At 37.4% G+C, this 72,089-nt stretch overlaps 1 protein-coding gene and 2 long non-coding RNA genes across 3 annotated transcripts; all 3 read right to left on the reverse strand.

The window, feature by feature from the left end:
• Window positions 1-29,739: 29,739 nt before the first annotated feature.
• LOC133803252 (dynamin-related protein 3A-like) lies at window positions 29,740-31,328 on the reverse strand. The gene is made up of 5 exons (XM_062241224.1): window positions 31,194-31,328; window positions 30,776-30,824; window positions 30,451-30,560; window positions 30,093-30,185; window positions 29,740-29,941 (listed from the first exon to the last, which is right to left on the reverse strand). The coding sequence occupies exons 1-5, from the start codon at window positions 31,323-31,325 to the stop codon at window positions 29,921-29,923; spliced, it is 405 nt and encodes a 134-aa protein (XP_062097208.1). The 5' UTR covers window positions 31,326-31,328; the 3' UTR covers window positions 29,740-29,920.
• A 1,207-nt stretch (window positions 31,329-32,535) lies between these two features.
• On the reverse strand, window positions 32,536-33,191 carry LOC133803259 (uncharacterized). Its single transcript, XR_009877853.1, has 2 exons — window positions 33,007-33,191; window positions 32,536-32,686 (listed from the first exon to the last, which is right to left on the reverse strand). It is a non-coding gene; the product is annotated as an uncharacterized LOC133803259 (long non-coding RNA).
• An 11,977-nt stretch (window positions 33,192-45,168) lies between these two features.
• On the reverse strand, window positions 45,169-48,058 carry LOC133826506 (uncharacterized). Its single transcript, XR_009889229.1, has 3 exons — window positions 47,802-48,058; window positions 45,848-45,888; window positions 45,169-45,253 (listed from the first exon to the last, which is right to left on the reverse strand). It is a non-coding gene; the product is annotated as an uncharacterized LOC133826506 (long non-coding RNA).
• Between the last annotated feature and the right edge of the window lie 24,031 nt (window positions 48,059-72,089).

Consider the following 72,089-nt stretch of genomic DNA (forward strand, 5'->3'; position numbering starts at 1 on the left):
GCGGCGGCCACTACTCTCTATCCCACAAGCCGCGACCACTGACCATTTTCAGCACAAAATTTTGTGTTGTTTTTCCAAACGATTCCAAACCCTCCCAAATGATTTTGTAACCCCCAAAACATATTATTGGGGTTAAAATCATATCTCTACCAACCGTTTCTCAAATAGCTTTATGAAATTCATCTCAATATTGTGTAATACCAAATTTACACAATAAAGGGTAATATTTGAAAGTTAAAAAATTGTAACACCAAATATATTACATTATTTGGATATATCTCATATATCTAAATATTGTAACTCTTATTATATGTTACAATATGTGACACTCTTTGTCACATTTATTTAATCTAAAACATTATATTATAATATAATATAATATTACATTATATTATAAAATAATATAACATTCCCACACTAGATTAAATAGTTATCTATTGTAACACTTATTTAATTAATCATTATATTTTAAAATATAACATATCCCCCACTTGATTAAATAAGAACTCTCTCTTATAGGAGTCATTGCATTAGTGCATAAATCAAGGTGTTTTTCAACTTGAACTTTACTATAGTGTAATTATAAAAAAATTTGTCAAAAATTTGGTTGCACTGGGCATTGACCATCTTTTCATGATAACAAATCGATGATAACACACACACCTTTGCGATATTCGCTTGAGACCTCTATGTCTCACTTTGCACCGTTAATGGCCATGTGCACTTTCCATTTGAATCTCGTGGGTGCCCTTTGACTCATCAAAGGTCTTGAATAATGATTTGTCATAGGTGACATGGACGGTGGCACATGTATCATACCACCACCCTTTCACCTTGCCTTGGACCGCATTCACCTCACTAAGGGTAGAAACTATGTGTCCTTGTTGGTCTTTTCTATGCCTACACTCTCTAGCATAGTGACCCTTTTTCCCACACACAAAGCAAGGACCTTTTTCGCCCTTAAACTTGTTTGGGTTGGTTTTTTGACCCAAGGATTTCTCGTTACCCTTTTTCCCTTTGTTTTTGGGATGTTTTGGTTGTGACACCGCATTTGCTTTGGCAGTCTCTCCATTAGACCCCTCCACAAGTTTATCTCTACATATCGATTCCTCTTTGATTCAAATATGATTTTGGATTTCCTCCAAAGAATAATCCTCATTTTTATGAATGATTCTTTTCCTATAGCTCTTCCAAGTTGGTGGTAATTTAGCCACTATAGCACCAACTTGTTAACAATTATTTGCAATTCATGAATTTGAGGAAGAATAGGTTTATCACCAAAAAAATTTGAAATCAAAGTATTGAGATATCAAAAAGTTTTTGGTACATTCCTCTTCTGCCTTGAACTTTGTTTCAAGTGCATCCCATATCTCCTTGGCCTATTTGGTCTCGGTGTAGAGGTCATAGAGCCTATCGGAGAGGGCGTTGAGGATATGACCCCTACAAAGGAGATTGTCCTCCTCCCTCTTCCTTCTTTTCTCCTCCTCCTCCTCAGGAGTGTCCTTGTCGGATGACGTTGGGAAAGGTTCTAGAATGTCGGCGATTTTGAGAGTGGTCAAAAGGAATCTCACCTTGTCTTGCCACCTAGTGAAATTGGACCCATCAAACCTATCCAACCTCACTAGGTCATGATTCATTATCTTGATGGTCTCACCTTCCATTGAAACAAATAAGGGTTAATAAACTTTTGAATGTTAGGAAAATAGTATTTGCCTCAATGGAAATGGTAAGAAAATACAACTCTATGCAATAATTTACAAATAAATATTGATTGATTAAGTAAAGTTACAACTCTATAACTGATTAATACAAATAAACAAAGAAAAGGAAGAAGATGAAGAAGAAGAAGAAGAAGAAGAAGAAGAGAATGGTCAAAGATACAACTCTAAACAAAAGATTACAAGTAAAGGAAAGATGTTTGAAACAAAAGAAAAGAAGATTAAAACTCTAAACAAAAGTTACAAGAAAATAGAAATGAAAATAAGAAGAAAAACAATAGAATAAAATGTAAGAACAACACAAAAGAAAACTCTCACCTACACAACATAAGTGAAGAGTGTTGGGGATCACCAACTTGAACAAGGTTTAAAACCATTGTCCAAAAGCTTATTTTCCCCTAACTCAAGCACTAAGGGATCTCTCTTAGATATTGGAAATTCTTTCTCGAATTATCAAACCTCAAGGTGTTTCTAGCCAAGTGCTCTAATGGATAGAAATGTTGTGTCTTTCAAGTGAGTTATAGACTCCTATTTATAGAGTTTAGAGACACCATTTGAATTTCAAATTCCACCAACCCCCATGGCTGTTACCAATGTTTAATTGGATTAATATGGAATTAAAAATGAGATTCAGGAGTTATTTGGGTTTTTTGAGCCGTTCAACAAAGATTGAAAAAACAGAAAAAATGATCAGTTTTGGTTTATGGCCGTGACCAGAGACATTAGTGGCCGCGGCCATTGACCATTTTCAACACAAAATTTTGTGTTGTTTTTCCAAACGGTTCCAACCCCCCCCCCCAAATGATTTTGTAACCCCTAAAACATATTATTGGGGTTAAAATCATATCTCTAACAACCATTTCTCAAATGGCTTTATGAAATTCATCTCAATATTGTGTAACACCAAATTTACACAATAAAGAGTAATATTTGGAAGTTACAAATTTGTAACACCAAATATGTTACATTATTTGGATATATCTCATATATCTAAATATTGTAACTCTCTATTATATGTTACAATATGTAACACTCTTTGTCACATTTATTTAATCTAAAACATTATATTATAATATAATATTACATTATATTATAAAATAATATAACAGCGACCGGTCCTACAAACCAACACGAGTCTTTCCAGTGTGCTTTATCCTCACTTGCACGCTTCCTGGGAAAACTTCCCAGGAGGTCACCCATCATGAACCTACTTCAGGTCAAGCACGCTTAACTTTGGAGTTCTCAAGTGATGGTCTATCGAAAAGAAGATGCATCTTGTTGGCATAGGTAGTAGCCATCAATCCATTTAAGACATCTTCAACTGTGTAGTCCCATACCTACATAGCCTTAGAATCATCATACTTGACCTTCCCCAGGAGGTGTGGAATTGCACAGCTTTAACCCGGTCTCTCCCTCACGGATCACGGGACTCTGACTATCACAATCACCTTCCCTTAGGAGTCCGACGTTTCCGTTGGCCACACTTTCGGCTGGGTCAAGGATCTAATACTATTTATAATGCCCCACGTCACTATGTATACTTCTTGGAATGAAGACTGGGCCTATAAACCAACACAAGTCTTTCCAGCGTGCTTTGTCCTCATTCGCACGCTTCATGGGAAAATTTCCCAGGGGGTCACCCATCATGAATCTACTCAAGGTCAAGCACGCTTAACTTTGGAGTTCTCAAGTGATGGGCTACCAAAAAGAAGATGCATCTTGTTGGCATAGGTAGTACCCATCAATCCATTTAAGCCCACTTCAACTGTGTAGTCCCATACCTACACAATCGTAGAATCATCGTACTTGACCTTCCCTAGGCGGTGTGGGATTGTACAACTTTTACCCAGTCTTTCCCTCGCAGATAATGGGATTCTGACTGTCGCATGCCTCTTGAAAGTAGATAATCATCTTGATGAAGTGATCACGAACATGCATTCCAGGCGCCATCCCTGCATTAGTATACTTCTTCGTTGCCTCGAAATGATCTTGTCCAGATTTGTGTCCGAACATTTCCTGAAGCTGCTCCATGATTTCATAGGCAGTTTCGACATCCTCCAGCTTCGTCCTTAGTGTGTCTGACATGCTAGCTAGCATGTACGCCTTGGCTTTGTTGTTGGTAGCGAGCCAACGCTCGTACTTCTCCCTTGATTCTTTTGAAGATAAATCACCAAGGACGTCAGGGAAAACTTCATTCATAACAAACTTGGAGTTGTCGCCGTTCAACACAATGTTGATGTTTGACTTCCATTTGGGAAAATTCTCTCCAATGAGAAGTTCCTTAGAGAGAAGGGAGATAATTGGATTCGATATAGAGCTACAATTATCAATAAGTAGAAATCAATGCATTGTTTAACAAACATTTAATCACATAAACATTCTGAAATAGCTCAAACATATAAAATATGCATAGATATGTAAAATACTAAAAAACACATATCTTGTTATACCCAGATTTCGAGCCATGTTAAATGTGACCTCGAAAGCTGGATTCGCAGCGAATGAACTCGTAAAGTCTGAAGTATGTTTCAAGACTAGACATCGAGCCTGCAAAGCTGAGAGGACTTCGAATATGGTGGCCTCGAAATCCACACGATCTCGAAGGGTAACACCCGAGATGCATCTATCCTCAGGGATGACCTCGGATCAGGGGTTCCGAGCCTGACGCGAGTACGATCTCGAAAGCCATGTGACCTCGGGAGATGTCATTATCTCAAAAGTTGATGTAAGGCCTGGGAGAATAAGACCTTGGAGATATATGATAATATCCTTGAGCATCTTCAAGTGTTGTCCATAAGAGACGGGGTCTACATTTATTAATGTAAATCCCCTAAAATCATGGGATATTACTTGATTAGTTATATGCCCCCTGGTCTTCAGGGGACGTTTCCTTTTATATCGGATTACAGGCATTTAAAGCCATTTGATTTATTTGCAAATAAAGAGTAACTACCCAAAATATGTGGGATAGTATTCTGCATTCTTCTCTATAAATAGAGAAGTCATGCACCATTGTAAAGGACCGAATTTCTGAACCTTGAGAGAAAATTCTGAAGAATTCATCTTTGAAGAATTTTCTGAGATCATCTTGAGTTTAATAAAAAAGATTCGTGGACTAGGCAGATTTAACTGCTGAACCACGTAAAAATTGTGTTTTGTATTATCATATTTTTATTGGCCATTACTAGTTATTGTTTACGTGCTCTTCTTTCACTGTTGACGAAAAAAGGCGTCAATAGTTTGGTGCTTTCATTGAGAGCCTTAAGCATTCATCCCTGAGTAAGTCATGGCCACTAATAATCAGAATACACCTGAAGAGAATTATCCAAGACGTCCTGGGAAACAGCCGATGGAGAACCCAGATGTCGAGGAAAGAAGTGGATCTTCCGATTCCCGGGGACCACCTGCTCCACCAAGGGATGAGGATATGTATTACAATCCTGAGCGGTATGTTCCCATTGTGGAACTTGAAAACCGGCAGTTGAAACAACAGTTGGTAGAGGCCAACAAATGGAATGAGGAGTTGGCAAGGATAGCCGCAGAGGCAGAGGTGGCTCAGCCCCCGCCTCCGCGTGAAAACCAAGTCCCTCCTCCGAGGGACGTACACGTTCCTCCCCGTAGACCCCGTGGGCATCCACGAAAAGATTCTGGCACAAGGAGGTCGGCTCAACCTCCGGCGCCAACAGAGCCATCTGCTCCACCTAGGCCCCAGAGGAGTACTCGGGCTCGGGCCCCGGCTAACCCGCCTGTGAAAGTACCTGCAGGAACTGAGAACAACCGAACCCCTGCAGAGGCTCGGACTCAGATACCTGGGAGCGCACCAAATGTGACCGACCCATCTCAGGAAAATTCTGGACCATCTAGGCCGCGACATGGATGGCAGCCACCGTCGCCTATACGGTTTCCTCCATCACCTATAAGATATCCTTCGCCTCCCCGCAGGAATGCTCAACCCGTTCGAGATCAGGGCGAAAAGCATGCGGGAGGAGGATAAGGAAACGAGGAGGCTTTTCAGGAGCAGAGAGGCGCCCCATCTGAAAAAAGTCAAACATCTCGGTCTCGCACGGCGGAGACGAGGCGACATGGAAAGAATCCATCACGAAATAACCAGGCGACGATTTTTACCAGTGATGAATCTAGAGATACCAGGACGGTTAGCAAGCATGACCGAGGTCGTAAGAATGCTGGAAACCACAGAAATCGTCCCGACCTGCGAGAGCACCTAAACCAAAGTCGAGGTAATGATGACCCAATAAATCCGAACCTGAGGGATCGCTTGAATAGGCGTAGAGATCCCTTGCGGAGATGCGGGCCTGGGATTATGATCGATGACAACCGATTCCAGACAGTGCCTCTTGCGGACCCAGTCCAAGAAAGAATCGACTAGCTTGAAAAGGCTTTTAGGCTTTTGAAAAATGAGCAAAGGAATGATCGATATGAAGACTCTGACGAGGAGCTCGAACCGTTTCCTCCCCATATTTCCAATACTCCATTTCCTCAAGGGTTTCGGATCCCTCACGTCCCGACGTTTGAAGGAAAGACCGACCCGTGTAGTCATCTGAGCACATTCAACACTATAATGAGAGCCAGTAACGTGGGTTACGAGCTCAGATGCATGTTATTTCCAGCATCATTGACAGGACCTGCCAAAAGTTGGTTCGAAAAATATAAGAGACACTCAATAACTTCTTGGGAGTAGTTGTCTAAAGACTTTAAGAAGCATTTCAGAGCAATGATGGGGGTCAGACCAGAGGCATCAACCTTAACTAACGTTCGACAACAGCCGGGCGAAACACTAAAAAGTTACTTAACAAGGTTTGATCTGGAAGTCGCCCGAGCTCGGGACGTGGATGACAGTGGGCACCTAATGGCTATCCGAGCCGGCGTAATGCCGGGAAGTGCCCTTTGGGACGACATGCAAAGAAAACCAGTAAGGTCCATAACCGAGTTTAACAGACGAGCGCAGAGGTTTGTCAATGTAGAGGAAGCGAGGTCGACACTTAATGCGACTTCCCAGCCCGAAACTACAACAATAAACCTCAACTCTGCCTCAACCTCGGCGGCCCCAGCAGCTCCAAAGCCTGTCACGGAAAACCCCTCCAAAAGGAAAAAGAACGAAGGGAGTAACCCCGAAGCCGAGGGAGGAAAGAAAAAGAAGGGGGAGAGATATTTCTCCGTGTATAGAGTATACACCGAGCTCAATGAGTCTCGGGAGAACATATACGTGGCTAATGAAAACCAGGTCCCCTTCAGGCGTCCGGACCCGATGAGAAATAAAAAATCCAAGAGGGACTCCAGTAAGTATTGTCGATTTCACAGAGACACCGGGCATACAACCGATGAATGTCGACAACTGAAGGATGAGATCGAAGGATTGATCTCGAGAGGTTACTTCTGGCAATATGTCAAAAACCAGAGTACTAGTCAGGCGGCCACGAGCCAGAGAATAGCCGCGCCTCCGACGGCACAAAATAATAATTCCCGAGCTCGGGAAGAAAACAGGCCCCCGCCGATAGATGGAGAGGATGTAATAACCATCTCGGGAGGGCCTCATCCCGCAGGAGTAGGCAGGAATGCCCAAAAGAGATACGTTAACGAGCTGAAAACTGGGGATGGGTCTCCTTATGAACCCGAACCTAGGGCTCCAAAAAGTCAGAGGATTGAAACACAACCAATAACCTTCACTGAGGAAGACGCGTCCCATGTCCAGTTTCCTCAGCATGACCCACTGGTCATCACCCTCCAGCTGGCCAATAAAAGGGTCCACCGAGTTCTCATAGACAATGGGAGCTCAGTCAACATTCTCTATAAAGCTACCCTCGAAAAGATGGGACTCTCCCTTCGCGACCTGAAAGCATGTGCAACTACTTTGTACGGATTTTTAGGAGAAGGGACCGCCTGCATGGGATCCATCGAGCTCCCTGTGTCCTTGGGAGACTACCTAGTCTCGTCAACCAAGATGATGGAGTTCGTGGTAGTAGACTTACCATCAGCCTACAATGTGCTGCTCGGGAGACCCGCCCTAGTCGGACTGGGGGCAGTTTCATCAGTAAGGAATCTGGCCCTTAAGTTCCCGACCCCTAGCGGAGTCGGAACATTGAAGGGAGACCAATTAGCAGGGAGGGAATGCTACAACATCTCCTTGAGAGGAAAGAAACAGACGAGTGCACAAGCACTCGCCATCATTCAAAACAAAGACGGAACAGTCTTAGAGATTGACGAGGATTGATCCAAGGATTGAGGAGAAAGTTGACCTCGAACCTTTAGAGGAGCTCGAAGAAATTCAGCTCGAGGAAACCGATCCCTCGAAAAAGGTGAAGGTCGAAAAACACCTCCAAGATGAGACAAAATAGCAATTAATTTGCTTTTTGAAGAAAAACCAGGATGTCTTCGCGTGGTCGCACTCGGACATGGTGGGAATAAGTCCGAATATAGCAAGCCACGCACTGAATATAGACAAGAGCTTCCCCCCGAAGCAACAAAAGCGAAGACAACTGGACGAAGATAGAAAGAAAGCTCTAAAGAAGGAGGTTGACAGGTTAAAGGCAAACCGATTCATTAGGGATGCCTTTTACCCTGACTGGGTAGCCAATCCGGTGTTGGTCCCAAAGCCCAATGGGACGTGGCGAACCTGTATTGACTACTCAAATCTCAACAAAGCTTGCCCGAAAGACTGTTTTTCGTTGCCAAGGATTGACCAGCTCATGGATGCCACGGCGGGGCATGGCCTGATGTCCTTCATGGATGCTTATTCTGGACATAACCAGATTCCCATGCATGCCCCCAACCAAGAACATACGAGCTTCATCACGGATAAGGGGCTATACTGCTATAATGTCATGCCATTCGGGCTCAAGAATGCGGGGGCCACATACCAGCGGCTCGTGAACATGATGTTTTCAGAACAAATAGGGAACAACATGGAGGTTTATGTTGATGACATACTTGTCAAGTCTCAACTCAACAAGAACCATGTTGATGACCTCGAAGAGTGCTTCGGCGTGCTCCGAAAGTTTAACATGAAGCTAAATCCTCAGAAGTGCACTTTTGGGGTATCTTCAGGAAAATTTCTGGGCTTTATTGTGAACTCTCGTGGAATCGAGGCTAACCCTGACAAGATCAAGGCCCTGATTGACATGCCCTCACCTCGAAGGCACAAAGATGTCCAAAGTTTGACTGGCAGGATGGCAGCCCTAAGCAGGTTCATCTCGAAATCTACGGACCGTGGTCTTCCATTTTTCAACATATTGAGAGGAGGTAAGAAATTCGAATGGACGGAGGAGTGCGAGCTGGCCTTTCAGGAGCTCAGAAAGCACCTTGCAGAACCACCCATCCTGTCAAAACCTGAAACGGGAGAAATACTGTACCTATACCTTTTAACCACCGAACACACAATAAGCGCAGTGCTCGTTCGAGAAGAAGAGAAGGTGCAAAGACCCGTTTATTACATTAGTAAAAAATTACTGGGGGCAGAGTCAAGATATGCATTGATGGAGAAACTCGCGCTCAGTTTAATTCATTCGTCTCGAAGACTCCTCCCCTACTTTCAGGCGCATCCCATCCATGTGCTAACTGATCAGCCACTTAGGCAAGTCTTGTCTAAACCAGAAGCTTCAGGTCGACTTCTTAAATGGGCAGTTGAACTCGGACAGTTCGAGATCACCTACCACCCGAGAACGACCATTAAGGCACAGGCGTTGGCAGACTTTATAGTGGAATGTACTGGCATAGCCGACGACGAGGTAATAACCCCAGCCCACGAGCTGTGGAAACTTTACGTTGACGGCTCATCAAATGAAAATGGAGCGGGGGTAGGGGTCATTTTGGTTACCCCCGCAGGGAGCAAATTTCATTCTTCCTTAAGATTTGGCTTCAAAGCGTCGAATAATGAGGCCGAATATGAGGCTTTGCTCGCGGGACTTCGTATTGCAAGGGAGCTCAAAGCTAGAGCCATACATTGCTACAGTGACTCCCAGCTCATGGTTAATAAAATCCTGAGAGAATACCAGGCTCGCGGCACGAGAATGGCAGCTTATTTGGAGAAGGCAAAATCTGCATTAGAGTATTTCGAGTTTTATACAATCGAACAGGTTCCCCGTGAGTGGAACTCAAATGCAGATGCCTTAGCTCGGCTCGCCACATCCGCTGAAAATGAAGAACTGAACGTCGTGCCCATAGAACACCTTTCGGCACCTAACATTAATGAGGCAGAGGAGGAAGATGTGTGTATGATCAACACAGAGCCTACCTGGATGACCCCAATAGTTGAATACCTCGAAGACGCAGTCCTTCCAAGAGACCGGAACCAGGCTCGAAAGTTGATGTATCAACTTCCTCGCTACACCATTTTGGACGGGAAGCTATACAGGAGGGGATACTCCATGCCGTTACTTAGGTGCGTAACCCCTCCCGAAGCTAAGAAGATCCTTGAAGAAATTCATGAAGGGTTCTACGGAGATCACACCGGGGGGCATAGCCTGTCCAAGAAGATCATACGCCAAGGATATTTCTGGCCAACCATTAAAATGGATTCTTTCGAGTACGTGAAGAAATGCGACAAATGCCAGAGATTCGCCACGATACCCCGAGCTCCACCATCCGAGCTGACCATGTTGACTTCCCTATGGCCTTTCGCGGTATGGGGCATCGACCTCATAGGCTCTCTCCCGACTGGCAAAGGTGGAGTAAAATATGTTGTAGTCGCCATGGATTACTTCACGAAATGGACGGAGGCTGAACCATTGGCAACTATAACTTCAAAAAAGATCCTTGATTTCGTAGTAAAAAGCATTGTGTGCCGATATGGGGTGCCGAGGAAGATCGTATCCGACAACGGAACCCAGTTCGATTGCGACTTGTTCACCAACTTTTGTGAAAAGAATGGCATAATAAAGAGTTTTTCATCAGTAGCTCACCCTCAAGCGAATGGCCAGGTCGAAGCTGTGAACAAAACTCTCAAAAGTTCTCTGAAGAAAAAGTTGGAGGAGGCGAAGGGACGGTGGCCCAAAGAATTGCCCCAAGTCCTATGGGGATATATGACCACAGCTCGAACGTCAACAGGACATACCCCGTTCTCTCTAGCATACGGTTGCGAGGCAATGTTGCCCATTAAGGTCGAAATCCCAACGATCCGAACTTAGATTTACGATCAAAGTTCAAACCACACTCAGCTCGAGGAAACCTTAGACTTGATTGAAGAAAAGAGGGAAGAGGCTCAACTGAGAAACGCTGCTTACCAGCAATGAACTACCAGGTATTTCAAAAAGAGGGTTCGAGATTGAAAGTTCGGAATGGGAGATCTGGTGTTGAGACGCGTATTTTTGGCAACACGAGATCCAGCAGCTGGAGTGCTCGGGCCGAATTGGGAAGGACCGTACCAGATAGAATCAGTCATCCGTCCCGGTGTGTACAAACTTGCAAGATTGGACGGGAGCCTGGTACCGCGAGCATGGAATGGCGAACACCTTAGACCTTACTATCAGTAGTGTAGGAAAAGTGTTGCCTGTAACCATGACTTTCTATTTGTATTAGTTTGTTTGCTTTTGAATTCCATCAAATAAAGATCTATTTCATTCAGTATATTATCCCTTTTTATTTTTGCAATCTCTCTTAATTTAATAACATATGGTCACACTCATAGGATATTAAGGGGGCATCATCGGTATATATACCATTGATTTAAAAAAATAAAAATAAAGTATTTGGATGTAAGCAGATACGCGAGCTTAGATAGTTTGGACATAACCGAATTATCAAAAAACATAAGTATTTGGATTTAACCAGATACGCGAGCTTAGATAGTTTGGACGCAACCGAACTATCAAAAGATAATAACGTTTGGATTTAACCAGATGTGAAAACTAAATAGGTTTGGAGCAAACCAGCCAAAAAACTAATCGACGATAAGTAGGAACCTAAACCTACTCCGAGATAAGTCGAGATCGAGGCTGGATTATCTTAAAGAAAAATAGTTTCAAACTCATAACCTCGGAGTAAAAACCGAGGACGAGAAAAAAGTAACTAAGCAAAAGATATAACTAAACCATTCACATTACATACCATATAAGTACTTTCAAGTTCGTGGTTAAAGTAATATCCGACCTTGATAAATAACGAGATTGGAAGCGGATAATTCAAGCAAACGATGCATGAATGCATCGAGTCTCGAGCCTAAATCCACACTATGTTTGTATGAATAAATAAACATAAATGATTCATCAATATAAAACGTGCAAAATATTTCGAGCTGAGAAATGTAAAGCATATATAGGTCAATAATAAAAGAAATTGTATCAGCCCTGTGGGCATAAATTAAAGTACTTACAAGAAATAAGGGGACGCAGCCCCAAGATAAGATTTCCCCGAGATCAGATTCAAGTAGGAGAAGTCTCCTTGGCCTTCTTAGCATCAGCAGCACCAGACTCCTCAGGACGAATAGCATGACTATCCTTCTGGGTTTCCCTCCGAAACGGCCTCCCGAGCAGCCTCTTCCGCCTCAAGCCGAGCATTCCACTTGTCAAGAAGCTTCACCTCGAGAGGACCTAAGAAGCTGGTGTCCAGGTCTTCGTTGTTGGCCCACATTCTGTACATGACCGAATCAACCGCCTGGTCCTTCTTCTCCTTATACTCAGCAAGGAGACGAGCCTTTTCACCCTCAATGATATCAAAGGTGGCGGCCTTTTCCTCTTCGAGCTTCTTGTTGGCCTCCTGGAGCCGAGCGTTCTCCTTCTTAAGATCTGCGAGCTCGGTATTCTCCTTTTCAAGCTCCTCGAGCCTAGCTTTCAGCTTCCCAAGATTGGTGGCCATGCCCTCAAGTTCCTTAGCTCCTGCATCAAGCTTTGCATTTGTTGCCTTCAGGTCATCGCTTGCTTCGAGGTGGAGATCCTTCGCCTCCTGAGCATAAGACTTGCTCGAATGGATCTCGTTGTTCAACTTATAGTTGAGCTGGGCAGTAAAGGCAAGAGACTGACAAAGGAAGAAATCATCATTAGCACCAGGTCAGTGTGATTATAACCAAGAAGTAGGACTGTAGAAGGAAACTTACCACAGCAGCGAGCTCGATACTCTTCTCATAGAGGACAGTGCAGTCTTGGGTATCGTTCAAGCATTGCCATTAGGGAGCTTCAAGACTGCCAAAGCTCTGGCCGATTCGGGACATAACATCCGAGACCAGCGTAGACCCATGGGACCCAGCGGCATTGTCGACCACATATGCATCCATGTGGGTAGAAACTGACAGCTTCTGAGCTCGAAAAGCAGGAGGCTTTCTAGAAGATGGACCAAGTGTCGATCGCACCACTACAGGAAGTTGGGGCTCGGTCATGTTGGAAGTATCGACCTGCGAAGTCGATGCCACAGTTGCAGCACCGACCTGCGAAGACGGCGCCGTGATGGAGCTGGTAACAAGAGGAGCTGGGGGAGGAGGTGTCTTCTCGGTCCTTTTGGGAACTTTGGTGGGCCGATCCACCTTTCGCGACCCTGCCCTGGGAAGCTTGCTCCTTTTGGCGCCACCACTCTCGATGATATTGTCGAGGTCGGAGTCCATGGCACCTGCACAATTCCAATTGGAGTTAGACATAATGATAATAAGCTTGGAAAGTAAAAAAGAAAGAAAAAAAAACCAAGTAAAGAAAAGACCTAACTAGAACTCTCCCCCGAACTAGAACTCGGGGACCATGAAATTCCCCCATCTTCAGAAGAGGCGGGGGGAGTACCTTCCCTATAGGTGGATGTCAACCTCGAAAGGTCCTTATAATCATTGGTCCCATATTGGACAGCAATCCCGTTCCACACCTCGTCTGAAGTATACATGGTGTCATACTTCCCGAGCCAACTATCAAACCTATGAACACAATCGTCTACCCAACTCCATATGTAGAAGTGGTATCTATCATGCGGGCATGAAACTAACCTATCGGGCTTATGCTTTAGTAAGGTGGGGGACCACATTCTCGAGGTAAGGATGGCTTTACCTTCATCCGAGTCTGAACTCGAGGCTTCGTCATTAGCCCCATTCCCCGATGGCGGACTCCATCTGCAAACTGGAAGTGGGGGCCTCACCTCTCTCCTCGGAGGGGGGATGCCTGTGGGCAAAGGCACCTGCTCCGAATGTTCATACTTTTTATTGGACCAGTCAAAGGTGGACTGGCCCTCTCCCAAAAGTCCGCAATTTCGGAGCTTATCTTCATGCAAAAGGTACAAGAGAGACCTCCTGCCATGAGGGAGTTCGAGCAGGGTCTCTCTATGCCCCCTTCATTGCCTCGTCAGGAGTAGGGCACTGAAAATTGGCTGGAAAGCAAGAGACATTTTAACTAAGTACGGGTCTTACAGCTAAAATCCCGAGCACAGAGATAAGGAAAATTGGAATACTTAAGAATCCGCCTGAATGAGTAATATCGAGACGGGGACAGGCCATCTGTCCAGAAGAAGGCTTTTTTGAAATCAGGTGGATGATTGGGGAGATCTTCAAAAACCTTCTTCTCTTTGGGATAGCTCGAAGATAGTAAAATCCATCTCCTCCCCGAGCTCGGGAGGGGTTGCTTTTCAGACAAAAGAGATATAAAATCTCTTGAGGAGAAGGCCCTTCCCATTTCAGCTCGTGGTATAGCGACCTTACGGCTGACAGGACCCTGTAAGAATTGGTGTTGAGCTGGAACGGAGCCAGCCCAACAAAGTCCGTGAAGTCCTTGAAAAAAGACGACAAAGGCAACAGCGCCCCCGCCTTCATGTGTTCCTGGCTTACGTATCTCAAGCTGTTGTCACGATCCCTGGGGGCGTAAGAGCTTCGTTCGTGAGTGGCCGGAGCTCGACACTTCAAAGAACCTGACAACCTGAGGCCATGGAGGGCCAGAATGTCAGTTATCTGACTTGTCGAGGTAACCGAGCTCCAATAGTGCTCGGCCTCGAAGATTTCTTTCCTCGGCTGCGAGGAAGAAGGCTCCCCCATCAATGAAAATTGAAGTTCTCTTGGACTGTACGCGACGGTGACCTTTAATGCGGGGTCGAGGGGAATCGGCCTAGGCCCTGAGTTGGACTCTGGATAAAGGGCCTCCCGAAGAGTTCTCCTCTTCTTCTCTATGACCTTGTCTATTTGGCGGCGATAATGAGCTCGAATATCCTCCTCCTCGCGTGCAAGCTCGTACTCACGGATTCGACGTTGATTCCGAGCAAACAACGATTCCGGGCTTGGGGTTTTTGGCGAGTAAGGGATTGCCAACAACGACCCCCACCGTCTTTCCAGATTCTGTGACATCTAGCGAGAAAGAAAAAATGGTGAGGGCCATGCATGCAAGAATTACGAGCTTGACAGGACAAGCTCGGAGTTTAGGAACAAAACAAGCTCGATACTAAGACCCTTATTAAAGAGTCAGAATGTGCGTTCCATGAGAAAGGGAGGAGAGTAGACAATTTTTTTTTTAGAATCCCAAAAATCAGGGGAAAAAGAGTGGTGGATAACCAGAAAAGGTAACCTTGGGTATCGTGCATTTGTCAAAACCAAGGTTTTATACCCGATATCTTAGTGTACAAGAAACATCTTTTAAAATTTTAAAAACCCAGAAAACAGAAATCTTGCTCAAACATCAAAACTAGGTATGAACTAGTGATGTAAACCCAGTATGGAAACTTAAAACATAAGAGCCTATCGGAAAAAAATTCCCTAATGTATTGTACTAAGAAAAAAACTAGAACATTCACAGAAATATCAAGAACAATATGAACAAAGACTAGGATAAGGGAAAATAAAGATTAGACACTTACACAATAATGGCGATTGCAGAGAAATTGCTGACTGAAGGAGAGGCTGCAAATATGAGCTCACGGACTCGAACAAACCGGAGGTCCTTTGTTTTTTCGGCTGAGAGAACATGCATGAGAAAGAGGTTCTCTGGGATGGCCTCTGGTTTCGTCCTTTCCTTTTTTTTTTTTGTTTCTGATGCGTGTAAAATAAGAGGAAGAAGAAGATCTTGAATATAAAGGGAGAAAAGTGATAAAAAGGATTAATCTGGGCCATTGGCCAGAATCCTCATGAAATTCAACGGTCAGGGGTCAAGGACATGATGGTACCGAAAAGGTGGCAGACGAATGATCGTGGGCAGGTTTCCAAGGTACTCAAGTACCATAAATGAGCAATACCCAAATGACGCGTGTCCATTTTCAAGTATATGACGGTACGGTTCCCGAAGAAAGTAGTTCAAAATTTTCCTTCTCTTAGGATTCGAACAAATACTTTTGAGGGGGCAAGATGTTATACCTAGATTTCGAGCCATGTTAAATGTGACCTCGAAAGCTGGATTCGCAGCGAATGAACTTGTAAAGTCTGAAGTATGTTTCAAGACTAGACATCGAGCCTGCAAAGCTGAGACGACTTCGAATATGGTGGCCTCGAAATCCACACGATCTCGAAGGGTAACACCCGAGATGCATCTATCCTCAGGGATGACCTCAGATCAGGGGTTCCGAGCCTGACGCGAGTACGATCTTGAAAGCCATGTGACCTCAGGAGATGTCATTAGCTCGAAAGTTGATGTAAGGCCTGGGAGAATAAGGCCTTGGAGATATATGATAATATCCTTGAACATCTTCAAGTGTTGTCCATAAGAGACGGGGTCTACATTTATTAATGTAAATCCCCTAAAATCATGGGATATTACTTGATTAGTTATACGCCCCCTGGTCTTCAGGGGACGTTTCCTTTTATATCGGATTACAGGCATTTAAAGCCATTTGATTTATTTACAAATAAAGAGTAACTACCCAAAATATGTGGGATAGTATTCTGCATTCTTCTCTATAAATAGAGAAGTCATGCACCATTGTAAAGGACCGAATTTCTGAACCTTGAGAGAAAATTCTGAAGAATTCATTTTTGAAGAATTTTCTGAGTTCATCTTGAGTTTAATAAAAAAGACTCGTGGACTAGGCAGGTTTAACTGCTGAACCACGTAAAAATCGTGTTTTGTATTATTATATTTTTATTGGCCATTACTAGTTATTATTTACGTGCTCTTCTTTCACTGTTGACGAAAAACGGCGTCAACATATCTACTATTTCTAAGGTATTTTAACTAGCCATGAATACATGTGTCCAGATAGGCGAGAATCACACATTCACTTAGTTAATAGAGAAAAAATTTCAATTAAAAATAGTCTAAAATTATTATTAATAACCTTCTTATTCGATCAAAGTCACGAAATCCGATTATTTCAAACTTTATGAGCTAGACCCACGGTTTCGATTATTATAGACTTAGTTCTCATAGTCACCGTAGGGATGAGTCTATAAGGATTTGATCTATAACTATCTATCCTAAGAAATTTAACCTTGTTAAAAGTCCAGCGAACACCATCCGTAGGGAGACGTAATCAAAGCACCATAAGGCCCCACTAAACTCTAACCTTGTTAAATTAATGGAGGAGATCAAATTTCAAAAATTAAAGCTCATTATTTTATTTTAGTATTTTCCTTGTGAAATTTATAAAACTAGGTTTTTTATATTATTTAAAATAATTAATAAACCTTAGTATAAATTTCTTTTAATTAAAAAATACTCATTTAAATCTACTTTAAATATTTATAATTACTGTGTTACTAATCAATTACTTTAGGTTCAACTAGAGTTAACCTAATACAATCATGTCCAACTTAGGTAAATGGACCTTAACAATTCGGGCTTGCATGCAGGGCTAGGTCCAGTATGTCATTCCCACTACAAGGCCCCCTAACTTCCATACATAACGCAAAAGAGAGGAATTTAAAACTTCATTTTTTTATCGCTGTTCAATTGATTAGGTCCAGTCTAGTAATTCTAAGTAAATGGGCCTTAACAAGTAGAACACCTACAAGACAGGAATTTAAACTTTACATGTTCAATTGGACCTAAATAAAACCTATTAAGATTATGACTCGTTTTATTTGTCTTTTTCCTATTATCTAAATTTGCAAAAAATGACAATTATAATGATACATGAAATGTTAATTAATTGGATGGTTTTAGCATACAATCTATATGGTATGTTACTAATTTATGCATGTACACATATATTAGCAAAATAAACGAATAGCTAAAAGAATTAATCAATCGATTTAATGAAATTAATCAATTAATTAATCACAATTAATTTTAATTCAATCAGTTTTCAAAAAATTATTCAAATAAAAATTAATTCAATTGTTCCCATTTGAAAAAAAAAATACTTTTCTTTTTAGAAAAAAAATCACGAAAAAAATATTTACTTGCACAAAAATATACAATTAATTAAGGAATTAAAGATACAAATCCAAAATAAATAATTTTTTAATGGCCTCACATATATAAATATATATTTGTTTCCCAAAAAAAATTCCAAAAAAAAAAAATACAGCAGCTACTTTTTTTATTAATCTTAATATATATATATGTTTCCTAAAAAAACTTTTGGCAGCCACCATTTCTTATTTTTTAAGGTTATATATATATTTACAAAAAAATAAAACATATATACATATTTCATAGGCTAAAAAAATTATTTTTGTGTAATTTTCAAATTTTGATTTCTTGTACAATGTTTATGAGTTTTATATAACAAAAGAAAACACACATAAACACTCATTAACATAAAAAAACCATGAACAATATTCTTTTAGCATCACACATACATAAAACTTAAACATGAAAACAAGTATACTATTATCCAATTAATCTATCTAACATATCAAAAAACCACATACATGTATATAAACATATAAACTAGCAACTTTTGGCTCTGAAGCCAGTTGTACGATCTCATTTATATAAGTCTATATGCATGTTCCATATTGCACAAAATAACATACAATAGAAAAACATAAATACATGAATAGAAGTCCTTTTCATACAGAGATTCGTAAATCCAACAATGAAATCATTAGAGTACTTACGAGATGCGTAGCGGAACCATGACTACACCCTTTGGATTCCCTAATCTTTTGTCCTTGTTGAATACAATGTATTTCAAGAAATCCAAACTGCATTGAAACAAGATCATGATCTTCCAAGTCTTTCTCTAAAACAACCTAGTATTTGTGTGGGCAAGTCTCAACACATGAGAAGAGATTTCCTAGAGAGAAAACTAAGAGAGAGTGGGTGGCTAGGTATAGAATATTAGTAGTGAATTTTTACCTTGTCAAAATTAGCTTTTTTTTAATGCATTATGTAACACTAGTATATATAGGCAATTATCTAGGACATAAATTAGGTTTTAGTTACCTATTTTGTTTTAATTATTTAATAATTATAATTAATTAAATACTTGTCAAAATTAACCAATTATAATTTTGACCTTTATTTAATTCATTTTATTAATATTAATATCAATATTAACAAAATTGTCTCAATTGACTATAATACTCTCTTTTTGAGACTTTGCAATACAATCCTCAAATTTTCTTCTATTTCTTTTCTCACAAAATATCAATAAATAATTTAACATTATTTATTTTCATTGACCTATTCAATGTGATATTTTTATAATTAATAATAAAATTAATTATTCAAGACTACTAGGTTCATTTTGATAAGAGATGACATGGGGACCATGGATCCATGGCTCAAGCTCCAATAAGTTATCGTGACTTTATTTATAACAAATAATCGCACTACCTTATTATTAATTCATCGTGACTCCACTATAGACTTAGAATTGCACTTTTGAATTCATAGAATGTTTTACAACAAATGTAAATACGTTATCTATTGTTATAACCATAACCATCATTCAATCCTCTATAAATAATCTTCTAATGAGACGGTGCAAATTACCGTTTTACACCTCATTGTATTTTTTTAACTGCCACTAAGTTCCTTGTAATTGATATTTTCGTAAATTTAATTACAGAAATGAGTACTCTATCATTTAACACTTAAATCAAGCTATAAGGAAATCATCATTCCACTTCTTAAACAGAAGCTATAAATTTCATATCTATGATAAACACTCCCACTCAATTATACTACCAAATCTCCAATATGTAGGTATGAGCTAGTCCATAGGGTAAGCTGGTAACGAACAAATCAAAAGACTTGAATAATACAATTTGCAAAATATTAATCACTCAGAATTAAGATTGAATTGACCTATGGTCAACGTTGTGATATGATTATATTAGATTAGATTAATCACTCAGAATTAAGATTGAATTGACCTATGGTCAATATGTCGACTTCCAAGTTTGAGGCGGACAAATTTGTTGGCAAGAATGATTTCAATCTATGGCGTGCAAAGATGATGGATCATATGGGTAATCTTGGATGTGAAGAAACCCCACAAGAAGAAATTAAGATGGCTAAGTTGGAAAACAAGGCAAAGGTGTTGAAAAAGGCAAGAACACAATCATTCTGAGTTTGAATGATCAAGTTTTGAGGAAAGTAATCAAAGAAGAAATAGCTCATGATATGTGGAAGAAGTTAGAGCAGTTGTACATGACCAAGGCATTGCCAAATCAAATCTATCTCAAACAAAGATTTTATGGATTCAAGATGGAGGAATCCAAGTCTATTGATGATTATATAGACGACTTCACCAAGCTAGTTTCAAATTTGGAGTCAATTGATGTAAAGATTGAAGAAGAGGATCAAGCAATCTTTCTATTGAACTCACTCCCAAAGGTCTATGATAATCTGAGGGACACTTTGAAGTATGGTAAAGATACATTGTCACTGCAAGAAGTGATTGGTGCTGCATACTCAAAGGAATTACATCTGACAGCTAATGTTAAGGTGTCAAAATCTCAAGCCGAAGGTCTAAATGTGAGAGGAAGACCCGAAAGAAAAGATGGCAACAACCATAGAAATGGAAAAAACAGAGGGAGATCAAGATCCAAGTCAAAACCAAGGAGAACTTGCTAGATTTGTAACCAAGAAGGTCACTTCAGACGAAACTGTCCACAAAGAAGAAATGAAGGACAAAAGCAAGACAACAAAGATGAAGCTCATGTCACAGATGGATCTATGGATGCTAATGTTCTGACTGTGTCGACCAGTGATCCTAAGGATAAATGGGTTATGGATTCTGGGTGTACATTTCACATGTCACCAAGAAAAGATTGGTTCTTTGATCTAAAAGAAGAAAGTGCAGGGCAAATGTTGATGGGAAATAACAACACATGCAGAATTCAAGGAATTGGTTATATCAACATCAAATTGAGAGATGGCACCATAAAGGTACTTTCTAATGTTAGATTTATACCTGAACTAAAAATAAATTTGTTGTCTCTTGGTGTTTTAGATTCCAAAGGCTATAGCTACAAAGCTGAAGGTGGGGTCTTGACAGTATCCAAAGGTACAATGGTGTTTATGAGTGGTGAGCTAAGACAAGGACTTTACATACTACATGGAGAGACCATAACTGGGTCTGCTGGAGATTCAACTACAGAACCTAATACCACAGAATTATGGCACAAACGACTTGGGCACATGAGTCACAAGGGAATGGTAGAACTTGGTAAGCAAGGTTTATTGAACTCTAAATATATTTCAGACTTACAGTTTTGTGAAACTTGTGTTGTAGGAAAATCTCACAGGTTGAAATTTGCAAGTTCAACTCATAAAACCAAAGGAATATAGGAATACATTCATTCAGACTTATGGGGTTCATCCCAAGTTCCATTATCTCTAGGTAAAGCTCAATATTTCCTTTCTATTATTGATGACTATTCTAGGAAAGTGTGGATCTATTTTCTTAGAACTAAGGATGAGGCTTTTGGAAGGTTTAGAGAATGGAAAATTATGGTAGAAAATCAAACCATGAAGAAAGTTAAGAAACTTAGAACTGACAATGGTTTGGAATTCTGTAATGCTGAGTTCGATTCTTATTGCACTTAAAATGGCATTGTTAGGCACCATACGGTTAGGAACACCCTTCAGCAAAATGGTCTTGCAGAGAGAATGAACAGAACAATCATGAATAAGGTTAGATGCATGCTAGATGATTTAGGTTTGCCAAAAACATTTTAGGCAGAGACAGCTGCTAGTGCTTGCTACCTCATTAATAGGTCACCTTCATCTGCATTAGGTTGTAAGGTTCTTGAACATGTTTGGTCCGGTCATAAACCAAGATACAATCACCTGAAACCTTTTGGTTGTATAGGTTATGCTCATATTAGTCAAGGGAAGTAGAATCCTAGGTCTATGAAGGGTGTGTTTCTTGGTTATCCAAGTGGTGTCAAGGGTTATAAACTCTGGTTAATAGATGAGAAAAATTACATTATCAGTCATGATGTTATATTCAATGAGCACTGCTTTTATCAAACTAACATGAAATTTAGTGATCAAGCCAGCTCTAAACAAGCTGAGCAGAAAGATACTATGCAGATTGAATTAAGAGAAACATCACAGAATGAGAATCAAGGTGGAGTTCAGAAGAGTGAACTTGGAGATGCATCTGGAAGTGATGCAAATGGCACTGAAGCTGATGGCAGAGATACTCAAGCTTCAGATTATCTCTTGGCTAGAGAAAGAGCATGGAGAGAGATCAGACCTCTTGAAAGATTTGCACATGCTGATATTACTACTTTTGCCCTTAGTGTAGCTGATTTACTAGAGCTATATGAGCCTATTTGCTACAAGGAAGCAAAGAATAGTGCTGAATGGAGTAAATGGAATAAGGCTATGAAAGAAGAGATGGAGTCTTTATCCAAGAATGAGACATGGATACTGGTGGATAAACCTAAGAACAAAAGAGTAATAGGGTGCAAATGGGTTTACAAGAGAAAACAAAGGATTGAAGGAGTTGAGCTACCTTGATTCAAGGCAAGGTTGGTGGCAAAAGGATTTTCTCAAGTTGAAGGGATAGAATATCATGAAGTGTTTTCTCCTGTTGTCAAACACACTTCTATAAGAATTATATTGGCTATCACTGCAATTCAGAATTTAGAATTGGATCAACTTGATGTGAAGACAACATTTCTTCATGGTAATCTTGATGAAGAAATACACATGCAACAACCTGAAGGATTCATACAGCCAGGGATGGAAGAGAAGGTGTGCTTGCTGAAGAAATCTCTATATGGTTTGAAGCAGTCACCAAGACAATGGTACTTCATATTTGATGACTTTATGCTAAGACAGAAATTTCAAAGATCAAAGTTTGATAGTTGTGTTTACTTCAAAGTTCTTGAAGATGGAAGCTACATCTACTTGTTAATTTATGTGGATGACATGCTTATAGCATGTTGATTAGTGGTGGAAAATGAACATTTGTTGATTTTAATTGTCAAAATAAATTAAGTTTTAATTAATATTTTCATAGTTAATATGATTTCTTTTATAAATGAAAATATTTGATTAGAATTTAATCTATTGTTGTTTTGTAGGAATTAAAGTGCATTTGGCATAGAGAAAAAGAAAGAAGAAATAAATAAATAAAACTGAAGAAATGATGAAAAGTTGGTATTTTTGTAACTTGAAGCCCAAACTAGGCCCAAGCTCAGCCTTTTCCCTCTCCCTAGCGCCACTTGGCGCGCTCAAGGGCGGCCACGTCACCAGCAGCCTGCCCTCCTCCAGCTTGCGCCACCTGTCCACATGAAGCCAACCAAGCAAAGCATCTCACGCATATGCCTCTTCAAGCCTCCTGTTTTCCTCTCAGCAAAAGCCAGCCGCATGCTTCATCAACAAAGCTGAGGCCCAACATAGCTTCAGCCAAGGCCCAAAGGCAGCCTCCAACAGCCTAATTGAAGCTTCCCCAATGCAGGCCCATTTGAAGCAACCTAATTCTTCAGCCCAGGCTGCCTACGTGGCACTCTCTCATTGGTTGAAAATGGGTCAAAACCCTCTTGTGTCACCAGCCATGTTTTGTGGGTATTGAGCTTTGTAAATTGCTATTTTGAGCTTTATAGATCATGTTTTTGTGGTATTTTAGAAAAAGAGCATTTTGACTATACACAAAAATAGCTAGGGTAATATTAATAATAAGATTTGATTTTTCAAAATCATATTTTATTATTAATATTTCAGATCTATTTTGTAAACCCCATTTTGTTGTTTAATTTCTTGTTAGTCCTTTTCCCCATCTATAAATAGGGACACTTTCTTCACATTTGGTATGTAATTTTGAGGTAGCAAAACTCTACCAAAATTTTGTCTCATTTCTCATATTTTCTCTCTAGAATTTCATGAGAATGTCTAGCATAATAGGCTAACCTTCTTAGGAAGGTTAGGATGATCCTATATGCACTATGACTTTGTTTGGTATTTTTTATTCACCATGTGCTTAAAGTTTATATATTTTAGTGATTTATTTTCTTTCATCTCTACTTCTTCATCTTATTATCTATATTTATGTTTACTAATAGTATATAGATTTTGTCATGCACTTTCTATGTATTATCAAATTAGTGAAAATAATATAGATAATATCTTTATCATTTTCTCCATCTCACTCATATATATGTACTTTTGCTAAAATCTATATAGAATTAGTCATGCTCTTTCTATGTATTTTATAAATAGTCAAAGTAATATTTGTGTTAGGTTTTATGTCCAATCTTTTATTGCATTATTGCCAATGGTATAATGTCATTTTTAGATTTCTCATAAGATTTATCCCATCTTTTCATGGTAAAGAATAATAATCACTTGAATACATTTTTGTTAAATATATTTGTGCTTCAATGTTAAATCTTCCAAATGAATAGTTGGGATGTGAACTATCCATTTGTGTAATTTTGTGAATCAAATATCCAAATAAATAAGTATGCATATTGGTGATTCTTGATCCTTCCTACTTGTTACCTATTGTTACATCACACAATATTCTATCATTTATTTCTATTATTTAAATCTCAAAAACAACAAAAATATCACTTCTTCTATTTTCCTCACATTATTTATCTCTAACATTTATTTATTGATTAACTTGTTTCTTTACCTCCTTGTTGAATCGACCGCCCATCTATACTACGACTACCGCTAAGTGGAAGTCACGTTTGGGCGTTAAACAATAAGAATTATATTGGCTATCACTGCAATTCAGAATTTAGAATTGGATCAACTTGATGTGAAGACAACATTTCTTCATGGTAATCTTGATGAAGAAATACACATGCAACAACCTGAAGGATTCATACAGCCAGGGATGGAAGAGAAGGTGTGCTTGCTGAAGAAATCTCTATATGGTTTGAAGCAGTCACCAAGACAATGGTACTTCATATTTGATGACTTTATGCTAAGACAGAAATTTCAAAGATCAAAGTTTGATAGTTGTGTTTACTTCAAAGTTCTTGAAGATGGAAGCTACATCTACTTGTTAATTTATGTGGATGACATGCTTATAGCATGTAAACACAGATCTAAAATGGAAAGGCTCAAGGAGATGCTAAGTCAAGAATATGATATGAAGCAATTGGGGGCAGCTGTCAAGATTTTGGAAATAGAGATATCTAGAGACAGAAGTGAGGGCATATTGAGATTGTCTCAAGAGGGATATGTCAAGAAGGTAGTGGGAATGTTTGATCAAAAGGAAGCCAGATCTGTTAACTCTCCCATTGGAGCCCACTTCAAGCTCAAGTCTCTTACAGAAGAAGAAGTGTCTTTTGAAGAAGAAAAGATGAAGGGAATTCCTTATGCTAATGTTGTTGGTAGCATTATGTATGCTATGGTATCAACAAGACCAGATTTAGCATATGGAATTTGTTTGGTTAGTAGGTTTATGAGCAAACCAAGCTTGGATCATTGGCAAGCTGTGAAATGGTTACTAAGGTACATGAAGGGCACTGCAAACCTACAGATTTTGTACACAAAGTCAGACCATAATCAATGTGAAGTTATAGGGTAGTGTGACTCAGATTTTGGTGGAGATTATGATATAATAAGATCTTTATCTGGGTATGTTTTCACTGTTGGAGGGAATGTTGTAAGCTGGAAGTCTAATTTACAACATGTTGTGGCTCTCTCCTCGACTGAAGCAGAATACATGGCTGTCACATAAGCAGTTAAAGAAACTCTTTGGTTAAAAGGGATGATGAGTGAGCTAGAATTTAGACAAGATCATGTGATTGTACATTGTGATTCACAAAGTGCAATACATCTGTCTAAGAATACTATGTTTCATGAAAGAATGAAAGACATAGATGTTAAACTCCATTTTCTCAGGGATATTGTCTCAAAACAACTTGTCAAGATTGTGAAGATATCCACTGAGATCAACCCAGCTGATATGATGACTAAGGTCATACCCGTGAGCAAGTTCACTTCGGCCTTGAACTTGCTTGGCATCAAGATGGGAATCCCTTAGAGTTAAAGCTAAGGTAGCATTGTCTAATCCACTGAATCATGTTTCGAAATAAGAAGTCAAGGTGGAGAATTGTGAAGATTGTGACTTCTTTCCCAACTAATCAAAAGATTAGTAAAATGAAAGATCACAGTAGTCTGCAGTTTTTAGTTGCATCTACGTTTTCTCCAGTCGCATCTGCGTGAACACTAGTAATTCGTAATAGAATAACAGATTGTTGTTAGTTTCTGTTAGTTTTCTGTTTGGCTCTTTAGTTCTTGTATCACGACCCTACATATAGTTTTAGGCCTAATCAACCTAGATGAATTCAATTTCCAAGAGTTTTGGCTGGGAGCAAGAATTGTATTGTAATACTCAAGTTAGAGAGTGTTTCAAGAGAATTTGAATGAATGTTGTTGTAATTTTGAGAGCTTGGAGAGTGTAATCTAGTTTCAGATATTGTGGATTTGACTTAGGCATTGCTGCCTAGCCTTGGATGTAGGATCAACGACACTGGTTGTATCTGAACCAAGTATTCTTGGTGTTCTTTCTTTTGTGTTTTACTTTTATTTATTTTGGGTTTGTTTAATTATCTATTACTTGTTCTTTGTTGCTAATCTTTGTGCACTGTATTGGCTGTGTTGTGCAGGTCCTAATTCCCTAACATTGACAAATCACAACTAACTTAGGGGGCAATGGTGCTAAAAACTCTCTTCTTTTTTTAAGTAAAAAAATCCATTGTTTTATTCAATAATAATACTAACTAAGTCTAGTATAATGTTCTTCGATAAGTCACAAACAAAAAATCAGTGAAATCACTACCCAAAACCGAGAATGGCAACAAAGGCCAACAAACTAGTGGCATACAAGCCAAAGTCATGACATTTAAGAGAAACTATATGATGGGAATTGAGTTCCCATATGCACAACGGAAACGCATGGGGGTTGGCCCAATCTTTTTAAAAAAATTATGTATCTATTAATATACATATATTAATCAAAACACATAAAAGAATAAGGATCATACCAGCTGAAAGCTTAGCAAGAATCCTTATTATTTTTTTGGTATATTTAAACGAACACCCAACCCTAATTTACGTCAAGAACTCCACCACGATCTTCTGAATCGTTCTCTACACCTCAATACGTGTGTGAGCACATAGATAAACTTTGAGATTGATTAATGATTCATAAGATGTACTCAACACATAAAATCTTTGAATATGCGTTGAGAAAGTTAGGTTTTTCAAATAGAAAAAATAATACGATATATTTTTTTCTCTGTTAGTGAGATTTGGATATCGTGAAAGCTATATCAAACCTATAATCAATAATATTTATGTATTTATATATTATAAATCTAGGGTTTTGATATAAATCTAAATGTATGAAATCAAATTCAAACATTTATCTTTAATAAAATATAATAATTAATAAATGAAAGAGTCAAGACGGAGTCTACAATAAATGTTACACGCCAATCACAGTGCAAGCACTGTAAATGGGTGTGACACATATTTATTTTCACGGAATTGTGTCTTAACCTCTTTTAATTATTTATTATTTAAAAATAATACAAAAATAATCTTTAAAAAACATATTTATTCAAATTGGTATTCTTAAGAAAATATCTAAGTAACTAATAACCAAATCAAAGAGTCTTTCCTTTAATTAATTATCTTTAATAATTAATTCTAATTCAAATCAAATTTGAACTACCAGATTAATACTCACTTTCAGGAAAAATTTAATTAAGTCAAAATTAACTATTTTCTATTAATTTCATTTTATAATTGAAAACTCATATAATAATTAATTTATTTATCAATTTTCTTAATTATCACATAATTGCATATTTTCCCGAAGAACAATTTTCTTTCAAATATATGCCCGACACAAACTTATTCGGTTTCAACACTTACTATGAACAATATGGATATAGCTGGTTAAGGGACCTATGGACCTATAATTGCAAGCTCCAATAAATTTAAATTATTAATTAAAACCCTTTAATTCAACAATCATATTTGTTAATACCAATATTATTCCACTAAAAATATGGGGTTGCACTCTTGTAATCATAGACATTAATTTACTAAGTACTTATTATAATAAATGTTCATTGATATAATCATTACATGCAATTCAATCATTTATTAATAATTCATAATTAAAGCTAAGATAAGTTTACCATTTAGCCATTTACTTATCTATTTAGCCTTAAGTATCATTAATCTTACTAGTGAATAATTAATTCATAAAGTAATTCATGAATTTTTGTTCAATAACTATTCATTTAAAAAAATTAATCCTTAAGGAAATCATTGTTCATTTCTTAATTAAGACGGTATATATTTCATATCTATATATTATGTCCCTAACCATTTATATGATTGAGCTCCCAAAAAAAAAAAAATTAACCTGATCATTCAGACAGACCTGAACGAGTGAATCAAATGACTAAAATAATAAAAATTAGAGTTCATAATTGTTGGAATTGAATGTGTAAATCAGTGTGTGTAGTAGAAGAGTGACTTAATAAATTTAATCAATACCAAAGTCAAGATCACATACATACCTATACAGTAAATGAAGATTCACAAAGTATAGATTCATACCTCTCATAGCCTATCAAGCACTACTACAAAATTGACATGGGACGATGGTTTTAAACCGTCGTATGGACTCTCATACGTCGGTTCTAGTACCGTCGTCCCATGCAATGTCATGCCATGTAATGCATGAAACGACAGTTTAAATAAAAGCATCATCTCCTACCGTACATGAGACGATGGTTCATATACAAACGTTGTCTCTTGTGGTACATGAGACAACAGTTTCTGTGCAAGCATCATCCACTGCAGTAAATGAGACGACAGTTCCTACTCAAGCGCCATCTTTCTGCAGTACATGAGATGACAATTTATGTACAAGCAGCGTCCCCTGTAATACATAAGACAACAATTTTGTGGAGACCGACGTCCCATGTAAAATATGGGAATTTTTTCATTTCTTTATTTTCAACTACTATATTCATTCATAATTTCTTGTGTAATTACAACATGGTTCAGACATAATCAATATGCAAACAAAATAATCAATAGAACTCAGTATGTTCCAGATTTAAAAATTACAAGAACAAAATATACACTTGTAATAACTATGTAAGGATAACTAAAAACTACAATTAATATATTTTTTAATTATGATTTCAAAAGTTACTCTAGCTATGACTCATCCGCTCAAGAAGCTTGGCTGCTCATTGAATTCTTCCAAAAGGTTACGTATTTTTAAAGCTTCTTCCAAGTAATTGTCCTACAGAAATTTGGAAGCTTTCAGCCTCAAACTTGGCCTTAATTCAAAAGACAACATAAGATAACTTCAAATTCTAATGGTTACCTGATTCATGTCAATCGTCTGGAGAGCTTCTCCTCTCGTGAAAATTATAACAAGGTTTTGGTTTTCTGGCTTTCCTTCTCCTATCTTGGCTGAACCCGGTAATTTTATCTGATATATTTCCTTTAAACCGGTACCAAAACAATCAGTTGTATATCATAAGGCATAGAAGCACAATTATTGTTCTCAATATTTACCTGATCAAGATTATCAACAGCTTTCACCAAAACTGAATAATAAACTTTATGTACTTTTCCTCCTTCATTCTCTTCAAATTCATCAATATATGCCACCCTAAGAGAAGGATTACTATACAAAGGAAAAAAAATTAAATTCTTGAATGAAATGAAGAAATGACATGTAACATTAATTAACAAATGGAGATCATACTTGACCATCAAGTTCAGGATGTCTATTGAACGACGATCTCCACTTCGCTTCTGGTTGCCATAGTTTTGACAGGTAGCAATATATGTGAATTTCATGTCAGCAACTGCTTCTAATTGTGCATAAAGAGATCTTTGGCTTTTTTTATCGTCCTCTGATGGAACTGTTATGGCTTTGTAGCCTCCAAGTATCTTTGTTCACAAAACTCTAAATGGGACCTGAGATGTGGAAAAAGTAGGAAGTTATTTTTTGTCCTCCATGTCTTTGGAAGGCGGAAAAACTAAGAAGTTACCATCCCAACATATTTTTCATAAAGGAAGATGCATGATAGGGACAACAATACAGCATATGCCATTATCATCATCTCACCTCTGGAACGATTAATGCATTTCTAGCACCAGCAGCATTTTGAATAGCTATCCGAATATCATCATCATTTAGACCCTCACAAGGATCGACTTCCTGCAATTACTTATAGCCAAACTGCTTGTTAATACAGTAACACCTTATTTTTAATAATTTATCTTCGCACCATATAAATCAGTACCATAAACATAATAAGAGATGCTTTCATGGTAGGGGCCCATTAACTGAAGTAAAAGAAACAATGACTACCTTAATGAGATTGTGGTTCAAACTTATTAGTTCTAAAATTAAAATGTATGCAGCATATATAACAAGCAACATAAAAACAAAAGAAAAAGTTGTTTTAAAGTTGAAGGTGTACCTCCAAGCTCTTTACAAAAATTGACTGAAATATATAATGGATCCTGGCTCCACCTGACAATTCTTTAGTTGATATTTCCTGACTACTTCCATCCACCATAGCATAAAAATCTGTTAAATGAATAAAACAGGATCAGAAATGACTAAAAGAGTCCAGTGAAAAATAGTAATGAACTAATAGAGACCACCAGATCATTAAGTTTTTCATTTAAAAAATAACATAAAAGATCATACTTGGAGTCCAGTGCAAATTCTACAGATTACAAAAATGACTTAACAAAAAAAAACCTAAATTTTGAGCAAGATAACGGGATATTGAAATTCACCTTCACAATATTTTGACAAAATGTTCAACAAAACTACTCCTTTTTCCACCTGGTTGATATACAGGACAAGGTAGCAAAATAAACTCAAATAAATAATTGTCACGGTAGTGAGACAAGCAAAGCGACGAGTTTTCAGGAGCAAACAAATAAATAATAATCAACAAATAGATGATGGACAAACTTTTACATGCATCTAAGAAATTTTTTTTGCCAATGTTTCTCAATTTGAAGTTCAAATGATAGTTTTCAGAATTTAGACATGTATAATTCCATATTACAATTGCATATTTAAAAGCAAGCACTATTCAAGATCCAAACAAATATGACATGCCAACCATATGCAGAAAGCCAGAAACACCTAGTCTTATCACCCAATAGCATAACAGAATATAATTCATATGATTACAGTACAACTTACATTAGCCTCTACAACATTTCCGTATGTCTGAAGTTCTTTAACAATAGCATTCATTTCTGAGTTCAGCTCAGACTTCAAACTTGGGAGAGCCATTCTAATATGTTGTTCTAAAATCTGGCATGTGAACATCATTGGTAACAATTAAAAAGAAAATAGGAGTACGTGAATTGTACTGAAATGAGACACAAAAGCACGTAAAACTTGAAATTTACTTAATCCATTTATAGGAATCAAGCAGTATTAATGATGCAAAGAAAGGAGTTAACCAACCTAATTCAGCTTCCTTGATAGTTGAGGAATGCCACAACAACCAGACAGACCACTATATACCTTTAATATGGAAGGCAAATGAAAATTGAACAAAATTTAAGAACCAAAGCAATCATAAGTTAGAATGTTCTTGATGGGCATGAATTTGTCGTATGCATTTGCTAACAAATGGCAATCAATGCCTAGTTTCAACAAATATACAACACAAAAATGCAACTGAAATGTATATTTTCTTTTCCTCCATAATAGTAATTAATATAAACTTGACAAGTCATAATTCAACAAAGTAAATAAGTGGTAGCTCAGCTTTGATTCAAACAACTACTTGAGCAAAGTTGTTATCTGGTTTGCTTAATCTTGAAAAGATACATAACTAAAGTAGAGATATTTTTAATATGATTCTTTCCTCTTCCACAAGCCAATTTTATCTGCAGTTACCAAATTTCAATTCCTTCCAAATAAAAATATAGAACTAAGTTTTGATGTCTCTGCCTAAAAATGTAAAGTTCTAAAATAACACTTCAATATTGAGAAGAAAACAAAATAGGAGCACATGTATTTAAATTCCCTTTTCAATATAAATGCTTCATTAATATTAAATGTGCAGCGCTAACTAGATCAAATCCCATATCACATACATGAAAGAATGACTACAAGATAAAAAAAATTAGTACAATGATAATGAAAAAATCAATTGTACGTGTAAAACTAGTATCATTTTGTTTCTATTAACCTGGTTATAGCTATACAAGTCGTCAGTATATGAAAATATAAGATTGCACACTACAATCCATTTCACTAAGGCATTTTAACAAACAATTTATGTGCAACAGACAAAACACAGAAAAATAATATTATGAGCATCAAGATAACTACTCAAACACATTATGAAAGGGAATGCTACAAAAGGAGAAGAGCATAGAAGATTAAATATAGCAAATATACCTCCCATAATTGAGCATGTGCACCCATTACACCACCAATAAGGGTTGACGAGAGAGCATACCATGTATGTATATCCATGGAATAGATCTGAAATCAATGAATATAACAAATAGATATGCCCTCTAAGCATAAGCCAATGCTTCTATATATACTTTACACCAAATAATATACACATCAAAGCTCATAAAAGGAGGCAATTCTCTCAGAAGTGCCCTGGTTTTGAAGAAGAAGCTATTAGGAGCGAAGAGGCCAGCACAGGTGAAGTCATTCAGATATCCCTTATTTCACAAATTATTGAGAAGGATTCAAAATGTATACATATAGAAATATAGATAGAGAATGAGAAAAAAAATAGAGCTACTACGCAGAGAAAGAAAAGAATACCCAAATGGCTAGTAAGCATAAATTTGTCTAAAATAATAAGCCAAAACCAAATATCTCACATTCTTTCTCAAGCTGAATATATATATATATCAAAATAAATAGGGTCCTAGATTTGTAGCTTTAAAAAGAGTTAATATATGCAATTCTGGCTCCACAAGATTCAGTGACAGTAATATATACTAAAGAAGAAAAGGAAACAAAAGAAAGAACTTACAAGAAGAAGAAGAAAGTCGTTCTTGACATTGGTGAGCACCTCCAGCGACATTTCAGTCCAATTTCCATAGGGGTTTTTCTTATCTTGAGCTCACAAACCCAACCATTCCCTTGAATTCTTGTTTCGAAGACGGTGGAGGCCAGAAAAATCCTCCAAACTCACATCGGCGATAGAACTTCGGGGGGCCAGTTGCGATGGATGCCGACGAGGGGGGAGGCAAGCTTCACGGGTTGGGGGTTTTGGGGGCCAAGGAAGCTTGTGGTGGGGTGCGTGTCATTGGGTGGTTGCTGGAGATGGCTCACTTGGTCTGGCCGACTGAGATGCGAGAGAAGAAAAGAAAGAGTGGTGGTATCGGGCTGGGAAGAAGAGGAGAGAGAAGGGGCTAATACAATTTTAGGATTCTAGTATTATAATTTTTAACTCCTTTTTCTTATTCAATTAAATAAAATCTGATATTTAATATATTAATTCATTTATTTATCAATTATTTTATTAGTTACTCTATTTTGTTAATTTAGCACTTAATTACTAGAGTATTTTTTTTAAGTTAAACAAATATTTATCTAAATCTGCCACAAAAAATATTTATCTAAATCATTTTTAAATTCCAAAAAATAATTAAATGACATTTTAAACCAATTTATCATAATTAGTTAATAAAATAATATTTTTATTGAAATTAAAACATTTTATATCATAAATGATATAATAATTGAGCAATCATTTTTTTATTTAAAATCTCACAATTTAAAATGTAAAATATTCAAATCATAATAAATTCTATTTAAAAAAAATTAAAAAGAGTTCTTATTATTTATTTCTCAATAAATAATATGAATTAAAAAAAATAAAACTCTTTAAATTCTAATTATTTTTTATTTTTAAATTTTAATATCATTTATTAATTATTCCAAAAAATAATGCACAACTTGGGACATAAAAATCTATTTATCATCCCAATATATAATTAAATCAAAAGTGATTTAATTTTCATAACTTTCCCAATTAAATTATTTTTTCAATAAAATATAATTTTTTTCCGTAAAATTCTTAATGTAGAATTTGTGGGATGTTACAATTTTGCACTCCTATTATAAAAAATAATTTTACATATCACAACTCTAAAAATTCTCTTAAAACTTATAATATAATGATAGAATTTATTATGACTAAATATATTTTTAATCACAATAAATTACATTTTGTGTTACTAATAATTTTCGTCATAGATTTTTTTAGTAATAACATAGTGTTGATGAAGTTTTTTTAGTTACAATGTTTATATTTTTTAGTCGCAAAATGTATTGTGACTAAAGATATTTGTTTTTGTGATGATAAATATTTCAAATATTTTAATTTATATAAATTTTCAATAAAATTAAAAAATAATTTTACTTATACTATTATCACTAACAATTCCTAAATACTATATATACGTTTTGGTGACCTACCTTATGACAAATTGGACATAAAAATATAATAACCAATTGAATTTGCAATTAATATTATAAATTATTAAAAAATAGAAAATTATTTGAATAATTTATTTATATAACTAATAGCTATTCTAAGTTTCAAATTATTAATTTAACATTTTTTATGAATATATTTATTTAATATATTAAATTATATTAACAAAATACAAATTTATGAATACTTGATTAAAAAAAATTGTATTTGGATGAGACGACAGTTTTCGTAGAAATGTTGTCTCATGTTAAAAGTAGACATGTTATGACAATCTCACTAAAACTATTGTCTCATGCAAGTTTTAATTTGCATAACACAACAGTTCAAGAGATAATGTCGTGTCATGTCTATTTTTGACACAAGACGACTGTTCTATGAAAACTGTTGTCTCTCGTGTGTTGCCTAAGTATAGTTTTCTAGTAGTGAAGAATCATTGCTATCTTTTTCGAAAAATAATAACGATCATCCAATCCAATGAAACAACTTTGAGATTCATAGCAAAATCTTCCAAGTCAATCGTAAACTCACAAGGACGTGTGTGTGTACGCGTAGGATATTATGGGAAAAATTTAGGCTCTCTTAATGTTCTCAATATATGAGAACAAGAGTTGTTTGGAGAAGACAAGGTCCTAAGAGAGTATCGTAGTTTTTTAGGTTTTCTCTAAAAACTGAAAGTCAATCGCTTCTTTTTATGAAACATTATTAGACATTTTATAAACAAAAAATAATCTAACAAATTAGACTCAGTCAAAACTGATTAGGTTTAGGATATAATTATTCAATCAATATTTTAATAAAATCAAAATATCACTTTTTAAGTAATTATTTAACAAACAAAATAAAAAATTCAAATGCTTAACAATTAAAAGTTGAACCAAACAAACTCGGTTATAACATGTGTCACACACCAGTCACTACGCAAGCATAGTGCCTGTGTGTGTAGTACACATGTATTTCCTCAATTTTATCTAATTTATTTATTTAATTAGTAAGACAAAATATCTATGCATTAAAATAATATAATATTTCATAAGTGGATGAATATCAATTAATTAAAAATTAAATTTATCTTATAATTTAAATTTATTATTATCATATAATAAATTAATATTTTTCTCTATAATTATTAATTAACCCAACTAATATATAGTTTTCAAATAAAACATATTAGATTATTTAATTAATTAATTATACATAATTACAACTTAGCCCTGAAAAATTAATTGCATGATAATTAAGTCATTTTCACCTTTTAATTTTTCAATTATATCCACATCCTTGATAGTGTAGTATACAGGTGACTTGGGGATCATGAACCTATAATACTAAGCTCCAATAAATCAGATTATTAATTAAACTCTTTAATTAAATAATCTTATTTATTAATTCTATTTTTACTCCACCATAAATATGGAATGACACACTTAGTAATTATAGAACTATATTTACAAAATTATCTCAATTTGGCCATTGATATAATCACTTCATGTAGATTTGCCCTCCAATTTATTGGTTCACTAATTAAAGCTGGTCAAAATTACTGTTTTACCCTTCGAATTACCTCTTGTTCCTTAAGTACCATTAATTATCTAATGAATATTCAATTTATAATCATATTATATATTTGAGCTTAATAACTATTTAATTCCATAATTAACCCTTAACGGAACCAATATTTGATCCATCAGAAATGCTTAGATTCCAATCTTGTAAGATCATGTTCCCAACCATTCATACCATTGAATCTCTAAAACAAAAAGTAACTATCCTTATTATACTAAGTGACCTTAACGAGTGAATCAAAAGACCCAATAGATATGAACAAGAGTTAGAATGATCTACATATTCTCATCATTTTGTTATGAATTAATTTTTTATGGAAAATAGTATATTTATAAAGAAATTAATTCACATTGGTTTTGTCATAAATAATCTAATTATATAAAGTATATTTACTAACATGTCTATCCACATCAGCAATCTGGATCAAGATCACATACATCATCAAAATATGCATAGTAAACTGTACTAGCAACCATTGATGAAAAATTCCATACTTTAATATGTTGTAGAAAATTTTATTCATTATATATGATCTTAATCCTCTCGTACTCATCCAAGATCATACTCTCATTAATAAATATAGAGTTATCTGATCTTTATAATTATTCAACAATATTCTAACATTCAATTACAAAGAAAATGTACTTTTGTTTAATTCCAAATAAAAATGTCTTATTACATGTTTGTAGGCCACCAACCCTAATAGTAATAACTTCGGGATTCATATTGTTATGTATATTATCATTGCTTAACATGTTTAATTAATACTTTGTTAGCGAAACAGTATTTATAAGAGTATTAATAACATGTCGGGTCTAGATATGCATAATCTCATTATACGAAGTACTTCCATTAAGATGTCCTACTACATCAGTGATCCAGATCTAGATCACATGTATTCATAATACGAGTGGACCGTACTAACAATATGTAAATAAAAGACTTCTTATAAACTTTATTTTACTTTGAACTTTTTAAATTTGTTCCCTATAATCATAATCATCCCGTACCAATGCAAGATTGTAGTCACATCAACAAATTTAGAAATTTTCTGATATTTATAATATTATTAAAATAATTGATATAGGCAAACAATTCAAATATCTTATTTATTTCATAATGGCAATGTCCAATACATATGATTTAAGGGCACCTATTCCTAACATTTTGTTTCCTTTTTAAAAAAGAAGTTATTTGACAGGTTTGCAAAAAATTCAAATATATTTTTCAATGACTAACACTTTTTTTCTGAATAATATCATATTAATTGTTACGAGAAAATATAATAGGAGAATAAAAAAACTCAAGATAATACTACAACTCAAAGAACAAGGTACAGTATGACGATAAAATTAGAAAATAAATAATAGAAAGCAACAACCAGGGATGGATCCACTCTTTGGGTAAGGGTGGCCTTACCCCTCCTCCCCTCCCCCTTAAATTTTTGAGAATTTTTTTCTTTTAATTTTTTCTTGAAAATTTATAATTTGGCCTCCCTAATTTTTTGTAATGTTCCAAATTTGCTAATAAAGCCTAGTGCCTTGATTATTGTGCCAGGAGGGCATAATTGGATGTTTATGTGTTAATATGACTTAATTATGACTATATCTGTGAATTTTATGAGTTATATCTTGATATTACTGCTTATGCGTGTTTAAGTGTATTAAAAATGCTTATAGGCTCGTTTTCGCTAAAAAATGCATTTTCGTAATTTTTACCTGTTGATGGTATATGTGTAATTATACATGTAATATGAGTGAGACCACATTTTTATGTAGATATATTTGAGACATTTGGCACGAGGCGATCCTAGTGAGAAATTCAGCTATTAAGTCACAACGGGGTTAAATACCCGGCTCGGGGTGAGCATAGGGGTATTTTGGTAAATTACTGGGGTTTATTGAGTCACGGGAGTTAATTGGTGAGTATTTGGATTTAGTGAATTTAATTGGGAAGTCATGGTAAAATTTGAGGATTAGGGGGAATTTCGGGAAAAATGACCAAAATGCCATTGGGAATGCTTTGGGGAGAAGTTAGGGGCTAGGGGTAAAGTGGTCTTTTGACCACACAACTAGAGAAAAGAACCTTGGATGATGGGTTTGTCCATGCACGTTACTCACTCTCTCTCTCTCTCTCTCTCTCTCTCTCTCTATCTTTCCTTAGTCATTCAAGAGTATTCTCTAAGGCACTCCAGGTTCAAGTTTGAAGTGAAGGGGCAAATTGAAGCTTTTAGGGAGGGACTTAAGCTTGTTCTCAAGGATTAGAAGCTGCCAAGCTAGGGAATTCTGATGGGGAATTCATTTTCTATGAGGTAAAAATTATGTACTTGAAGTTTTAGGGTTATTTTTTCTGTCCTTGATCAATTCTGGTCATTTGAGGTTTCTAGGGGATTATGGGTGGTGTTGTGGTGTGTTTAAGTTGTTAGAGGTGTTGTTATGCTCGAAAACTACTGGGACTATGTTTTGGGATCATTTTTTTTTCTGAGTTTTGGGACAGTTGGCGATTTCTAGAATCGTTGAAATTTCTAAGTTCGTGGGGTTGCGCCCCAGTGCTGTTCTTGGAGCGGAGCGGCCTGCAAGAACTCAGAGGCGCTGGGGTTCCTCTGACAGCCTTGGCACCGCAGCACTTGGTAGGCAGTACCGTGATCCATGTCCTTTGCCTTTGTGGTTCGAGGCTCTCTACCTAGAGGCGCGTCGCGGCCCTTCAAAGGGCCGGGCAGCAGCTCTAATTGGGGAAAATTATCAAATGAGGTTTTGAGATGCGGGGACTCAAACCTAAGGGTTCAAGAAGGGTTCTACTAGAATTCGAGTTCTTGGAGGCTAGGACTCAATCTTGAAGCTTTTAATTGCTTTAGGTCTTGATGGATATTCGTTGATATGTTGTGACTAAGGGTACCGCAAGGCTCGAGAGGAAAGGATTGTGCTCGTTGTCGCTTTACCCAATCGTTCATGACTTGAGGTAAGAAAATCGACACTTGCACTGAGTGTAGGGCATGTGCCCCAATTATAGGGCACGGGAATGACTGTATCATGAATTCGTTTATAGTTGAATGTCTGTTTTGTTTGAATATATGATGTTAAAATTGTTTGTACTAATCGCTCAGTCAGGAGACCGTTATCGGCATTACATGCGCGCGTAATGTATGTCGTAGTGGCGAGGCGATAAAGCGGATGCGATATCCGCCATAGTGGCGGGGCCATTGTGAATATGTGATATCCATCTACTCTTCATGAGTCGTATATTGTTTGGAAAATCTATTTTAACAATTTATGGTTATGGAGTATGCAATACATGTTAATGTTTTTCTTAATTTTTGTATGATTTGCTTGGGTTTTCTTCCTGAGCCTTGGCTCACGGGTGTTTCATGGTGCAGGTAAGGGCAAAGGAAAGTTTGACCACCCATGAGTTAGAGAGTTGTAGGGGCGGCATGTACATACTCAGCCTGCTCGACCACCACGATCGAGATATTTTGAGGAGCAGAAGTCATTTATTGAAATTTGTCGCTTAGGTCAGCTAAGTTTGTAAATTTGATAAACTTGTATTTTATTTAGAAACTTTTGGGATCTCTTGTGACTATTCAACATTTTTTAATGAAAAGTTCAACTTACCGACCAAAAACTCTTAATACCTAAATTGTAGTTTAACCTTATGTAATGACCCAACTATTTCTAAGACCTTGGACCATTAGATCTACTATACATAGCTACTATTTTTGGAAAGATACATAAGAAATAATATAACTTTATTAAATCTCAAAATATTGTATCAACTACCTAATAATAGAAAATATGGCATGGGTACCCATTGTTTAAAACATAAAACATAATTTTAAACTCAACAAAATTGTTTACAAAACTAAATGCGGAAAAAAAAAAGATTTAAAAGACTAAAAATAAATAACTTCATCTCGATCGACATGCAGTCCACACATTTCATCCATCCTCAACACATAAGCCAAGCTACCAAGAATCCTTTCGCCTTCCATATTCATTTTCCTGCATCACCCTAAAAATAAAGGAATGAGCCTAGTGCCCAGCAAGGAAAACCTACTAAAAACATACATCATATATCATAAGCATAAAACTACATCATAAACATAAACTATAAAACATATGACTATAAAAACATATACCATATATCATAAGCATACACTATAAAACATATGGCTATAAGAACATATACCATATAGGACTACAATATTAATGGTCATTAACTCATTAACATGGCATGCGATAAACCATCTAGGTCCCCTGTCTAATATCTGAGGTAGGTTAGATCACATGGTAGTATATGATAACCCATCTAGGTCCCCTGTCTAATATCTGAGGTAGGGTAAACCATAACTCTAAACCATGAAAATGATAAACTAATCTTGGGGCTTGCTATCTAAGCAAGTCATATGCCCAAGCGACTAAAAGCATAATCTTGGGGCTTGTTATCTAAACAAGTCATATGCCCAAGGACTACAAAACATAGCATACATATACTTATTATAGCATAAACATATCATAACATAAACATAGCATAACATATCATACAAACATACAAGATCTATCCTATTTTCCTTACCAAAATACCGGGATGATGAGAAAAAAGTCGGGATTTTGGAACACTCCTAAAAACCATTAATAGAGAGGTGAGTTTTCTAAAAAAAAGAGATGAAGAGGAATGAACTAAACCATCGAGAAGGTACTTACAAACAAGAAATCTCAAGTTCGAAGAACTTAGATGCCTAACCAAGAATAGAGAAGATTGGGTTAGGAATTGAGTAGAGAAAAACTATAAGAACTAACAACACAGAAAAGGAACTAAGAATAGGAATACCTTTGAAATTGCTATGACCGAACTACACCTCGAAACCGAAATACACTCTATGAACCTTACTTCCCAAGTGTCTAATAAGCTTAGAATGACAAAGCTTATAACCCCAACCCAAGTGTTTATCACTCTATAGTCTCACTAGCACCTAGAAGGCTCTGATCAATGCTTGAAGAATGAATGAAAAGGCTTGGTGCTAGGTCCTATTTATAGGGTTCTAGGAATAAATATCTTCTTTTTTGGCTTTGAATAAAAATAATGAATTTAATTGAAAATATTTGAATATCCTTCAGCCAAAGGCTTAGGACTTGGTCAACAAAGCTTGATTTTTAAAAACAAAAAAAAATAATCAAATAGAATCCTAACTTCTAACTCCCTAAATCTCGTAACTCTAAACTAACCTATAGTAAAATCAACATATCTGAAGCTGTAGAACTCTGATTTAGAATATATTTATACCGTTAGAAAGCTAATTAAATTATCTACAACGTTTTAGAAATACTATTTTTCGAAATTCATAACATAACTGGGTCAAAAATATGTCGAAAATTACAGTACCCTAAAGTTACGAAAAATCTATTTAATTATCTAAATCACAAATAAATAAAATATTTAAATCACAAATAAATAAAATTGTGACAAATGTCAAGCTCCTAACAAATTTTGGTGAAGACTAAGTCTTATATTTCCCTTATTTTAACATTAAAATAATAATTCATTAATAATCATACATATGACAAGTGTCATATTCCTATTGGTTCTATCTAAACCTTAGGAATAATCCATGCTCATGAGAAATGTCATATTCTTATTAGCTCTATCTAAACCTTAGGTTATAATAATTATCATATTAATAACCAGCAATATTAATCAAACCTTATGTTATAATTAATATTCTTAAACTATAGGTTAAACTTATAAAATCCATAACTATTGCTAGGAGTTTCCAACTAAATCCCGGCTTGATCCAAAATCCACAGTAATAAACATACTATAACTACTACTAGCTATTACTATTACTACTACTATCTAACTAGCTATGTAAAGTTCTTCAACTCTACACCTTAATTACACTTTTAAGTCCAAATGACTCGCTTAACGAATTAAGTACTATTTTTAACACACGGTATAACGGTATTGACTATTCAGAGCATTACATTTTTTTTCTTCCTTTTGGCCCCTCTAAATGCCAACTTTACCTCCGTCCCTTGCTACAACTCTAAACAAAAGACATAAGTAAATAGTAGAGATAGACAAAAGAAATACAACTAAAAGCATAAAGTACAAGTAAATCACAATATAAATATAAAGAAGAACAATGCAGAAACTCTCACTCACACAACCAAAAGTTAAAAGTAGATAGGAATCACTTAAGTTTGAATAAGTTTCAAGAAATTTGTATAAAATGCTTATTTTCCCCTTTCTCAAGCACTATGGGAATTCTCTCTAGAAAATAAAATATATTTTGGGATTTATCAAGCCTATATGTTCTTAGCCTAGTGCTATAGGATAAGAATGTATTACATTCTCAAATGTTCAAATGACCCCTATTTATAGAGTTCTCACTCTCATTTGAATTTGAATGAGTATCACCAACCCATTTGCTAGTACCAATCATCAATTGGGCAATCATGGAAATAAATGGAAGATTTAGGGGTTACTTGGGTTTTTAGAACTAATCTAAACAACTTAACCTTTTCAATTGTTACGTACCAGGTGATGTGTCGCCTGACACTAGATGACACATCGGCTGGACTAGGCAACATGTTGCCTAGCACCAGGCAACATGTCGCCTAGCACCAGGCAACACATTGTCTAGTGTATTTCATGTATGGTACATTTCCACACGGTGAGCGACATAACATAGATGATACTATTTCCTTGCTCATTTTTTACGCTAGAAAAGTGTCAAAACATCAAATAGCTCACATGTTTCAAAAAAAAAAAAAATTGTGTATCTCCTATTACCATTAAGAGTGAATATTTGTGAATTATAAATATTGTAACGATTATTTACCAAATTTTGTAACCTCCACTTATATGTTACAATACTTTGGTAACATATATTTTAATTAATCAATAATGTTATATTACTATAAAATAAATAACATTCCCCCACTTGATTAAATAAATCAACTTTTTAAGCCAATGCTTTGATGCATAAAGTAAAATATTTTTCAACTTGAAATTTACCTAAGAGCACTCTCAATAAATGATTTACTCTATCCTTCAAAATAAATCACCAAAACCCTACATTTTATATTTTACATCAAACATTTACATTACACCATACATCAACTTCTCTATTTCTTCTTTACATCATTTAAATATTTTTTATTTATTAAAATACTTGAAAAAGAGAGAGAAAGAAAGAAAAAAAAGAATAAAATATAATTAGAATGGAAAAAAAATATTAAATATTTATAGCTCAATGAATAGTTATCTCTAAATGTGGAGAAGTACTATTCATTAAGGTAAAAAAAAATGTAAAATAGCTCAAGTTTAGCTCACCCATTGGAAACTCGTTTTTACTATTTTTTTCTTTATATGTTTGAGAATGATGTATTTTACCTCTTTTATTGGGAGTGTCTTTAGTGTAATTATCACAAGATCCTATTGAAATCTTTAGTTCTGCTAAGCACTGAACCATCTATTTCTCAGCAATAAGACTGGTGACAACAAACACATCTCTACTCTGTTTACTTGAGAACCTATAACCTCGTTTTCCACTGTTATGGCTAGGTGCGCAATTCATTCATGAACTTTCTTAAAAGAGAATTCAATCTTTCATGAGAAACGACACCACCTCTAAGTCCATATAGGTGGAATTCTTGCAGTGTCTTAGTTACCTTTTGAGACACTTGTCACTCACGATTAAATTTTATTAAAAACATTTTGGTTTAACTCTCCAATGGTAACAACAACTACTTGTCATCACAGATAGGACTCTCTTTACCAAGTATTGAACACTATTCACTTAGACTTAGTTTACTTGTTTTTACCAATCAAATTTAATACTAGTGAAGCATCTATAATTAAGATAGGTTGCCATCAATAATGAATTTATTTAAAGAGTTTTAGTCCTATCCCTCAAGATTTGATCCTTACTATGTCTCTAGTAAGAGGTTTAGTGAAAGGATCTGTCAGGTTTTCACTTGTTCTTACACATGATATAGAAATTACTTCTCTTTGAATCACGTCCCTCACATACTTGTATCTAAAACTAATGTGTGTAGACTTTCCATTACACACTCCACCGCACGCTTGGGCTAAATTTTTTTGGCTATGACAATGTATCGAAATGGTTGATACATTCTTTTTTATATATATATAAAAAAAACATCTTCATCATGAGATCTCTAAGCCATTCTGCATCTTTGCCAATGGCAGCTAGAGCAATAAACTCAACTAATATTGTTGAATGGGATGTACAAGTTTGTTTCTTAGGGCCCTAAGAAATCTCACCTTCTTCGAGTGTTATTACCTATTTGGTTGTAGATAAACTATCCCTAATACAGGATATCCAACATGCATTTGTATATACTTCAAGAATAGTGGGAAATTAAGAGTAGTGAAGACTAAGGTTTTTGGTTTTCTTAAGATAACCTAGGACTCTCTCTATCGCCTTCCAGTGATCCACGCTAGGATTACTTGCAAACCTACTAAGTTTACTCACTGCAAATGCAATGTCGGGCCTAGTACACTACACACCATACATGAGAATCCTTAGAGGGCTTGCATACTTGAATTGTGCCACTGCATGTCCTTCCTTCTTTTCAAGCTTTTATACTAGAATTGAATGAAGTATTGGAATCTTTAATCTTAAGGTGACTAAATTTTCCAATAACTTTCTCAATGTTGTGGGAATGGCCTAAGACAAAACTCTCACTATTGTTCTTCACTTTGATACCCAATATAGTATCAAATTCTCCAAGATCCTTCATCTTAAAGGTTGATAATAGAAACTTCTTTGTTTCTATTATCTCTTTCATGATCACTTTGGATTAGCGTGTCATCTATATATTGGCAAACAATGGTCACATAGTTTTCACAAGTGTAAAACGCCCTTAACTAGTACTTAATAATACATTCACATTTTCAATGGTTTATAATAGAAAGCCATTTATTATAAAGGTTTCAGTAGGGTCTTGCTTAAAACATGGAAATTGGGCCCAAAAGTTTAAAAAGAAAATATCAGTTTTATGCAAAGTTCTAAAACAAACAAAAGTTTAAGTCCCACAGACAATTTTTAAGAAAATCCCATTAAACATAACATTATTAAAAATGGCTATTAAAGTTGATTGTTTCTCGTCCATAGGATGCCCCACGCCATACACACCAGGACGACAGAACTCCCCACATCACCACGCGTACCACAGAGAAACCTATTTGCTACCTGGAAGAGAAAGTAAGGGGGTGAGCTAAAAGCCCACTAAGGAAGTACAAACAACAACCAAGTAAGAATACAACAAATTACAAACACTATCATTCATCTTTATACAACATAGCATCATCATAAAATTGGCATCAATATCATAAACATAAACATATCCACGTCAACATAATGCCACCTATCATATCATGAACATCATAAAAAAATCATAAACATCACAAAACATCATAACATAATCATAAATATCACCAAACATCATGACATAATCATAAACAATTCCTTGTAAACATGGCCTGCTAACTTGTCCATGCCACCATTTGAGGTAAACAAGAGTCTGTGGTCCTTGAATAATCTCGGCATGTCCGCCCATGGAATTACCTCTTCATATCCTTAGTAACTCGGGTTACGTCTTCTTTATCCTTAGCAACCCATTTTGATGTGTTGCGTTCATCACGCTAACATCCATTCATATCATACAATATTCATACAAGCCAACATATCATCACAATATGGCATTCATAATTCATAACATTTCATTCACACAACAGTCTTACCATTCATAATATAACATTCATAAATTCTATCTAACTTCCTTACCTCAGGTCCAAGCTAAGTAAAACCACAACTTCTCAACGAGCCTATACCATAATAAAAACGGCATTCCTTAGCTTCACATAATTACTATTTTTCCCTTTTATATAACTCATATGTGCATGGGCCATGCACACATGGTGAGAGTTACACACAACATACAATATGCTTGGTTACACATAAGGTCATAAAAAGAATAATGCTCATTCTACCTATATTACATGCATGATCCTTCTATAAAACTACATGATTGCATAATAGACAAAATTTTGGACGTAAAATTGAATTTGCATGTAACATGCATACGTGGGATCGTTGTGTAAATGCGGCGTTTAAAACGATAATTCCATGCGTCTTACTTCTATCGTTTTAAAAATAATAGACTTGTAACATGTTTTGTTTACTATTATTTATCTTCGTTAATTACTAAGTTGATTAAATCTCTCAAGACATTATTTTTATTTCATATAAATAATTTTACTTAGCCATTTAAAAATATATGTGATAAATCCATTTATTATTTTCAAATTACAAAGAAATAACAAAGGCTTGAAATTTATTTAAAATACCTATGATTACCATGTTTCCTTAGAAAAATATAAATTTAATTTTAATTAATAGAATTACATAATTGATGTGATAAAAACATAAATTTTAAGTGTGGGAAAAATATATTTTTGCTTGAATTGTTTTAAGACTTAATTTTATGTAACACAAATTCATATGTGAAAATTAAATAACTATTTAAAAAAATTTATACTAAACTTTCGGCCATTATTTAAAAATCACAAGTGAATTAAATCCAACATTTTTCTTAATCTAATTAAAGAAAATCATAACTTGTAAAATAACCACTCATATTATGTTAAAAATATCACTTTTAAATTTTACCATTGTTTAGGTTCTTTATTTATTTCAAAATACCAATCAAATTCATTTTATTGAAACACACTTTACATTTTTAAACAAAAATTTCAACAATCAAATTTATCATTAAAATCACCATCCTTATTTTTAAAACTCATATTTTCTCAAAAATATAACAAAAAATCTGTAGGTAATTATTTGTGCAAACACATCATTTTAATTGTGAATTAGAGCACCATTTTATTTTCACAAACACCACATATCATTAAAGTCATTCTTATGCATACATATCCTTATTTCATCAATATTTTCACCATTTATTCACAAAATCAGCAAGCATAAATCACCATGAATTTTATCTTTTACCTCATGCCTCATAAAATTCATACAAGATCATTCATGTTTCACAAACACAATAATTCACAAATCCTAACATGCTCTTATTATACAGATAATTCAAACAACATAACTAACACATATTCATATACAACCTTATAAAACCTTATTCTTTTTCTAATGAGTTCATGCATGCAACCCAACAAAATAATAATACAACATGCATGAATAACATAACACAAATCCTCATATATGATTTTATATTAAACCTAACATGTTCCTATTATTTTTCATGCAAACCATAATATATTGATACAAAATCTCATATACACCCTATCATGTTTCCAGATTCACAATTGATTTTAAACATATAAGAAAAACAATCATGCTTGAACATCACCCCTAGGCTGAAACACCTAGGATACCCAACAAGAATTTACATAGAATCCTCATCTATATACACATGAAACCTAGCACGTTTCTAACATGTAAATATGACACAAAATAAAACAACCCAATATGCCCAAACCACATAGGCCGAAACATACATACATAAAATCACAGAATATCATCAACATCATATTTCAATAATCATCTCATTACACATATTATGAACATACAACAAAAAAAATCAAACCAATGCCATAAACCCCTACCCATGCCTAGATCAATCTCCCATGCATCAACATATTGAAAAATATCCACAAATCCAATAACTCAAGAGAACACCATAGCATTAGGGCTAGAGATTCAATACCTCTCTTGATTGTAAAATCAAGAACACAACTTGATCAACACCCAAGTGATAATCACCATTGAATACCCTAGGGTTTTTTTTGAAACCCATGAAGAAGAAGAACATAGAAGAAAAGACATAAGATGATGGGGAAGACAAACCTTAATCTAAAAAAAAATAACAAGGAACCATAAGAAAACCATACCTAGGACCTCCTTCTTCTTCTTCCTTTCTCCTCCACCTTCTCTCTCTTTCACGCCTCTCTCTCTCTCTCTCTCTCTCTCTCTAGCTATGGGGTTGAATGAGCATAATGCTCTTCCCCTCTTCCATTCCCTCTTTATCCAAAATCTCCCATAATGACCCAATTAAAAGAAAAATGTAAGTTTCCTTTCTCTTTTTATTTTCTTTTAATTTCTTATTATTTTCTTTTATCACAATTGATACAAGAGATAAAATGGTGATCACATTCCTTTCCCAAAATAGCTATCTTCTTCAAATTTTGAATTTACTTGAATAATAAAATAAATGAAAGACTCCTTTTCCTTTCCCACTCTAAGCCACACGCCCAAGCCTTGTTTCCCATTCCTATTTTTTTTTATCAATTAAATCAAATAAAATCTAATATAAGGAAATATAAAGTGTGTAGAAAATCTACACATGTACCATGCTACCACGCACTAGCCCACACTAAATCACTAGGGTACACCACTATCTACCATGCACCTTAGTACATTCAACCGAATCTCTCATAATCACATTTTAAAATAAAAATAAATAAATATCATTTAACAAATAATTTCACAAAAATTCTACAAACAATTCCAACAATTAAATAAAATAACAAACAATTAAATAAGACAAACAACAACTAAATAAAATAAACAACATTTAAATAAAACAATTCACCACACTTAACACTTAAATAAAATAAAACACCAAAAAATTTTAATAACTAAATTTTTTTTTGGTGCAACACAATATACCTTCCTTAAAAGGAATTTCGTCCCGAAATTCTTTCTTACCAAATAATTCAGGGTATCTTTCTTTCATGTCTTCCTCCAGCTCCCATGTTGCTTCTCGTTCCGTACTATTCTTCCACAGGACCTTAACTAGTGGAATCCTTTTGGATCTCAATTCCTTGATTCCCTTTTCAATAATGCACTCAGGCTGTTCATCATAACTCATGTCCTGCTTCAGCTGTAATGTCTCGTATCTCAAAACACGAGAGGGGTCTGACACATACTTACGCAACATCGAGATATGAAAGACGTTATGCGTTTCAGCTAATACTGGGGGCAATGCCAAACAGTATGTAATCTGCCCTACTCTGTCCAAAATCTCAAATGGACCAATATATCTAGGGCTTAACTTCCCTTTCTTTCCAAAACGCATCACACCTTTCATCGGCAAGACTTTCAAGAAAACAAACTCGCCCACTGAAAAATCGATGTCCCTTCTCTTGAAGTCAGCATAGCTCTTTTTCCTACTCTTCATAGTAAGCATCCTTTGGAGAATCTTCTCAATCGCCTCATTGGCTTCCCTAACTGCTTCAGGGCCTAAAATCAATTTCTCCCCAACTTCATCCCAGTGCAAAGGAGATCTACACCTATGCCCATAAAGCATCTCATAGGGAGCCATCCCAATAGTAGATTGGTAACTGTTATTATACGAGAACTCCATTAGGGGTAGATATCAGTTCCAAGACTCTGAAAATTCCAAAGCACAGCACCTCAACATGTCTTCTAAAATCTGAATGGTCCTCTCAAACTGGCCATCGGTCTGAGGATGAAATGTGGTGCTAAACTTTAGTCTTGGACCCATAGCTCTCTGTAGCCCTTTCCAAAAGTTCGATGTGAAAACTGTCCCACGATAAAAAATTATCGACTTTGGCACCCCATGAAGTCTCACTATCTCACTAACATACAAGTTAGCATATTGATCCGCCGAGTATGTGGTCTTGACTGGCAGAAAATGGGCAGACTTAGTGAGTCTGTCTACTATCACCCACACAGAGTTGTGCTGCTTGGTGGTTCTAGGCAACCCTACCACAAAACCCATTGTTATATCCTCCCATTTCCATTCAGGAATGTAGAGTGGTTGTAGCTGTTGGATTAGCTTATACAGGATCTTTATTTATTTTCATGTATATCTAATATTAAGAAAATTAGCCTAAAACATGTTTCTAAAATTGAATTCAAGAGAAACAAAGAATAGAATACTTACAGTATACGCAGCGGAATGAAAGAGTCCTTCCTTCAGTTTCTCTAACTCTTGTATCTTCTCTGTCGCAGAGTATTATCAAGAAACTGAACTGATCTTCTATTTTCTTCACAATCTTCCAATGTATCCTTAGAACCACCTAGACTAGTGTAGGCAATTCTCAACACATGAGATAGATATAGAGAGAAGAAGAGAAAATAACAAAGAGGCTTAGAAAAGGACTTGTGTTTAGAGAGAATCTAAAACTATCAGAAAATTTGACTTGTGACTTGTCAAACTTCTTTTTTGACTTCTCTCTAAGCACTCCTTTTATAGACCCAACTAGGCCATTTAATTTAATTAAAAAATCAATAAAATAACAGTCATTTTGAAGCCTTAGGTCGAAATTATCATGGGCTATAGGCCTGTGAAATTTCCCATTTGATTATAAGCCCATTGGTCTTAAAATCAAGGCCTGTATTATCTTCTATTGATTTAATTAATTAAATAATTATTTAAATCCTTTATCAAATTAATTATTTATAATTTGAACATTGATTTAAACTTATTTATTAAGTTAGATACCAATTTATCTTAATTGATAAATCTGCCATAATTTCTCTTTTCTTCTCAAAATTACACAACTCTGTGAAACTATCCAAAATTGACCTGGTCAACTTTGATAATTCTAATTGATGATTAAATCAATTAACTGAGACTATCTAGATGATTTTATCCAAGGTGCAATGGGGACCATGGGCCTATGAAATCAAGCTCCAATAAGTTATCATAAATCTAACAAATAAATTTACTAACTTATTAATTCCTCATGACTCCACTATAGACTTGGAATTGCACTCTTGAAATAGAACGCTCTATAACAATTATAGATACGCCATTAATTATCCATTGTTACAACCATAATTGTCACTCAATCCTCTATAGAAGGGGTACAATGAGATAGGACTAAAATACCGTTTTACCCCTCATTGTATTTTATCCTTAAAACACTTAGTTCCTTGTAAATGATATTTCAGTAAACTAATTTAAATACTGAAATGAGATCTCTATCATTTAACACCTTGAACCAAACTAAAAGGAAACCATCGTTTCACTTCTTCATCAGAAAGAATAGATGTTCATATCTATGATTAACACTCCCACTCGATTATACTATCGAGTTCCCAAGATGTAAGTATGGGCTAGTCCGTAGGGTAAGCTGGTAACAAACAAGTCAAAGAACTCAAATGATACAATCAGTTAGAATACTAACCACTCAGAATTGAGATTGAATTGACCTATGGTCAACTATATGATATGACTAGAATAGATAATAACGGTATGTTTACTTATCTTATCAACTGTCAATATCGGTCCAGTCTGATGTAACAAATACATCCGATCTTATTTACTTTGCTAATGTTCTGGAAAGAACATAACACTATAATGTGTAAGTAGATCATATCGTAGATTGGCAAGTCAGTGTAAATCCGGTGCACTGACTAATCTTAGGACTAACTTATTTTGAACATATAATCATATTTATATTCCACTGTGATTACGTCACTATAAATAAGATTAGCTATACGCTCGGGATTTAATAGAAGTTTATATTAAACAAATAATCATGAAAATAAAACATGTGAGCAAAGTGATTGACCAAGTCAAAAAATCATTTCTATTCTTTTATTGATAATAAAATGAGATTACAAAGAATTTGAGTTTTAATTAGGGCATAAAACCCCAACAGTAGCAACCATGCTGGCCTCTGGTGTTCCGCTTTGACTTGCTGGCATGTCAAACATCTAGCAACAAACTCAGAAATATCCCTCTTCATTCCATGCCACCAATATACCGCCTTAAGGTCTTGGTACATTTTCGTGGACCCTGGGTGCAAGGAATAAGGTGTTGTGTACGCTTCTCTCATAATACTATCCTTAATTTCAGCATTGTCAGGCACGCAAATCCTATCCTTGTATCTGAGCAATCCACCATTAGACATTGTGAAATCGCTGCTGCCACCTTCTTGTACCAAACCCTCTTGTTTTACTAAGGCTTCATCCAATTTCTGTCCTTCTCAAATTTGTTCTAATAGGGAGGATTGCAATGTGAGGTTCGCCAAACTTCCCGCCACAATTTCGATGTCGGCACTTATGATCTCTTTCTGAAGAGGCATCTCTATTGTATCTAGTGCTGAGACACTCCCATGTCCCCGCCTGCTCAGAGCATCTGCAACCACGTTGGCCTTGCCTGGGTGGAATAGAATCTCACAGTCGTAGTCATTTACTAATTCAAACCACCTTCGCTGCCTCATGTTAAGTTCCTTTTGTGTGAAAAATTATTTCAGACTTTTGTGGTCGGTGTATATCTCACACTTGTCTCTGTACAGGTGATGTCTCCATATCTTTAGTGCGAACACTACTGCTGCCAATTCAAGGTCATGAGTGGGTTATCGTTTCTCATAATCCTTGAGTTGTATGGAAGCATAAGCTACCACCTTCCCTTCTTGCATCAACATGCATCCCAAGTCATTCTTTGATGCATCACAGTACACCACAAATTTCCCGCCCTCAGTTGAACACAAAGGATAGGCGCGAAAACCATCTTGTAGCGACCCAAATTTGCTACTAAGGCTTGGAGCCTTGATTAGTGTGCCTGGAGAGCAATAATTGTTATACTGTGTTAATCTATGTGAATTTAAATGATTATGTGATTAGAATGCATGTTTAGGTGGAATAAATATGCATGTGGGCCCCGTTTGATTGTTAGGGGTAAATTGGTAATTTTAGCCCGATGAGGGCAAAAATGTAATATATATGGGAAATTTATGATATAATGGTGATATAACTATGATGCACGTTTCGAGACGGTCCTAGGGAGATAATTAGTTTAAAAGTCACAACGGGATTAAATACCTGGCTTGGGAGGAGCCTAGGGGTATTTTGGGAATTTTATAAATTGGGTTTGTGGACTTTGATTAATGGTTAATGGTATGTTGATAGCTTGAGTAACCATTTGTAACCATTAGGGATAGCTATTCTAGGTGAGAAAATGGTATATTTGTAAGGGATGGGAAATGTCTAAGATGCCCTTGAGGTTTAGCTAGGAAGAGACTTAGATGAAAGGGTAAATGGGTCTTTTGGCAAGGATTTAGATAACTTCAGTTGAGAAGAGAAGTCATTCATGTTTTACATTTAGATGCTCTTGTTCTTGCTAGAAGTTGGAGGAGAACCTAGAAGGAAAGGAGGAAAAAGGAAGGGAGCTGGAATTGTGAAACTTAGGAGGAGACTTAAGTTGGTTTGAGGCAACTAAAACCAAGTATAGGCCAAGATTTATTCAGAGGTAAGAATTTATCTCAGTTTTTTTTAATTTTCTAAGCTTGATTTTTAGAGTGTGAGCATGAAAATTGAAAGTTGGTTTGTGGCTGGTTTGTGTGGGAATTCAGTATGAGAAACAAGAGGATTTAGCTTGAAGCTGGAATTGAAGGAAGCTTAAGGTCGAATTCTCCACTTGAGGTAAGAATTCTATGCAATTTTGAGGTTTGTTTCTGGTGTGGTTTAATAATTTTGAAGCATGGTTTAAGTTTTATAAGCCTTGGTTTGAGTTTCTGGTTTACTGGTTTAAACTTCTGAAATTTGAAACCAAAGTGTAAATTATGGGTGTGATTATGTGTTTGTGCTTGTTGTTGGTGTTTATAGGTTGCTAGATGGTTTATTTGAGGTTTTGGGTTGATTTTGGGGTTTAGGTATGCCTTGGGGTTGAATTGGGAGTGTTTTGGCTCGGGGAAAATGCAGGGGAAAACCTAGAATTCTGGGTTCGCGTAGGGGCGCCGTGGCCTTGTTCTTTGGTGTCGCGGCGCAAGGTAGCATCAGGCATCAGGAGCCCTTCTAGGCGCTGCGGCCCTCAATGGGTAGTGCCGTGGCGCTAGGCTATTTTTGGGCAGGGGAAATTTTCCAATTTAGGGCTTTTGCCTTGGGGGCTCGGGGGATGTTTCCACTACTTTGTTTTGGGAAATTAAAGGTCCCGTGAGTACGGGATTGGTCCCGGGAAATGGTTTTGGATTGGTTAGTATTAAAGAATGTTTTAAATGTGTTGGGACTAGGTTTTTGGAGAGGCTCGGGTTAGAGGGCCGTGCTCGTGACTTTGGTGCATAAGAAGCTCGGGACACAGGTAAGAAAAACTACTGTTTCCGTAGAGAATGAGTTGCAGGGCTCGGCCCTATATGACTGTGTTGTGGGGTTTGACCCTTTGATTGAGTTTATGTATGCTTAGCTTGTTGATTAGCTTTATCATATGTGAATGTGTTAATTGTACGGCATGAGTCGTGAACGGTGAAGACCGATAACGACAAAGGCCGAGAACGACAATGGGCCAGGAACGGCGATAGGCACGTGGAGTACAAGGCCGTGTGTGGCAAGGGGCCAGGGTCGGAAGCAGCGTTTAGCACGCGGAGTGCGAGTTGCTAGGATAGATCCTAAAGGATACTTGGGATATCCTCATGGTATAGACTGTGAATCCAGGGCATGGTAAGGCGCCTGGGACGGCGTGGCCGTATGTGTTTAGCCAGTTGATGGCCTGTTTAACTGATAAGTGTTTGATATGTATATGTTGTCTGTTTGTGAGTTTTCTTGCTGGGCTTCGGCTCATGGGGCTCTGTGGTGCAGGTAAGGGCAAGGAGAAAGTCAACCAATCATGAGTATGGCGAGCGTGAGGCGGCGTGTACATGTTTGGTCAGCCTGACTACCATGGTCAAAGGCATTTTTGGGAGATGAATGTATAAACAGAATTTTGATGTGTAGTCGACTGTGATTATATTTTGAGTTGTAAATATTTCTAAACTGCACTTTGGGATCCCAAATCTTCAAGATTTTACGGTTTTTCAGTAAATAGAATTATTTCCAAAGGTTATGTCTCTGTTTAAGTTTTGGTTTCACATTTATCTTTAAACCTCGATTAGCGAGTTAAATTCACGTTTTAAACTCACTTAGTAACGGCTCTAAGGTAGTAGGGCGTTACACAGCTTATCCTTCATGGTCTAAAAACTCTCTTCACATTTTTCTGTCCATCCAAACTTCTTATTTTTCTGGGTTAAGTTGGTCAACGGGGTGGCGATGTTCGAGAAACCCTCGACAAACTTCCTATAATAACCCGCCAACCCTAAGAATCTTCGAACTTCTGAGGCATTCTTTGGCTGGGGCCAGTCTCTTATGGCCTCGATCTTCGATGGGTCTACTGCTATCCTATTCTTAGAAACTATGTGCCCTAAGAAAGTTACATGTTCCAGCCAAAACTCGCATTTAGAGAACTTGGCGTACAACTGATGTTCCTGTAATATGTTCAGAGTCAATCTCAAATGCTCCTAGTGCTCCTCCTTGGTCTTCGAGTAAATGAGGATATCATCAATGAACACTACTACAAACTTGTCCAAGAAATCCTTAAATACCCTATTCATCATGTCCATAAAGGCTGTTGGGGCGTTGGTGAGTCCAAAAGACATCACTAAGAATTCATAGTTCCCATAGCGAGTTCTGAAGGCCATTTTCGGAATGTCTCCCTCTTTCACTTTCAACTGATGGTACCCGGATCGCAGATCAATCTTCGAGAATATTGAAGCCCCTTGCAGTTGATCAAAAAGGTCGTCTATCCTAGGAAAAGGATGTTTATTCTTAATGGTGACCTTATTTAGTTCTCGGTAATCAATGCACATTCTCATACTCCCGTCCTTCTTCTTCACAAATAGGACTGGTGCTCCCCATGGCGAATGGCTAGGTCTTATGAACCCCTTATCCAACAACTCCTGTAGCTGGTTCTTAAGTTCCTTTAACTATGTCGGCGCCATTCGATAGGGTTCTTGAGAGATCGGTGCAGTTTTAGGTGCAAGTTTGATTACAAACTCAATTTCTCTGTCCGGGGGTAGTCCTGGTAATTCCTCGGGAAACACCTCCAGGAACTCACAAACAATATGTACAACATCTGGCCTTAGTTCTGACTCCTTGGACTTATCCACCACACTGGCAAGGAATGCCGAACATCCATGTTGCATCATATTTTGTGCTTCCAGTGCATATATTATGGGTGTTCGAAAGCTTGCTACTTCGCCTCTAAAGGAAAAGACCTCTCCTTCCTTTGGCCTGAACTCTACGGTCTTCTTTTGACAGTTTATCATAGCCCCATGTTTGGATAACCAATCCATGCTGAGTATGACATCATAATCTGGTATACTTAGTTCTATGAGATGTGCTGGGCACTCCCTGCCCTCTACCGTTACAGGTGTTGATAGTAACCACTTATTTGACAACATCATATCTCCCGACGGCAATAATGTACTAAAGTTATGTTCAAACATCTTATAAGGCATATTTAGTCTATCAATCACATTCATGGAAACATAAGAATGAGTCACTCCAAAATTAATTAAGACTCTACACATTGTACCAGATATAGGGAGTTGACCTGTAACCACGGTGTTGCTATTGGCCGCTTTATTCTGGGTTAAGGCAAAAACTCTTGCTGGCACCAGATTGTTATTGTTATTCTGTCCCGCCTTCCATTGTGGGCAATTCTTTCTCAATTGTCCTGCCTGGCCATACTTGAAGCATTTGTTGGTACCGACTTGGCATTCTCCTAGGTGTCTCTTCGAGCATTTAGGATAGATAGGATGCTCGACTCGATTGCCTTGTTGGCTCCCACGGTTCCGGTCATTGAAGCGATTGCTATGATTCTGGGAGTTGTTAATGTTGCTATTCGTGGCCGAAGGTCTAGGTCTTTTATCAACCCCACTATTCTGCCCTTTGTTAGCCTTTCTCTTGTTGCTCTCGTGGAAGCTCTTGTTGCGGTTGTTCTATTTTCCAGTGGCATTATCCTTCCATATTCGTTCTTCCACATATTCAGCTTCAAGAGCTCTATCCAGTACCTCTGCATAACTGACAACTTCAGCACTGGTCAACCTAACATCCCTTGCGATCATCAGTTTGAGTCCCCTTACAGACCTCTGGACTTGCAATGCATCAGTTGGCACCACTTCAGGGGCAAATTTGGCCAATCGATCGAACTTCTGTGCATAGTCAGTGACCGAAAGATTCCCTTGTACTAGAGTTATAAATTAATCAACCTTAGTTGCTGCACATCTAGATTGTAATACTTCTTACTGAATGCCTGGACAAACTCCGCCCAAGTCATGGTATTTGGAACACGGGTCTGTTTAGTCACGTCCCACCAAATTCGTGCATCCATCTTAAGTAGATAATCTGCACAGGAAACCCTTTGGGAGTCATCTAACTCCATATGATCAAAAATAGCCTCAACCGACCTTAACCAATCTTCTGCCACCATTGGATCAACTTTCCCCTCAAAAGTTGGTGGGGCTTGTTTCCTAAAGCGTTCATATACTGGTTCGAACCCATAGGTTAATGGTACTGGGGCAGGGGGTGGTACTAGCGGCTGAGGTTGCACCACTGGTACTTGAGGTATTTGGTGTGTTTGGGATGTTTGCGGTGGTTGTCTAGCTTGTGCTAATTCCTCATCTCTCAGTCTCAACTGTTCTCTTAACCTTGCTACCTCTGTGGCCAGGTCCACAGATGGTGTTGCTGGAGCTGCAGGTTGAACAAATGGCATTTCAACGTCAGGGGTGGACGTAGTTTCAGACCTTGTGGAGGCACCCTTTCCTCTGCCTCTTCCTCTTCCCTTTCATCCTTTTCCTCTGGTCGACATGATGAAGTTCTAAGGCATTCAAAGGAAAATCATAAGGGAGGAACATTGCATATTGGTTTGGTAGATAATTGCAAAATAATACATTCAAACTACATCATTTAGAGTTTGCAACAAAAGATCCCTAGCATTCAAAATGTTTAAATTATTCCAAAATTAAACAATCCCAAAAGTGTTTAATTAATCAAAACATAAATCCCTTAAGGTCTTAGAAAATTATTATTATTCCATCTTATTTATTAGCACCCCATGCGACGATTACGAACTGGACTCTAGTCCTCAACGGTGGACTCGTCCCCTGAAATATAATCAAAATCTTTCTCCGGAATGTGGAAATAGCCTGGAGTGCTTGCCATAATCTCCATCCTCACGGTCAGACGCGGTATAGCTCGCAATACTTCCTCAACTGCCAATTCTCCTTCCACGTCATGCACCATCTCCAAACGCTCTTCTATTCCACCATCATCCGTCTTTAGTAACACCAGCTCCAGACGACTAAAATCGTAATTTACCAGAAAATCTCGAATCACAAATTCCATAGTGCTAAACTCCAGGTCTTCTGGCACAACATCATTCCATGATCGATTCAACTGTTGAAGAGCCTCTGAGTACATCGACAATGCTTCTCTCATCACCCAGAATTGCTCTATGGGCCAAAGCAAGGCTCCCCATTTATTCATCATCCCTTGGATGCGATCACAGACCTCCTTTATTGTTTTCAAGACTGCTATGCGCCAATCATAAGGGTTCTCGTCAAGCTGGACTTTAGGAATCGCGCGGATCTCCTTAAGCAATTGTTTCTTAGTCGTTTTCAATATAGGAGGCATCTTACTACTGCAGTTATGAACTACAACAATTAAATAAAACGAAAACAAGTAATATCACATAAACAAATACTTATGACGCGGTGAGGTGAGATTTTCCCGTCTTTAGCGTGTATGGGGGGGGGGGGGGTCCTTGGAAACATGGACAGCTGTCTCTGATACCATTTGTAAAATTCCCTTAACTAGTACTTAATAAAACATTCACATTTTCAATGGTTTATAATAGAAAGCCACTTATTATAAAGGTTTTCAGTGGGGTATTGCTTAAAACATGCAAATTAGGCCCAAAAGTTTAAAAAGAAAATATCAGTTTTATGCAAAGTTCTAAAACAAACAAAAGTTTAAGTCCCACTGACAATTTTTAAGAAAATCCCATTAAACATCAAATTATTAAAAATGGCATTTAAAGTTGATCGTTTCTCGTCCATAGGATGCCATGCGCCATACACACCAGGACGACAGAACTCCCCACATCACCACGCGTGCCACAGAGAAACCTATTTGCTACCTGGAAGGGAAAGTAAGGGGTGAGCTAAAAGCCCAGTAAGGAAGTACAAACAACAACCAATTAAGAATACATCAAATTACAAACATTATCATTCATCTTTATACATCATAGCATCATAAAATTGGCATCAATATCATAAACATAAACATATCCACGTCAACATAATGCCACCTATCATATCATGAAAATCATAACATCATAACAAAATCATAAACATCACCAAACATCATAACATAATCATAAACAATTCCGTGTGAACATGGCCTGCTAACTTTTCCATGCCACCCTTTGAGGTAAACAAGAGTCTTTGGTCCTTGAATAACCTCGACGCGTCCGCCCATGGAGTTACGTCTTCATATCCTTAGTAACTCGAGTTACGTTTTCTTTATCCTTAGGAATCCATTTTGATGTGTCGCGTTCATCACGCTAACATCCATTCATATCATACAATATGCATACAAGCCAACATATCATCAAATTATGGCATTCATAATTCATACCATTTCATTCACACAACAGTCTTACCATTCATAATATAACATTCATAAATTCTATCTAACTTCCTTACCTAAGGTCCAAGCTAAGTAAAACCACAACTTCTCAACTTGCCTAAACCATAATCAAAACGACATTCCTTAGCTTTACATAATTACTATTTTGCCCTTTCATATAACTCATGTGTGCATGGGCCATGCACACATGGTGAGAGTTACACACAACATACAATATGCTTGGTTACACATAATGTCATAAATAGAATAATGCTCATTCTACCTATATTCCATGTATGATCCTTCTATAAAAACTACATGATTGCATAATAGACATAATTTTGGACGTAAAAGTGAATTTTCATGTAACATGCATACGTGGGATCGTTGCGTAAATGCGGTGTTTAAAACGATAATTCCATGCGTCTTACTTCTATCGCTTTAAAAATAATAGACTTGTAACATGCTTTGTTTACTATTATTTATCTTCTTTAATTACTAAGTTGATTAAATCTCTCAAGACATTATTTTTATTTCATATAAATAATTTTACTTAGCCATTTAAAAATATATGTGATAAATCCATTTATTATTTTCAAATTACAAAGAAATAACAAAGGCCAGGTCCACAGATGGTGCTACTGGAGCTGCAGGTTGAATAGATGGCATTTCAACGTCACGGGTGGCCGTAGTTTCAGACCTTGTGGAGGCACCCATTCCTCTGCCTCTTTCTCTTCCTTTTCCTCCTCTTCCTCTGGTCGACATGATGAAGTTCTAAGGCAATCAAAGGAAAATCATAAGGGAGGAACATTACATATTGGTTTGGTAGATAATTGCAAAATCATACATTCAAACTACATCATTTAGAGTTTACAACAAAACATCCATAGCATTCAAAATGTTTAAATTATTCCAAAATTAAACAATCCCAAAAGTGTTTAATTAATCAAAACATAAATCCCTTAAGGTCTTAGAAAATTATTATTATTCCATCTTATTTATTAGCACCCCATGCGACGATTACGAACTGGACTCTAGTCCTCAACGGTGGACTCGTCCCCTGAACTATGATAAAAAATGTTCTCCGGAATGTGGAAATAGCCAGGAGTGCTTCCCATAATCTCCATCCTCATGTTCAGACACGGTATAGCTCGCAATACTTCCTCAACTGCCAATTCTCCTTCCACGTCATGCACCATCTCCAAACCCTCTTCTATTCCGCCATCATCCGTCTTTACTAACACAAGTGCCAGAAGACTAAAATCGTAATTTACCAGAAAATCTCGAATCGCAAACTCCATGGTGCTAAACTCCAGGTCTTCTAGCACAACATCATTCCATGATCGATTCGACTGTTGAAGAGCCTCGGAGTACATCGACAATGCTTCTCTCATCACCCAGAATTGCTCTATGGGCCAAAGCAAGGCTCCCCATTTATTCATCATCCCTTGGATGCGATCACAGACCTCCTTTGTCATTTTCAAGACTGCTATGCGCCAATCGTAAGGGTCCTCGTCAGGCTGGACTTTAGGAATCGCGCGGATCTCCTTAAGCAATTGTTTCTTAATCGTTTTCAATACAGGAGGCATCTTACTACTGCAGTTACGAACTACAAAATTAAATAAAATGAAAACAAGTAATAGCACATAAACAAATACTTACGACGCGGTGAGGTGAGATTTTCCCGTCTTTAGCGTGTATGGGGGGGGGGGGGGGTCCTTGGAAACATGGACGACTGTCTCTGATACCATTTGTAAAACGCCCTTAACTAGTACTTAATAAAACATTCACATTTTCAATGGTTTATAATAGAAAGCCACTTATTATAAAGGATTCAGTGGGGTCTTGCTTAATACATGCAAATTGGGCCCAAAAGTTTAAAAAGAAAGTATCAGTTTTATGTAAAGTTCTAAAACAAACAAAAGTTTAAGCCCCACTTACAATTTTTAAGAAAATCCCATTAAACATAACATTATTAAAAATGGCGTTTAAAGTTGATCGTTTCTCGTCCATAGGATGCCCCGCGCCATATACACCAGGACGACAGAACTCCCCACATCACCACACATGCCACAGAGAAACCTATTTGCTACCTGGAAGGGAAAGTAAGGGGGTGAGCTAAAAGCCAAGTAAGGAAGTACAAACAACAACCAAGTAAGAATACAACAAATTACAAACACTATCATTCATCTTTATACATCATAGCATCATCATAAAATTGGCATCAATATCATAAACATAAACATATCCACGTCAACATAATGCCACCTATCATATCATGAACATCATAACAAAATCATAAACATCACCAAACATCATAACATAATCATAAACAATTCCTTGTGAACATGACATGCTAACTTGTCCATGCCACCCTTTGAGGTAAACAAGAGTCTTTGGTCGTTGAATAACCTTGACGCATCCGCCCATGGAGTTACGTCTTCATATCCTTAGTAACTCGGGTTACGTCTTCTTTATCCTTAGCAACCCATTTTGATGTGTCGCGTTCATCACGCTAACATCCATTCATATCATACAATATTCATACAAGCCAACATATCATCACATTATGGCATTCATAACTCATAACATTTCATTCACACAACAGTCTTACCATTCATAATATAACATTCATAAATTCTATCTAACCTCCTTACCTCAGGTCCAAGCTAAGTAAAACCACAACTTCTCAACTTGCCTATACCATAATCAAAACGACATTCCTTAGCTTCACATAATTACTATTTTGCCCATTCATATAACTCATGTGTGCATGGGCCATGCACACATGGTGAGAGTTACACACAACATACAATATGTTTGGTTACACATAAGGTCATAAAAAGAATAATATTCATTCTATCTATATTGCATGCATGATCCTTCTATAAAAACTACATGATTGCATAATAGACATAATTTTGGACGTAAAAGTGAATTTGCATCTAACATGAATGCGTGGGATCGTTGCGTAAATGCAACATTTAAAACGATAATTCCATGCGTCTTACTTCTATTGTTTTAAAAATAATAGACTTGTAACATGTTTTGTTTACTATTATTTATCTTCGTTAATTACTAAGTTGATTAAATCTCTCAAGACATTATTTTTATTTCATTTAAATAATTTTACTTAGCCATTTAAAAATATATGTGATAAATCCATTTATTATTTTCAAATTACAAAGAAATAACAAAGGCTTGAAATTTATTTAAAATACCTATGATTACCATGTTTCCTTAGAAAAATATAAATTTAATTTTAATTAATAGAATTACATAATTGATGTGAGAAAAACATAAATTTTATGTGTGGGAAAAATACATTTTTGCTTGAATTATTTTGAGACTTAATTTTATGTAACACAAATTCATATGTGAAAATTAAATAACTATTTAGAACTTTTTAAACTAAACTTTCAGCCATTATTTAAAAATCACAAGTGAATTAAATCCAACATTTTTCTTAATCTAATTAAAGAAAATCATAACTTGTAAAATAACCACTCATATTATGTTAAAAATATCACTTTTAAATTTTACTATTGTTTAGGTTATTTATTTGTTTCAAAATACCAATCAAATTCATTTTATTGAAACACACTTTACATTTTTAAATAAAAATTCCAGCAATCAAATTTATCATTAAAATCACCATCCTTATTTTTAAAACTCATATTTTCTAAAAAATATAGCAAAAAATTTGTACGTAATTATTTGTGCAAAAACACATCATTTTAATTGTGAATTAGAGAACCATTTTATTTTCACAAACACCACATATCATTAAAGTCATTCTTATGCATACATATCCTTATTTCATCAATATTTTCACCATTTATTCACAAAATTAGCAAGCAGAAATCTCCATGAATTTTATCTTTTACCTCATGCCTCATAAAATTCATACAAGATCATTCATGTTTCATAAACACAATAATTCACAAATCCTAACATGCTCTTATTATACAGATAATTCAAAGAACATAACTAACACATATTCTTATACAACCTTATAAAACCTTATTCTTTTTCTAATGAGTTCATCCATGCAACCCAACAAAATAATAATACAACATGCATGAATAGCATAACACAAATCCTCATATATGCTTTTATATTAAACCTAACATGTTCCTATTATTTTTCATGCATACCATAATATATTGATACAAAATCTCATATACACCCTATCATGTTTCTAGATTCACAATTGATTTTAAAACAAATAAGAAAAATAATCATGCTTGAACATCACCCCTAGGCCGAAATACCTAGGATACCCAACAAGAATTTACACAAAATCCTCATCTATATACACATGAAACCTAGCATGTTTCTAACATGTAAATGCGACACAAAATAAAACAACCCAATATGCCCAAACCACATAGGCTGAAACATACATACATAAAATCATAGAATATCATCAACATCATATTTCAATAATAATCCCATTACACATATTATGAACATATACAACAAAAAAACTCAAACCAACACCATAAACCCCTACCCACGCCTAGATCAATCTCCCATGCATCAACATATTGAAAAATATCCACAAATCCAATAACTCAAGAGAACACCATAGCATTAGGGGTAGAGATTCAATACCTCTCTTGATTGTAAAATTAAGAACACAACTTGATCAACACCCAAGTGATAATCACCCTTGAATACCCTAGGTTTTTTTTTTTTTGAAACACATGAAGAAGAAGAACATAGAAGAAAAGACTGAAGATGATGGGGAAGACAAACCTTAATATAAAAAAAAATAACAAGGAACCATAAGAAAACCATACCTAGGACCTCATTATGTTTCTTCCTTTCTCCTCCACCTACTCTCTATTTCACGCCTCTCTCTCTCTCTCTCTCTCTCTAGCCGTGGGGTTGAATGAGCATAATGCTCTTCCCCTCTTCCATTCCCTCTTTATCCAAATTCTCCCATAATGACCCAATTAAAAGAAAAATGTAAGTTTCCTTTCTCTTTTTATTTTCTTTTAATTTCTTATTATCTTCTGTTATCCAAAAAATAGGCATGAATGACATGGCAAGTGATTCCAGGACACATGGCTGACACTTGGCAGAATTCTGCTAGGGTATCGACCAGAAGAGATCTTACAAGCAAAAGACAGTGGAAGCTTACCCGCGACCAGTGTGGTCGCAGGTTCTGCCTGCCTCATGATACTTTTATAAAGATCTTAGTCAATCCCGAAATTGATTCCCATGATTTCCTGAATATCCTATTATTTAGGGAAGAATATCTGTAACAAATTAATGTAATCCCTCTTGAGCCTACAAATTAATGTAATCCCTCTTGGCTTTCGAATTATTTGAGACTAGAGTGATTCTATTTGATACATTGTCTTGTTCTTCAGAAGTGAGTGAAACTCATTGAACCCTAGTTCTTTGATCATTCTTTTGAATCCTATATCAATAACCATTCAAGTGGACGTAGGTTATTACCAGATTCTGGGGCCGAACCACTATAAACTCTTGTGTTCTTTATCATTTCGTCATCACATTCTTTCCAACGTGTTTTTCCACATCAGGCAAATTTGACTCCGTGTCAGTTGGCCAAAATCTGGGTCAACATTCTGGTGCTTTCATTGCGAGCTTGATACAGCATCGTTGAGAAGATCAATGGCGAAAACTACCAGGAAAACTGGACAGGCGGCCGGCGCTGCACCTTCTAACTCGCCTCCTCCTCCTCCAAACGTGACTGAGGATGAGCCACATTTGGAATTTGATGAGGAAGAAATGGACGACGCGACGCTGAAGAGTACCCTAGGGGCACTACATGAGGAGCTGGCCAATCTGAGGGCTAGTCAGGAAAGTGTTGCCGAAATCATGGCGCGACAGCCTCAAGAAATTGAGCGGCAGCGCCTAGAACTGAGTGAAAGGCAGGTGGAGATGGACCGTCGCCAGAGGGAGACCATGGCAGCCCTCGAGGCAGCCTTACAATTGGCTAGGAATCAGGCTGCACCTGCCTCGCAGCCTGATCAACCCGCGAATGGGCCACCCCACAGGGGCCCCAATCTTAGCCCACCTATCCAACCCCCGAGCCCACAAAGGCCCGAACCGCCACCGGTGCCTCAGGACGATGTCCCTCTAGGAGACCTTGAAGCACAGCCTCCATCCCAAACTGGTTGCGGCAATCCCCCGCAGCAGAGGCAGAATAGGACCGGGCAGCAGCCTCGTAGTCCTAGACGCCATAGGGGCGATGAGCCAAACCTTTCGAACAGAGGACAACATCCTCCTGGTAACAGGAGGAACTCAGAGTTAGGCTGTGCGGTCCGAGGCCCCCCACGGCATGATAATGCACGGGGACCTAACGACCAACACAGACCACCCTCTAACCCTCAGGAGGTTCCAGCCCAAGAAGGCAATCGAGGGAATAGTCGATCCCACCATAGCCAATCAAGGTTCAGAGATGGCCATGGCTATAATGAGGCCGACTCAGGTAGAGGAAATGCCGGTCGGAGGAATGAAGAAAGAGTTGGAGGCAGAAGCCAGCCACCTCAGGATGACCAACCCGACAGACGGGACGCTGGGGGGCAGCCCAGACAAAATAACGTCTTCAACCGGCTCGGAGCTAGCGAGCAGCGGAGGAGAGACGAGGACTTAAGAGATGTACTCAATGATCGCCGCGAGCGGCACGGTGAGTACATCCCCCTAGCACCAGAGGCCACGGCGATTCCTAGCGCTGTGCAAGCCCAGATAGATGCTCTCAACCAGGCAGTGCAGCAGCTGGTTAGGGGAAGAACATCTTACATCGACCACGATAGGAGGAAAGACACTCCTTTCATCCAGAGGATAGCTATGGCAGAAACACCTAGCAAGTTTAACATGCCTACGCTTCCAAACTTTGATGGGTATGGTGACCCAGTATCTCACGTCAACAAGTTTGAGATATAAATGGATATTCAGAAAGTGTCTGAAGTTCCTTGGTGCAGGATTTTCCCTGCAACACTTTCTGATGCTGCACAGGAGTGGTTTTTTAAATTCCCTCCTGTAAGTATAGTTTCCTGGGAAATGTTCGTAAAGGAGTTTTACGGACAGTTCTATGCGGGTCGTGTGCACCCGACTGAGGTGAACCAGCTGGTTGAAATACGCCAGCAAGATGGAGAATCACTGAAAAACTATGTCCAGCGCTTCATGCGAGCAGCTGCTGGAGCAAAAACAGTGGGAGACGAAGGAAAAATGATGGCCATAACCACAGGGGTTAAGCGCCACACGCCTCTCTGGGAAAGCCTCCGAAAACATGGGGTTAGAACTACCCAGGAATTCTTGGATCGGGCTGATCTCTACATCAAGCTCAAAGATGCCATCGCTGACGAAGGAAAGCCCCCAGGCAAGGACAAGGGAACCGCTAAGCCCGCCAAAGCCGCCAATGGGTCCAAGATCAACGGCAACGGCAAAGGCAACGGGAACGGCAACAGCAATGGCAAGAATGGGGGGAAACGGCCACACAACGAGCCTTCCGCCTCTGACAATAAACGATCCAAGGGTAACCATTATGAACCTCGGTTCACTAACTATACTGCCCTAGTTGAGTCTCGGGGAGAAGTTTATCAGGCCACGAGTTCCAGCGTGCCTTATAAGAAGCCTGCCCCCATTCGAAAGGATATTTCAAGAAGAGACACTACCAAGTTCTGTCGTTATCATAACGACTACGGACATGATACTAACGAATGCAACCAACTGAAGGATGAGATCAAGTTCCTTATTAGACAAGGACACTTGAGAAGATATATACGGGCCTCGGGAAATTCCCAACGAGAAGCTCCAGGTGGCAACGAGCAAGTGCCCACGCGCCAACGCTCGCCACCTTTGCAGCCTGACCCCGTAACTGGCACATTGTTAACCATCTGTGGAGGCCCGCACCTCGCGGGAAACAGCGAAAAGGCCAGAGAACGATATGCTCGGACTCTGCGCCATGACCAGGACATCGAGATGATGACTGTGGATGACTACGCGTCGAAAAAGGCTCGATCAGAAGAAGGCGAAATAACCTTCTCTGATAGCGATGCCCAACATGTCCGGTTCCCACATTCCGATCCGCTGGTCGTGGATATCCAAATGGCCAACATGATGTTGAAGAGAGTGCTGGTTGATACAGGAAGTTCAGTGAATATCCTGTATAAGTCTTCGCTGGAACGCATGAAGTTATCCGTTAAGGACTTGGAGCCCTGCAACCAAACAATATACGGCTTCTCTGGTGAGGGACTCGCCCCTGCGGGGACAATCAGACTACCAGTGATGGCAGGTATAGCGCCTGCTACCAGGACATTACTTGCTACTTTTATAGTAGTCGATTGTCCCTCGCGCATACAATTCCGTCATTGGGAGGCCTATACTGGTTGATCTACGGGCCATCACCTCTATGTGGCACTTAGCCATGAAATTCCTGATGGACGCAGGGGTAGGATGCGTGTTGGGAAACCAGAGGGAAGCTAGGGAGTGCTACAATGCCTCAGTCACGAAGGCGAAGAAGGGAACGTCAAAGAGCACTCCCCCAGATAGGTTGCAGATGGAAATCGATACACAAGCCCAATCCGGTGAAAAATTCACCAAATAGGGTGTTGCCAAAGTGAGGATAGAGATTTAGATCCTCGCTTTGGGGATTTTGAAGAAAATGTTGGACCCGTCAAGGACCTGGAAGAGGTCCAACTTGACGAGAAAGACCCGACCAGAGTCGTGAAGGTCGGGAAAAACTTAGAACCAACCACGAAGTCTTTGCCTGGTCGCACAAAGACATGGCTGGGATAGATCCTACAATCATCAACCATGTCCTGAACATAGACAAGAGTTTTCCACCCCTGCAACAAAAAAGAAGGCTGCTCGATAAGGAAAGGTCAAGAGCCTTAAAAGAAGAAGTTGAGAGATTAAAGGAGAATAGGTTCATCAGGGTGGCGTTTTATCCATCGTGGGTCTCTAATCCAGTACTGGTTTCCAAGCCTAATGGAAAATGGCGAACCTGTGTGGATTTTACAGATCTCAATAAAGCCTGCTCGAAGGATTGCTTCCCACTCCCAAGGATCGACCAGTTGGTCGATGCTACTGCAGGACACGAGATCCTCTCCTTCATGGATGAATACTCAGGCTACAATCAAATCAGCATGCATCCCCCTGACGAGGATCACACCAGCTTTCGGACCGATACGGGATTATACTGTTATAAAGTAATGCCCTTCGGACTGAAAAACGTAGGTGCGACTTACCAGCGGTTAGTTAACCACATGTTTAAGGAATTGATCGGAGTAAACATGGAGGTATACGTTGATGACATGCTGGTAAAGTCGAAAAAGGAGGAAGGACATGTGAAGGATTTGCAAGAGTGTTTCGATGTATTGAACAAGTACCAGATGAAACTAAATCCTCTCAAATGTTCCTTCGGAGTTGGATCAGGGAAGTTTTTGGGGTTCATTGTTAATTCAAGAGGAATCGAGGCCAACCCCGACAAGATAAAAGCCCTGATCGGCATGAAATTGCCAGAGAAGATCAAAGATGTACAAAGTTTAACTGGGAGAATTGCAGCCCTAAGTAGATTTATTTCAAAGTCAATGGATTAGTGCGTCCCTTTCTTCAATATGCTTAGGGGCAATAAGAAATTTGAATGGACAGGAGACTGCGAGCAAGCTTTTCAGGCCTTGAAAGCCCATATGGCACAGCTTCCTATTTTATCAAAGCCTATCGAAGGAGAAACTTTGTTCATCTACCTGGCGATCACTGAAGTTTCTGCTAGTGCGGTACTAGTACGAGAGGAAGAAGGCATACAAAAGGCAGTTTACTATGTAAGCAAGAGGCTAATCGGAGCAGAACTAAGGTTTCCTCCCATCGAGAGGTTAGCATACTACTTAATCTTGGCCTCAAGGAAGCTACGTCTTTACTTCCAAGCCCATCCCATTACAGTCTTAACTGACCAGCCTCTTCGGCAAGTCCTCCAAAAACCAGAGGCGGCTGGGCGTTTATTAAAATGGGCAGTCGAACTAAGGCAGTTCGATATTACATATTCACCGCGAGCAGCAGTAAAAGGACAAGTCTTGGCTGATCTTACTGTAGAGTTCACTGAACTCCCGAATAGCAAGCAGTGCGAACAGCCTAGTGCGCCTGAGCCTCAAGATGAAGCTCCTTCGTGGAAGTTATTCACAGATGGGTCCTCGAACGAATCTCACGCAGGAGCAGGAGTGATCTTGATCACGCCAGAAGGGCATATATTTCATTGCGCCATTAGATTCGAATTCACCGCATCAAATGATGAAGCCGAATACGAAGCACTCCTCGCTGGATTAAGAATGGCAAAAGACATGAGTATAAAGGTGCTGGATATTTACAGTGACTCCCAGCTGGTAGTGAATCAAGATCTAGGGGAATATCAAGCGCGAGGCCTAAAAATGGTGGCCTACTTGAACAAAACTAAAGACCTGTTAGCCCAATTCACGAAGTATACCCTCCAGCAAATATCCCGGGATCAGAATTCGAACGCAGATGCCTTAGCCAAACTCGCGAGCGCGAAAGATGATGATACTTTGAACATTGTGCCAGTAGAAAGATTGAGTGAGCCAAGCATACGAGCAATTGAAGCCAGTATGGAAATCCGAATGGAAGATACATGGATGGCGCCTTACTTGGAGTATCTGACAAATGGTGTACTACCAGCAGATAGTTTTCAAGGCCAGAACTCTTGAAAGGCAGGCTGCTAGGTACATACTGGTCGATGGTGTTCTATACCGAAGAGGATATTCCATGCCATTGCTTAGATGTGTTACACCAGAGAAAGCTCAGGAGCTAATGAAGGAAGTACATGAAGGCTTCTGCGGGGATCACGCTGGGGGGTAAAGTTTGGCAAAAAAGATTCTAAGGCAGGGCTATTTCTGGTCGACTATGAACGAAGATTCAATTGAGTTTGTACGAAAGTGCGATAAATGTCAGAGGTTTTCCTAAATCCCACGCGCAGCTCCAAACGAGTTAAAATAGATGCAGAGTCCTTGGCCTTTTGCAATGTGGGGAATAGACTTGGTTGCATTCCTGCCTACGGGAAAAGGCGGAGTGAAGTACGCAGTTGTTGCAGTTGACTACTTCACCAAATGGGCCGAAGCTGATCTACTCGCTACCATAACGACCAAGAAAGTTCTTGACTTTGTCATCAAGAACATCTTTTGCCGATATGGTTTGCCTCGAAAGATTGTCTCAGACAACGGCACCCAATTTGACAGTGACCTATTCACCGACTTCTGCGAAAGACACGGGATTATCAAAAGCTTTTCTTCAGTCGTACATCCACAAGAAAATGGGCAGGTCGAAGCAGTGAATAAAACGCTTAAGGACAACCTGAAGAAAAGACTTTAAGACGATAATGGAGCATGGCCAGAACAGCTGCCTAAAGTACTCTGGTCGTAGAGAACTTCTCATCGAACAGCTACAGGTCACACTCTGTTTTCCTTAGCATACGGGTATGAAGCTATGTTTCCCGTCGAATTAGATCCCCCCTCACATCGACCCATCACATACGACCAGGGCCAGAATAGCCAACTAATGATGGAGTCCCTAGACTTAATTGACGAAATACGAGAAAAAGCCCAGCTCCGAGTTGCTGCGTACCAGCAAAAGGTCGCCCGGTACTTTAACTCAAAGGTGAAAGAAAGAAAATTCAACGTCGGTGACCTGGTGCTACGACGAGTTTTCTTGAACACCCGCGACCCCACTGCTGAAGTACTCGGACCAAACTGGGACGGACCTTACCAGATTGAAGAAGTCCTTCATTCGGGCACTTACAAACTTGCACGCTTAAATGGAGATCTCGTTCTACACTATTGGAATGGAGAACACCTGCGCAAGTATTATCAGTAAACAGTCCTTTTTAAAGGACTGGCTTGTATTAATTTTTACTTTTTACAAGTTTCGAAAAAGGGTTAGCCACGTTGTATGGCTAATCGCTTATAAGTGTAAGATCTTTTCTAAGATCACTCATAAAGACATTATTAGTCCATTTTTAATACGAGATTATAAGGGACTGTGCGCAGCCAGTCATTCTTGCCAACCTTTGTAAATTTATTTTACAAGTATTTGTTCATTACGTGTGTTGTTTTGCTGTATTATAAGTTTTACGTTTCCTACCGAGCAGCAATGTTCGTACAGGCCGTGGTCAAGGCAAGTGACCAAGGACCTAAAGCTCCTCGATCACTTGGGGGGCATATAAGAAACATCGATAGCAAAGCATACCAAGAGGTATGTAAACACATGAACAAAATAAGTGAAAGCATGCTACGGTACTTAGAGTATTTTTCAAAATTTATATTTTGTTGAATCAAACCAAAGTACTATGCTAAGTTTGGTCATGCGAACAGATGTTGTAATAAGATAAAAATATTATAATATCAAATGGCAGTCTTTTACACCGCAAGCAGTACTGCTTGGATGTAATTGTTCAAAGTAAACGGAAAGTTTGTTGCCCGTGCAGCAAATTTAAATATAAAGTAAAAATTGTCTTTACAACACGACCTGTGGGTCATGTAATCGAAGAAAAATAAAAAAAGAAATAAGTTCAAGGAGCAAGAGGGTCTTGCTCAGCAGT

This window comes from Humulus lupulus, chromosome 1, assembly GCF_963169125.1.
Source record: "Humulus lupulus chromosome 1, drHumLupu1.1, whole genome shotgun sequence".
In the NCBI taxonomy this organism is placed as follows: domain Eukaryota; kingdom Viridiplantae; phylum Streptophyta; class Magnoliopsida; order Rosales; family Cannabaceae; genus Humulus; species Humulus lupulus.

Coding starts and splice junctions, on each gene's coding strand:
- LOC133803252 (XM_062241224.1), bottom strand. CDS start 31,325: ATGATGTTCACATGCCAGATTTTAGAACAACATATTAGAATGGCTCTC. Junction 30,825..31,193: donor GAAATGTTGTAGAGGCTAAT/GTAAGTTGTACT, acceptor TATATCAACCAG/GTGGAAAAAGGAGTAGTTTT. Junction 30,186..30,450: donor TTTTTGTAAAGAGCTTGGAG/GTACACCTTCAA, acceptor AAGTAATTGCAG/GAAGTCGATCCTTGTGAGGG.